Genomic DNA, 72,089 nt, shown 5'->3' with positions numbered 1-72,089 from the left:
TAAGCTTTCAGGGGCTGGTATCCTCCAGGGCTCCATATACGGTAACTTCCCAGTACAGGTATAATTCCCAAAGTACATAGATAGAATTGCTTTCTACCACTACCACCATTTTTCATTTTGTATAATTAAACAAAATTGTGCTAAATTAGATAAAAAACAAATCTATATGTTATCAAAATTGCTATTTTTTGTTTAGTGAGCACTTTGACTGAAGCCTAATATGAAACTGTATTGCCATTTCTAACAAACACTATTAATGACCTGTCCGTAAGTGTCACTGAATTTAAAAAATAGTTTCCAGGCTATTTCAAAAGCTAGACAATCACAAAGTAAAATTATCTATAAGGCAGACTAGATGATACATTTTATGTACAAAATGAAAAGCATTGCTTTGGGAATTCACATACATTTATATCTAGCCAGTATGTGGTACACACTATGGGCATTCAATCTACTGCTACGGGTGCACAACCTTCAGTGTCAGACAGATCTTTTCAGCAAATTTCAATTGAAAATATACAAAAGTATTATCTCTTGTGACAGGTTTCAGAGTAGCAGCTGTGTTAGTCTGTATCCACAAAAAGAACAGGAATACTTGTGGTACCTTAGAGACTAACAAATTTATTTGAGCATAAGCTTTTGTGGGCTACAGCCCACTTCATCAGATGCATAGAATGGAACATATAGTAAGAAGACATACAGAGAGCATGAAAATGTGGAGTAAGAGGCTAATTAATTAAGATGAACTATTATCAGCAGGAGGAAAAAAAAACCCAAACTTTTGTAGTCATAATCAAGATGGCCCATTTAGACAGTTGACAAGAAGGTATGACAATACTTAACATGGGGAAATAGATTGAATCTATAATAGTTCATCTTAATTAATTAGCTTCTTACTCCACCTTTTCATGTTTTCTGTATATATATATATATATATATCTTCTTACTATATGTTCCATTCTATGTATCCGATGAAGTGGTCCGTAGCTCACAAGAGCTTATGCGCAAATAAAATTGTTAGTCTCTAAGGTGCCACTCCTTATCTCTTGTGAGACACTTTTGACAATTAAGTAGCTGTGATGTGAAAACATTTCATGGTAGTATATTTCAAAATGTTGATATTCCATTTTTGCCACAGTTAAACCGTTTAATCAATTCTGAACAAAAATACTTACTCAGGAAAAAAAGAATAAAAAGCTTTTGACACGTTGTCATTCGGTAGCTTTGGCCAATAAATACCACATTAAACTGTTGACATTAACTTAAAACAGTAAAAACTGCAATTCATGATGCCATGTTCCTGGAACTGTGCAAAAAATGACACTTTCTCATTTTGGATACCATTGTTTCATCTCGCTTACAGGCTTCTGGAACCACTTGACAGCTCCACATCATTTCTTCCCTATATGTACACAAAACAAAATTTCAAATGATTTATGATGTCCAGAGAATTGCTACAGGCTTATACAGTCTCAGTCAAGAAATAAATCTGTGTATTGTAAAGTAAACATTCAAAAGCCCACATAGTTCTGATGAAGTATCACAAGTGCATGAATATAGCTACAATTCTGAATTACTATCATATTTAGTAAGCTCTAAACCAGGGGTCAGCAACCTTTAGCCTGCGTCCTGCCAAGGTAAGCCCCCTGGCGGCCAGCACATCCCTCGGTCTGTGCCACTTCCCGCAGCTCCCATTGGCCTGGAGTGACAAACCATGGCCAGTGGGAGCTGCAATCGGCTGAACCTGCAGATGCGGCAGGTAAACAAACTGGCCCAGTCTGCCAGGGGCCTTACCCTGGCGGGCCACGGGCCAAAGGTTGCTGATCCCTGCTCTAAACAGTTCTACCATTCCCTTAGAAACGTTGGTAGCTTTGATGCTATCATGGTGAGTACAAGCAGATGATCTTATTGTAACTACAGTCCATATGCTTTTGGTGTTCACTAAGTGCCAATTCTTCCCTCCCCCCTAGTTCCCACTTTGAGTAGCTCTGCCGGATCATAGAATCATAGAAGATTAGGGTTGGAAGAGACCTCAGGAGGTCATCTAGTCCAAATCCCTGCTCAAATTAGGACCAAGATCAATTAAATCTTCCCAGCCAGGGCTTTGCCAAGCCGGGCCTTAAAAACCTCTAAGGATGGAGATTCTATCTAGATAACCCATTCCAGTGCTTCACCACCCTCCTTGTAAAATAGTGTTTCCTAATATCCAATCTAGACCTCCCCCACTGCAACTTGAGACCATTGCTTCTTGTTCTGTCATCTGCCACCACTGAGAACAGCCAAGCTCCATCCTCTTTGGAACCTCCCTTCAGGTTCTTGAAGGCTGCTATCAAATCCCCCCTCACTCTTCTCTTCTGCAGACTAAACAAGCCTAGTTCCCTCAGCCTCTCCTCATAAGTAATGTGCCCCAGCCCCCTGATCATTTCCGTTGCCCTCCATTCGACTCTTTCCAATTTGTTCACATCCTTTCTGCAGTGTGGCCCCCAAAACTGGACGCAATACTCCAGATGAATACAGCAGAACTGCTGCTTAGCCAGCAGCCCCCAGTCCTGTAGTGGTGCTAGGGACTCCAGCCTCTAGGATGAAATAATAGCTGAAGTCCATAGTCCCTAGGCTGGGAAGAAGGAAGCTATCCCTCCCTGTCTCTGCATTCCAAGCATCCATACTGGGAGGGTAGGGATAGGGTCCAGAGTGACTTAGGCAAATTGGAGGATTGGGCCAAAAGAAATCTAATGAGGTTCAACAAGGACAAGTGCAGAGTCCTGCATTTAGGACGGAAGAATCCCATGCACTGCTACAGGACTGGGGGCTGGCTAAGCAGAAGTTCTGCAGAAAAGGACCTGGGGATTACCGTGGATGAGAAGCTGGATATGAGTCAGCAGTGTGCCCTTGTTGCCAAGAAGGCTAATGGCATATTGGTTTGCATTAGCAGGAGCACTGCCAGCAGATCGAGGGACATGATTATTCCCCTCTATTCGGCACTGGTGAGGCCACATCTGGAGTATTGTGTCCAGTTTTGGGCCCCACACGACAGGAAGGATGTGGACAAATTACTTCATCCTAGAGGCTCCGGTTGCCTCCACATGCTATGAACAGTGAATAATGGATTTGCTCAGAGTTGTTCTACCAGTCTCTCAGACACTGTCTTCCCAGCCCTGTCCTCTTTCTTTCTAACTCCTGACCTCTGCACAAAGCACATGTATTGCTCCTGCAAAACAGAGCTCCAAGTCACTCTCTTCAGTGCCTCCCTATACCCTGCCCCCAACCCTCACACTTGTGCAATATTCATGACAACTTATACCAGGATCTGCCCCAAGGATTTTAACTGTCTGACTGTATGTTGATATCTGATTTTTACATAAAATATGTGATAGAAATGTTGAAAAGAGAACTCTTCATGGTTTAATAGGTGATGGATACCCAAAGCAGCAGAGGACCAATAGTCTGTTGAATATTGAATTCCACTTCCACTTTGAACAACAAAATATAATAGATACTCTACTCTTTTATCTCATTTTCTGGCAGTGTCATTGTCACTGTGTTGAATTTTTCCCTTTCAGAAATGCATTGATTTTTGTTACGTGACATTGCAGGCTAACTGGAACTCCTCAGTGTGACTTAGAATGGGAAAAAGAGATGAATCTCTTCCTGTGGTATTGCAGAGCCTACTTTCATACATACTGAACGACTTTGATTAAACAGCTGCTTGTCTTGTAAAATGAAAGGAAAGCACTATTTGTTATCTATTAAGTGCCATGTTAAATTCTCAGAGCAAATCAATTCACAAGCCAAACAATGCATTTTTTTATGACAAGTCATTTCTGAATTAGCTGCCAGTAGACTTAATAGTACTCCTCAAAGTTAAAAAATTCCAAAGGCTACCGCCATCACATTATAGCTGGAAAACAGTTTGACTTTACCAAGTCTTACAGGACAATTGCTACAACAAAATGTTCACTAAAGAGAGAATAAATATCATTTTGCAAAAGCACTGAGCTAATTAGATAATTTAAAATTGTTGAGGTTAGTTTCAACATTTGGGCCTTCACTTTATCTGAATAAATCCTATAACTAATGGTTTAGCATCAAAAAGTATTGTGCTGGAAACAGCAAGAGGCCATCAAATCCATCCCCATGCATTGTGATAGGACCAAGTAAACCTAGACAATCTCTGAGAGGACTTTCTCCAACCTGTTCTTAAAAACCTCCAATGACAGGGATTTCTCAACTTCTCGTGGTAACTCTTTCCAACATTTAACTTGGCCTGATCTTTAGAAATTATGTACATAACTATCTTTAGAAATTATAAAAAATATCAGTAAACAGACTTCACTAAATAAAATTGTACCCTAGCTAACAATAAGCATTTCTCTAAAAGAGAGCTGAATATAATTTCAGTTAAACAGAACCTGTAATACAATCTGCCTTAACACTATCTGTTACTCTTAATTTCACCCCTCACTTATAGGGGAAAATAAGAAATCCATTTTATTGTTAATATTGAGCTGAAATTTGCTCAGAACATTTCTTACTTCAGAACATTACTATCTAGCTTCAAGTGTTAACAGGTTTATTTTTCAGGTGGTTTTATGATACAATGAGAGTAGGTAGCACTAACCATATTTTTTTTTTGTTTTCTCTGTGGATTTTGGCAGCAAAACCTATAGGACCAGATTTTCAGAGGAACTCAGGATGCAACACTTCCAGCTATTTTCAGTGGGACCTGCTGAGCGCTTTTGTAAATCTAGCCATTCCATTTAACAGCTTATGTAAAAGCTGAGTTTCTTTGAAAATCTAACCACTTGTGTTAAAAGCAGAGATGGGCATCTAACTTACCTTTTTTTTGGTTCACTCCCCTTCCCTTTTGCCCTACAGACCAGTGGTTAGAACACTCACCTGGGTTACAGGAGACGTAGGTTTGAATCCCTGTTTTGGAGCAAGGATGAACTCAGGTTTCCCACCTCTCAGGTGAGTGCCCTCTGTAGCCGATAGGGCTAGCTTGCCTTTATTGTATTCACTGCCTTGCCTTTATTATTCTGCCTTTATAATATTCAGCACTAATGGAAGGAACGTACAGGCTTGTATCCTGTAAAACATTGACTTCAGCAGTTAGCATGAGGCTTGATGCCTATGAACTTTGACATAAATAAATGGCCCAATAGTAATCCCTACATTTTGGGGAATGGGAAATAGAGTGTAAGGGGGAATTTTGTCCATAATGACATCAGCCAACCACGGAAACCTGAGCTAACACCAGCTTTTGGAAAGTTTTGGAAAGAACATCCAACCTCAAGAATGCCTTCAACAAATTGACATACATGATAATAAGATGAGATCATTAACATACTAACTTATATGTTAGTATGGAGGTCAACATTGATAAAGGGAGAAAATACAAATAAGGAAGAGGGGGAAATCCTCTACTGAATGTGTATTAGCCATGGTAGCATTTGTGTAACATATTATAAAAGTAGCATCCCAGCCTGTGGGAAGCAGGGGAGAGAGAGATGTAGCCCTTGGGAGGTGCCAGGATGATGAACACTGGTGAAGATGAGGAAGGTGATGGTAATGAGGAAGATAATAGCTAACATTTCATGTTGTTCTTCAAGGAATGATGTGAGTATGGATGTTCAGGTGTACTTTCTGTATTATTTCTGTTTGCCTTACTGAGTTAGAGTGTTTGTGACTTTGCTAAATATATTAATAAATTATTTGTAAATATAGAAGAGTTCCTATACTGTGCATGTTGCAACTGTGCACATTGGGGTTCCCAACTTAGTCTGGAGAAGAGAAGACTGAGGTGTGACATGAAAACAGTTTTCAGATACATAAAAGGTTGTTACAAGGAGACGGGAGAAAAATTGTTCTTCTTAACCTCTGAGGATAGGACAAGAGGCAATGGGCTTAAATTGCAGCAAGGGTGGTTTAGTTTGGACATTAGGAAAAACTTCCTAACTGTCAGAGTGGTTAAGCTCTGTAATAAATTGCCTAGGAGGTAAGGGAATCTCCATCATTGTTTTTTTTAAAAAACAGGTTGGACAAACACCTGTCAGGGATGGTCTAGATCAGGAGTTCCCGAACTTGGTTCACGATTTGTTCAGGGTAAGCCCCTGTGGGCCACAAGACTCTTTGTTTACCTGAGAGTCCGCAGGTACAGCCACTTGTAGCTCCCAGTTGCCATGGTTCGCTGTTCCTGGCCAATGGGAGCTGCAAGAAGTGGTGCGGGCCAGGCCACTGCTTCCCATAGCTCCCATTGGCCAGGAACGGCGAATTGCGGCCACTTGGAGCTGTGAGTGGCCGTACATGAAGATGCTCAGGTAAACAAAGTGTCTCGTGGACCGCAAGGGACTTACCCTAAATAAACTACAAACCAAGTTTGGGAACCACTGGTCTAGATAATACTTAGTCCTGCCTTGAGTGCAGGGGACTGGACTTGATGACCTCTCAAGGTCCCTTCCAGTTCTATGATTCTATAATAACTTGAATAATACTGGGCCTGATCCTGGGACAAGAACCTGCCAACCCTCAAAGGGATAACTGGGAATTCTTAAGTAATCAATATAATCAATGTATAATCTGTAGATCAGGCTACACCTACCTACCAGGCTGTTCTAAGCTGGGTTTCTCTGAATCTCTTCCGTTGAAGCTGTTCCACTTTGTATAAAATATTTGAATAGCCATTATGCCAGGAGGACCACTTGAGAATGACTCTATGGCCTGGTGGTTAGGGCACGTACCTGGAGGGGGGACACCAATATTCAAGTCCCTGTTGCAGAGTGGGGATTTGTATCTGTCTCTCCAAGATGGGTACTGACTATAGACGCTCTCTGGGTTACCCAAGGCCCGACTTATGCAAATCTGCACTTATGAGAAAAGTTCCATAAGCTAGAAATAGGAGGTTGTTTTTTTTTTTTTGTTGTTGTTGGTTTTTTTTTTGCGTAATGGTCGGGTATACGTTTCTGACTTACAAAAAAATCAAGTTATGCAAGGCGTTCCGGAATGGAGCGACTCCATAAGTCGGGGAGCATCTGTGTTGAGTAAAAGCAGGGCGGCGGCAGTGCCTCCTCCTTCAGTTTTGTGAACGATGCCTAAGTTCCCTTGTGAATCTAACCACCTGTTGTAGTAGCCAGGGAAGGTACTAACAAACTTCAACAGGACTTTATCTTTTAAAGTGGAAACCTCTTTCCAAGCTGCTGCTGCACCCTCAGTAGCTCTCCCTCAGCCTCTTCAACTCCTCCCCCCTCCTTCCTGTTTCCTGTCCTTTCAGACTCTCAACAGCCAGTGCTCCCAATTCTAATAATTACAAGCAACATCTAAACACCACATTCCCTCCTCTCTTAAGAAACTCTCCCAATTACAATAAACATTGTTGTTCTAACCACAGGAACAAATAGGAGACAAGGCACTATACTGTAGACAGAATTATTACACTAAAAACAATATAGATACTACATCACACAGTCTCTAGTCCAGACAGGTGGTCGTCTGGGTCTGACAGGCCATCTCTCAAGCCCTGGTTCCAGTGCAATGTCTTGTTATGTTGATACTATGGTGAAGTCATCCAATGCACACTGGGTTTTGGCATAATCTCCTCTTGGTGCACAGGCAAGTGCAAGATAAGAAGCATTCCATACCTGCCCATCAGAGGGTCTATAGGTGTAAGGTCCCTTCTTCTCTATGATTTTAAGAGGAGCTGTGAATTTATGGTCCCCTTTGCATAAAATTCCAGGTTTTCATATTCTAATGAAGGAACCATACTCAAACTTTGTTCCTTAGCACCCCACCACTTATCTGTGAAATCTTTATATTTTGCTTTGTTCTGTTCAACTGTTTTTCTCACATCATCCTCGGTTGGGGCCTCAGGTTATGCCTTTAACAATCCAGCAATGTTCAGTTTAGTATTCATCTGTTTCCCATGCAGTAACTCTGCGGGTGATCTTTGTGTTGTGGCATGTCATGTAGCCCGCTATGCTTGCAAAGAAATCAGTAGTGAAGGTTATCCACAGTCACCCTTCCAGTTTAACCATTTGCTAAATGCTTTCAATGCTTTCAAACTTCTGTTAAACCGTTTGATTTCTCCATTGGCTTGAGGGTAGTATAGGGATGACTTTCTATGTAAAATGTTCCTCTCTGCTAGAAACATTTCAAACTCCAGAGAAGTAAATTGACTACCATTATCTGAAACCAGTTCTTTGGGGCTGCCTTCCCTGCTAAAAACTGAAGAGAGGAACTTAATTACTGCAGCAGAAGAGATTTGCGATGTAAACGCTACCTCAGGCCATTTACTGAAATAGTCTATTAAGGTGATGGCATAACGACAGTCAATAGGAGCAGTATCAAAGGGTCCTACAATGTCAATCACCACTTTTTCCCATCCAGATTCAGGAACAGGAACAGGCTGTAATGGAGGAGTTCATGTCACTGCTGTCTTAACATGCATTTGGCAAGTGACACAGGATTTTATGAGTGCTTCAGTTTGAGAGTCCATCCCTGGCCACCAATACAGATCCTGTAGTCGTTGTTTGGTTCTGACAATTCCTTGATGAGTATTGTGTGCCAGGTGTATGAGTTTTGACTGTAATTCTTCTGGCACAAGTAGCCAGTGTGTACCTCGTAGCACACAGCCATTGAGCAAAGAAAGTTCATCCCAATCTCTAAAATAAGGCAGCAAAACTGTGTCAAGGTTTTTAGGGTGACTGGGCCATCTCTTTGTCAGAAATTCCCATAGTTTTTGTTGAATTGGACACACTGAACAAGCAGCTTCAAATTGTTCTCTTGTAACTGCAGTAAGAGTACTTGTAATAAGCACAACAACTACATCCTCATCCTCTGGTGGACCATCTGATGAAGAAAAAGGCAGACGAGAAAGGCAATCAGCTACCACATTTTGGTTTCCAGGCTTATATTCCAGTTCATATTTGAAAGAGAGTAGTCTTGCAGATCATTGAGCAATATGAGATCCTGCTCTTCCCAGTCCTTTCATGGTGAGCAGTGTCGTCAAAGGGCTGTGGTCTGTGCGCAACTTGAATGTGCGGCCCCACAGGTAAGTTCTCCAGTTTTCAGTAGCCCAGACACAAGCACGTGCTTCTTTTTTGACTGTAGAATATTTCCTCTCAGCAATAATGTCCTCTTGAACAAGTTTTCTAAGTTCCTCTGAAACAACCTGCCTGACTAAAAATGGTAAGCACTGTAATTTCTGTTGTACAGGCATCACATTATCCTGCATATTAACTTTATGCTGAAACCCCTAAGCACAGCTGAGTTTCTCCTTAACCTGGTGTTGGGTCCCAGCTGACACTGGTGTGTGTACCGCAAGAGTGCTTTGCTGAGGAAGATCAATTCGTCCATTAACTACCCTGAGATTTAAAGCAGCCAATAAATCTCTGCCAAGGATAGAAGTGCCTTTGTGGACAATGTAGAACTCTGCAGTTACACAGCAATCACCAAAAGTAACTATTGCTGGCAGGCAGCCATGTACTGGAATATGGTTTTTCAAATAGCACAGCAAGTGAAGTTTGGGTTCAGTAAGAGGCACATCTTTAAAGTAATGCAAATAGATGGAATCAGGTAGTATAGATACTGCTGAGCCAGCATCCAACATTAGCTGAATAGAGTGTGATTTGCCTGATGGTATGGAGGAAACGTTTACAGTGCACTTTATTTGTTCTGGAATATGTGCAGTAGTGATTTTGTCCACGCTCAGCACCGTAACATTTGGTATTGTAACTGCATGCACCTGTTGATTGAACTGGCTGCTGCAACATACTTTAGCAAAATGCCCAATCTTTTTGCAATGATTGCACTGAGCTACTTTTGCCGGACATTCTGTGTAGCTTGCAAGGTGTTGTGGGGATCCACAGTGAAAGCATGCTTGTACTGTATTTTGAATTTGCTGATTTGGTGGTTTTTCATTAGTTTTCCTCTTGTAATTGTTTGTCTGCAGCGATAGTGAACTTTTCTGCAAAGGAGTCACAGCCTGGACTGTGCCTCCTGTATCCATGCTCATTATTTTGGCTTCAGCTGTAGCTTATTCAATCTGGGTAGCAATGGTTATTGCTTTTTCTAGTGTAAGTTGTGGTTCTAGAAGTAAATGTTCTCTTACATGAAGCATGTGTTTTTTTTTCAATGAGCTGGCCTCTAATCATCTCATCTGCCATATTCCCAAAGTCACAAGTTACAATAAAACTCCTCAGGGAAGCAATATTCTGCAGTATAGTCTCCCCTGGTTTCTGCTCATGCTGGTGAAATCTGTAGTGATTAGCTACTACATTCACTTTTGGTTCAAAAAGGTTATTTAATGCAGTGAGTGCAGTCTCATATTTATTGTCTGCAAGGGAAAAGTGTAAAATATATGCTGCCCTTCTACTCCAAGGCAGTGGATTAGCAGAGCACACTTTCTTACTTCAGACATTTCTGTAGTACTGATTGTAGGCAGATAGGTCTCAAACATAGGGATCCAGACAGTAAAAGCAATTGGAGGATCACCTGGGCTTTGTAGAAAGGGTGCAGGTGGGTTCAGAGGCAGAAGATCCATCCTCTTCACCAAAATGTTGTAGTAGCAAGGCAAGGTACTAACAAACTTCAACAGGACTTTTTTTTAAAGTGGAAACCTCTTTTCCAAGCTGCTGCTGCACCCTCAGTAGCTCTCCTTCAGCCTCTTCAACTCCTCCCCCCTCCTTCCTGTTTCCTGTCCTTTCAGACTCCCAACAGCCAGTGCTCCCAATTTTAATAATTACAAGCAACATCTAAACACCCCCCTCAAAAAAACTCAATTTGCGCTGAAACTATTCTGAAACTTCATGTCAAATTCATGTTGTAAAATGCACCTGTAAACTAAACTGTCTTGTGACTGGGAAATAAATCAGTTTGAGCTGTAATCAGAACCAATGGGATTAAATTCATCTGAACAAATATTTCTCACTAATAATTCTTCCGTTTTTCTGTGTACTATATAAAATCTTGGTGTGTATAACTTGACTATAGCAATGCAAGGCTACCATCATCCACAAGGATTCCACATTTACACTCTGTTTCCTGTATTAGAGGTTAAATTTTAGTGTTCCTAGACAGGAACACTCCTTTTACCTTGATCTTTTCCCAGGACATTAGCTAAGCTTTACTGTTGACTTCTTATCTTTAACTGCTGATTTCTGTGGAAAGCAAAATTGTATGCAGATGCAAACTTAGTAGTATTTAAGCAAGTAATTCCTTGCCATTGGTTGGTATATTCAGCACTCCAGCATAGCAATGTATGGGTCACTTCTGCTCTGTTTGAGTAGGCTATTTGCAGTTTGTATTGGTGTTGGTGGAGGTTTTTCCCTTGAATTTCAGGCAGTTCATCAAATTTGTGATTTTCATTGCTATTTCAAACTTTAAGAATTCTTTTGAGTTATACTAGATATCAGTGTTTCTGCCCAACTCCATGACTATTCAATGGTAATTAAAGATAGTTTTATGCCTCCTCATTGCATTAATGATGGAAGTTTTGTAATTCTCAATCTCTCCAGCTAGAATATCTCTCTAATAGCCTATTGCCAGTATGTATTATACAGTAGAAAATGGTCTGATACCATTGTCTGTAATATTGTCCCTGCATCCCAAACATACATACTCCTGCATGTGAGTTTGAAAAGGTGCATCAGCATAGTCATGTAGCAACTGCCTCCATTCTGCTTCTAAATCCTCCCTTGATAATGATTCTCAGGATGATCCTGGGGAGCTATGCCCCACAGGATACAGTCAGTATGCTCTCCTTAACATTGTTTTTGAATCCTGTCTCCCGGTATAGTTAAACTACTCTTGTTGTTCCTTAACACCCTTCAGAGTTTTCAGACTCACAGAGCAGAGGGATGGGGCTGGATTTCTTTTTTAAGTACAAAACTCTGTTTATTAAAAGTAAGAATCTGCCCTACATAAAAGGGAAATGTTGTTTAAAGAGTGCCAAAGACTGACTTCAATTTGATTTGCAAATGCTTCACTTCTCTCAGGATTTGGGACCCATGGGCTCAATCTTGCACTGAAGTTGATGGGAATGTTGGGCTTACAACAAATGTGGGATGAAGCATAGTGTGCCTTGCTGGACTATTTTCCACATAAGTTATTTGTCACTAGCTAATCTTAATTATATTTTTATAGCGCAGCTTATATTGTATATTAGAGTAATGCTAACATAACTAACTTTCATATCCTGACTTCATGAAACTGTTTTATTAATGACATTTCAGGATGTACAATAGTTTTATGATCATTTACAAAAACTGTAATAAGATTTTCCCAAGGACTCATTCAGTTTTAAAGTTAGCAAGACATACCAGTGGAAAACATGAATTCATACTTTTGGCTGAGTGATGGTCTTTTACTATTAAATACTGCATGACTGAAAAAAGTGCACATTCTTTATGATTGGAGCAACACACATGAAATGGCAGTTATATGTTTTGATAAAACAGAAAACTTTTCAGTGTTTCCCTCCGTTTTCATGAAAAGGGCAAATAAACCTCTAAAATAAATTTAAATAATAAAATAGAGACTGCATTTTTATTAATGTAAATTACGATGGAAATGTTTACTAGGTGCTAGAGAGACACTTGAGGATTATGGGCACCAATTTGATTTTGTCTTACTTTATGTACACTACAGTTCAAGTGTCTTTCTATTCTTTAAGTGCTTTTTATTAAACTCTTTCTTGCTAACTTATTTTTTAATTAAAAGAACCCCAGTGGTTTGTAGCTGAGAATGATACAGTTGCAGTCATTCCTTCTTTTCTTCCACATGGCCCTCCTAGATATGGTACAACCTCTGTGAGGCATTATCCTTTCCATTTCTACCTCCTCTCCCCCTTAAATGCTAGTCTGCCTACAGTGAAAGATTTGTACAGAAAGTCACCTCTGTTGTTCTCTGTACCTGACTGTGTATCTGACCATGAGATCCTCTGGGGAGGCCGTCCCCTTTCTCGTACATCTTGAAAGCACTTATTACATGATGAGTGCTACTGCCTGCAAGTGATTAATAAAAATAGGATTCGATAAGGATATACATTTTAACATTTGCCCCTTGACTTCAGTTGGAGATGGATCAGGCCCAATAGAAACTCCCTATGAGGCAAATGAGGTCAATCTCTCTCCTTCTACCAATGTGAATGCACATACAATCCTTGGTGCTCGGCTAGCAAGCCAAAAACTGAGCACCGGATATATCAGTGTTTGAGTGTATGTGTGTATGTGATATTCTTAATCCATTTTGGTAAAATGCCAACAGTTTTACATAAATTGGGTTGGGTTGAGGAAGTCTTATGAAGAAAGAGAACTAGTTGCACCATAATTAGGTTCTATCCAATAGTTTGTGTCTTCTCCTTTATGCTACAACAGTGATACTAACCTTTTTGAAAACAGAAGAGAATTTAGAAGAAAACAATATTTTTTTTCTGGAACCACATACTCATATTGGAATAAAACTCAACCCTGTGCAAAAGGCTGACACTAGATCTATTCAGCACTTAAATCTCTCAAAATAAGGCTTAAGTGGGTTTTAAGTGGCACATAGGCCTTGCAGGTGCCTTTTCATGGAATTTTACCCATTGGTGAGTGGTACTACTAATGTGAGTAACTACCAACCAGTGTAAGTAATTTTAACTGTCCCATAAAATGTAATTATTGTTATTAAATTTCTCAGAATGGATATTATTCTCTCAGAAATTATTAATCTTTAAACTAATTTTTGTAGAACCCTTCTATTTTTTGACAACTATAGTAATTTAATCCTTATTAAATGCTATCATTAATAATAATATAATGATTTTTTCCCCTAGGAAAGTCCTTTTGAGAACTGGGATCTTATTTTTAGTGTCTAGAAGATGAGATGAAATGAGAAAGATGAGAAATGCTGGCAGAGCCACTAGTTGCTGCCAATCACTTTAATGATCTGTCATATGTACAACATTTGAATACCTAAGCACTGTAGCCTAAACTAAACCCACGCCATCAGCTACAATTACAAAGACTTTGTAATGTGGTTTGTTGAAGTTTGTAGAATTCTACAGACTCTCGCAGAATTTTTTTCTGGAATTTTTTAGACGTTGGTAGGAATTCACACTATCTGAAAGAGTTCCTCTTACTTTTCATCTGATAGTTCAAAAGGTATTATAGTATTATATAATAATCGTCTACTTCTATTATACTTTTTGCCTTATAAATTAAGAATCCAGATTACATCCTGCTAATACACACCTTACAGGAAAAAATTCCCACTGAAATCAATATATGAGACAGTACAGGTACATGCTCTTCCATGCCAGAAAAGTACTGGTTTTAAAATAACAATGCTTGAAGATACAGCATGAAGAGTGTGCTGTAGAAAAAATTATGTTATTTGAACACTGAATTGAAATATAATTGCTAACTAAATAATACTATCAATGATAGACAGTTGTTAGAAGAAAAGGCAAAATTTGTAAACTCCACAGAGTGAATATTACTAAAGAAAGTAGCTTACTATTATCCTGGGATATGTAACTGCTGGAATCAATGGCAATTTTGCCTGAATAGGGAATTTAAGATTGGGGCCAGCATTAATATGATAATTAATCAGAATTGGGGTTTTAAACTTAAGCTTTACCAAAGTTGTTGTAAGAGGAAATGCAATGCAATATACTACAATTTGGATACTGAATTTTTAAAGAAAATAATCTTCCAGAGTAGTGAAGTGACAGTTCTTGAATGAGACATCTTAATAATGACAATGAGAAATAGAGTTTAAGTTTCCCAAAGCCAATTGTATGTAGTGACTGGATATACTGTTATTCCTGTTTAGTAAGTTGGGGATGAAGAGAAGTTAGATCCAGTGAACTCCAAGGCCGAAATCTAGCTAATATTGCTTCACTTGCGAACTTCTTTCATGGCTGTTAATATGTAGCCACTAGAGGAGATAGCCAATTGTGGGGGGACACTGAAGAAGTCCTGTTGCCAGGAACAGAGGAGCACAGGAGAATAGTTATCCAGAGATACATGGTGTGATGTTGCACCACATAATGCTTTATAGAAATATGCTTATGAGTGTAAATATGACATAACTGAAATAAGTTTTATACTAGATATGCCATGTAACATATCTTTGCAAAGGTTATGATCTACTGAATATATTCATCCTATTTGTATGCATGTATCATTTTTATATCTGAAGTTATGAGCGTTGTCTCTATGCTTGTATTTAAAGTGTTTGCTGTAGGAAGCACATAAAACAAATTTGGTCAACATAGTGTGAAGGGATATTCAAGTAATTGTGAGTACTTAACTAACAATGGACTTTGGGAGACACCAATCCACATCTGAGCTTTCCTGGGAACATTCAAACTAACATGTAAATAGGAGAACAAAGGGGTTTCCACCCACGAGAGACAGAATATAAAAGACCCTGGGAACCCCTCCATTTTGTCTTCAGCTGGCTCAAAAGATAGCCTCTCCACCCCAAAGAGATGCCCGAAAGAAACTGGATAAAAGGACATTAACTTTGGGGGTGTGTGTGGTTGCTGGACCCAGACTAGGAAGGAGTCTGTGAAAGAAGCTTATTGGAACATCTCTGAGGGTGAGATTTACCTGCATTTAGTTTCCTGCTGTATTAGGCTTAGACTTGGGTGATTATGTTTTATTTTGCTAGGAAATTCACTTTGTTCTGTCTGTTATTACTTGGAACCACTTAAATCTTATTTTTATATTGAATAAAATCACTTTTTGCTCATTAATTAACCCAGAGCAAGTATTAATACCTGGGGGAGCAAACAGCTGTATATATCTCTCTATCAGTATTATAGAGGGCAAACAATTTATGACTTTACACAGTATAAGCTTTATACAGAGTAACATGGATTTATCTGGGGTTTGGACCACATTGGGAACTGGGTATCTGGTTGCTGGATCCAGGAGCACTTCTTAAGCTGTTTTCAGTGAAGCCTGCAGCTTTGGGGGGATGTGATTCAGACCTGGGTCTGTGTTTCTAGCAGGCTAGCGTGTCTGGCTCAACAAGACAGGGTATTGAAGTCCCAAGGTGCCAGGGAAAACAGGCTCAGAGGTAGTCTCAGCACATCAGGTGGCAGTCGCAAGGGGGTCTCTGTGACCCAACCTGTCACACATGGATCTTGACAAACTCACTAAATCTTGTGGATCTCGGGAGAATCACTGATTAGGGAATTAAATCCTTTACCTGTTCCAGGAAGCTCAGTTCTGACAGAACAATGAGGAGGAAATGACAAGAGCAAAAACCCAGCCCCAGTAGGGAAGAAAATGACTTTCAGACAGTTGCAGAAAGGTAGCAATTATATGTCAAATCCTAGTATTTCAGCACACATAAGCATTTCCATAATGGCTCATTTGCTAGAGCTTTTTATAATCACTGTTCTGAATCTTCAGGTGCCATAAACCACATGTGAACCAAATTCTTTGCTGGTATAAATTTGTGCTGTTCCACTGAAATCAATGGAGCTGCATCAGTTTACACCAAAAAGGAATTTTGCTCTATGTTTCTCACAAAGCCAGAAATTAAAATCTATAATTTCATTTAAATAGTTATTCTAAGGATTACATACTATTAACTGAATAATTATAAGAAGTATAAACATAGTTTATTCCAAAAACGGGTGTATTTACCAGCATCCTTCTTATTCCGTAGAATTAAAGAAAATATCTGAATTATAATCTTTATCCACAGTATAATGGTATTTTCAAACTAAATGTTCTATTTTCCTGTTGATCTGAGAGAGGGAGAGGTCTGATCCAAGGTCTATTAAAATTAGTGCAAATGCTCCTAATGAATCTCAAAGTTTTTGTAAGTGCATACCAAACACAAAGGGGGGTGGAAAACATGTTTTCATTTCACAGGACATGTAGTATGAATATCAGATATAGTATTTACAATATTCAGACCACTGAGAACATGCAGGATTTTATGTACTGCAAGTACACTTTACAAGTCAATGCACTTGCACAGTACTGTGTTTAATGGGAATTTGATGTCATTTTAAAGTGAATCATTGAAGAAAGACACACTTATTACAGATATGATATCTGTTATTCAAGCTTAAGTGAAGCGCAAAGACCAAAGTACTGTAGAATGACTCTTCTAACTAATTGATACCATAGTTCATCACCTGCTCAAATAATTTTTGGGTAGCTGGACACATATATAATTTTTTACAGCTCCATTTGTATATTGTATTATCATCATATAGCCTGTCTATTCACCATGTTTTTTTAAAGATGAGCACTTAAAGAACTTTGTCTAATTACATCTGAGTTGATTGATTCCTTCTTTCAATACATCTGGCTTAATCCACCTTTTCCAACATCCAACTTTGTGAGTTATTTATGACATTTACTAAGAGACACAGTATAGTATTTCTATCTAATGGGGAATGTATCCAGCATGCTCATATCTGAGCTCCACATTTCACACTTTACCACTACCAGTATCAACAAACAAAGCAATATCAATGGGAAGGTTGAAATGGGCTTGATTACCATCTGTCTGGACTGAGAACAGATGGAAACCTTTGCATGTAATGAGCTATAATTAGACTGCATTATCCACAGAGTGCGCTGCAATAATGGTAACAGAATCTGTTATAAAATATTTCATTAATTTCGTGATTGCGGTAGAGAGATGTCTTACCAGGTAATGCCAAAAGGACATGGGTATATAAAGAAATATATACAATTTAGTGTTAATGGTTTAGAGTTATGAGCCTAGCAGCCAAGTTTTATTTCACTATGTCCTAAAATATAATGGATTACACGAGAGAGAGAGAGGGAGGGAGAGAGAGACAGACAGAGACAGAAGAACCCATAAAATAAGATTGATCTGTAGGATTCTAATGTCCTAGATATTTACTGACCTGTTTCCATAATCTGCTGTGTGTGTGGTATTTGCCATTAATCAGATATGCAGGGCAAAATTTACCCCTTTCCAGAGCAGCACAATGCCTATACATAATTTAAAAGTTTAAGAGGGAATTAAAGATGATAGGCCACAAGTTGGACTTCTGCACATTCCATCCAAACTAAGGGGCAGATCTGGAAGTCCTTTGTTATGCAAAACCTCTATGTATTTCAGTAGGAGCTTTGATTCTGAGTGGAGTTTTAGGATTTGGTCATGATTCTGTAAAACAAATCTGCATCAATCTATCTTTCTATGGTATATTCTTGATATATTTTTTCTACTTGTTCATGTTTTAATATTTTTTATACTCTTTCAAGCATGGGGAGAGAAATATTTTTTTCTTCGCTTTCTTTTGTTTCTTTTTTAGCACTGCAGGGCTACTAATTTATTTTATAAAAAGATGACACAAAAGAGTTTAGTTGATTTAGTTGGTGTTGGTCCTGCTTTGACCAGAGGATTGGACTAGATGACCTCCTGAGGTCTCTTCCAACCCTAATATTCAATGATTCTATGAAAGATAGAAACTCTTTCCTATAAGGTTAGATTTCCAGAACATTGCTGCCAAAGTCATCTTCCTTTCTCTCTTTTCTCTTACCCCTCCTTTATCTATTGTCTCTCCACTTTAAGGTACAAAAAGAAAAAGGGCTTTAAACTTCCTGTTCTTACTTCCAAGGATCTACAGCACAGAGCCCTCAGCTACACCTCTTCCTACCTCTCCTTCTACATCTGACTTCTCCTCTTTGTCAATCATGATGAGCTTGCTGGTTTGTAAAAGTTCTTAGAGAACCAGTTCCATAGTCCAATAGTCAGTCTATGTGTAGAGTTTGTTCAAATTCTTCCATGAAAATTTGCAGGGATAATCCAGGATATACCTGGAGACCTCAGTCTTGTGACTTGAACTTCCCCAGACAAAGTTTAAGCAGATCTGAGATAGTAAGGTTAAGGCCCGACCCCTTATTTATAGCTGAAGCTCAACAGATAAGCCACTTGGCAGCACATGATCACAGCAAGGGCCTTCCCAGATGAAGAATAGGTAGTGTGTATTGTTGCTTTGAAGCTAACCTTCTATTTCCTATGTATACACAGATAAAATAGTTGCACTGATTAGCATAAGATGATTACCCATTCAAACAGTTCATAGGTAGTTTACTACAAACTTCAAGGAGAAATGAAGACAATATTATTATAAAACAGGTTTCATCTAAATGTTAATATTCCCTTTTGATCTCTGAATCTATAGAATATAGTAATGAAACATTACAGACAGGAACCAAAGTTTAGCATTTTCAAGTTAATTTGGTTATATTATTAATCTTTTAACATCATATAGGTAAACAGACAAATGCAATTAGTATCAATTTCAAATTCTTTATACAGGCTTATATTTCAAGAATACTAGTCCTTTAACATGACTTTGCTAACTATCTACAAGGAATGGTCCTGTTTACCGTTTCAATACTCTTCTAATGTGTCTTTAAAGGTTGGTTTTGGGTTACTTAGCTGCTGGCTGGCTCAGTGTCACAGCTCTAAACTGTGGTTTTTGCTTGCTCACCAAGATCAGACCTGGGTTTTCATTTTTGTATCCCATAAAAGTTCAGAGTGTTTAGACATAGGGGATTTAGGCTTTTGTTGTTTGATTTAAAAAACAAAATATGAGCTGTCTTTGTAATGCTTGACACAATAACAAAGACATGGAAACTGTAGCATATGCAATCTGACGTATCTGTTATTCTGACACATCTTATTTTCTGCATAAATTGCTGTATGCGACTCATTATAGCAAACTAGTTTATATCTGGGCCATCTATCTTCAACAATTGATGAGATAATCAGGGAAAGGACTTCATCTACACGAACAGCCCTGGAAGAGCCCAAGGGCAAACCCTGCAGTCCTCACATAGACAACGCTCCCATGGAATTCAATGGGAATTTTGTCTAAGGAAGGACTGCAGGATTTGGTCCACTATGCATACTCACCACTGCAACACACCACTTAAGCCTCATGTCTTTAGAGAAGTTTTAAAAAGCTGGGGAGTAATCCTGTTTTCTATATAAGAGATTTTTATAGATCTAACATTAGCCAAGAGAAATTCTACAGTCGAAAAGCATAGCTAGAAAATACGTGTTGTATATAAATAGATTCTGTGAAAGAGATTCCAGTCTCATTTATACCATTGTCAAGCCAAAATAATTCCAGTGAAACAAGTGGTGTTTCTTTTGATTTACACTGATGTAACTGAGATCAGACTCTATCTGAAATACATTTGTGATGAGCTGAGGTGACATCAGAGCTGTTATTTTCTCTTGAAATTACAGGGTTACATCAAAGCACTGTGCTGCTTGTTTAGAGAAGGTGTAATTAGAGGGAAGGAGGATACACAAATAACAGCATTTCCTATAAGAATTCACTTGCAGAATGAATATAGTATGCAATAATGTGGGATAAGCATCTGAGCTATGTGAATGAGGCACAATCAGTCCTGTCTCCATTGTATGTCTCACCAAATTAAGAGACAGTGTTTAAATTCAGTTTAAATAAATTTGCAGCTAAATTTCTTTGCAATGGAGTACGGCTAACCCCTGGGCTTTGGTTGGAAGTGGTAGACAGAAGAAAGGAAGAAGGGGGGATTTCATAATTTCTACATGGAGTGAACTTTGATGCGGTCCAGGATGGCCTGGTTCACTGTCTCTTGAAGGGTAACCTGCAGGGCCTAGTTAGTAGCAGTGATACTTGAAACTCTGGGGATGATGGAGGTTCAGTGTTCACAAAAAATCCATGTGTGGCTACTTATTGAATTATCTAAATTCTGGATTCCTTCACCAATATTTCTGCTATCACCTGCACAGGTCCCCCACTAGCCATCTTTCACTCTCACAACAGGCCCAAGATCCCAATATCACTTTATTCTGTCTTTGTAAAGAAGAGGTCCAGAATCCTGCTATCCTTCTCCAGGCTGTATGGAAGTAGATTAAATTTTAGGTGTCTGACTGGTATGCCTTCTCTCCCCAAAGTCTGAAACAAGCCTGGCTGGAGGGTAGCTATATAGTGGAGTGGATGGCAAGAGTAAGATATTAGGTTACCTAGAGAAAGCTCCAATCGGTTATTTTGGAAACAATTAGAACAACTGAGTGAAAAAAAAAGTGTTTAACTCATTCAACCATTGATAAATTACTGCAACCAAATTCCCACAATTTCCAAGGTACAATTAATTACAATTAAGTTGATGATTGTTTTCTGAAATATTTCAGTCATCAGTCTCTGTTTTGAACTAATATAGGGTGCCTGCTTCTGGGGCCATTTACACTTCTGTGCTAGTTTTCTGCTAGTTTTCTGCTGGTTTTTCTGCTAGTTTTCCGGGGTAACTCCATTTAAATGGGCATAAGATTAGGTTAATACAGAGGTGAATCAGGTCTCAGATGACTAATGGTTTCTCGAGCACTGTAGTGGTAAAATTAATATTGTTTCTTATGCAGCATGGAAAATAAATAGACTAATTGGTTTCATATATGTTTATAGCATGGCAGGTGATGCAAGAAAGTTGTGCTCCAGACCAATTGGCTATACAACTAGCATGTTAGTAGAGTAGTATGTGAGAGGTTTTTTTTATTATGAAGATTCATTGCTATAAAATATTAATAGCACAGGAAAGAAATTATTGAAGTTTCCCTGTATAGAAATATGTAAAGCTGAACCCCCATATGAATTGTCAGTATATATCAGGGTAAAATGAAGTCAGTGAGCCAGATTGTCTTCTGAATTAGGGTAGTTCTGCATCCCTTTGCTAGTACAAAGCTGGATTGGCTAACTGTGATAAGGTCACTCGAATGTAGAGGAATTCTTTGTTGACATAGAGATGCCATAGTGGTTTCTATACCATACTACCTAGCCTGCAGCCAGTTAGGAGATTATGGACAGGAGAGAGGAGACATCGCTGAGGAAATCCAGGCTGCCCTCAGGCTGCTGTTACTCTCTGGATGACTGGCCTGGTATAGAGAAGCCCCAGGACTGGGGACTATAAAGGTAGTTTAAAACTACCTTTGCACTTCCCGCTTTCACTGAGTTGCTCTGAGCACTCCATGGTCAGAGTCATGGATTCAGGCCAGTAGGTGTACCACTCAGCTCAAGCCTTAAATCTGCATCCATTTGAGTAACAAAAGAAAAAAAGATAATTTGTTTGTATGAATTTATGAAATATTAGATCAAGTATCTCTCAACCAATTTTTAAAGGGGAAGAAATAAGGTAAAAATGAAATCTATATGGCAAGCAATGAAAATTGTGGGGCAGATCCACAGCAGGTGTATATCACTATCAGTCTTTTTAAGTCATGGGTTTATACTATCCGAGTATAACCCAACACTAGGGGTGGGTCTTGAGGAGTGGAGACTGAACTTGGTATCCAAAAGTATGATCTCTTAACTGAACTAAAGGATCAAGTGCTGATAGGTAAGAGCAAGGGGCAGATATGTAAAACTATATAGGTCTAACTACTTGAGGGGGACAAAGAGTAACACTGTTTATTTGTGGGTCATATATGGATCTGGCCCAATGTTTAAAAGTCCAAAACAAAGTAGTAATTATTTTTTCTTGTCCATCCACAGCCATTGGAGATAGAGAGGGCCAACTTTTCTCACTATTTTGACAGGAACTTCTCATGTGACAATGTCTAATCAGGTCATGTGTCTGAAAAAAGAGCTACATGAAGAGGTTAGAATCTGACTCATAGGTTTGTATTTATCCAAATATGTATTGGCGGTTCAATAATGCTGAAAAAATGGAAAAGGCCATTCTTCTGCGAGGAGTTATTACAGCATAAAATCTAACCCAGATAATCATTCTATTTGATGTAATGATCAAATTATGTGTATTAAAAAGTCAAAAGAAGGTCTGTCCCATAACTAAGATTTTAAAATGTCAAATGAAAGATTATATCAATATTTGACATTTTACTAAAGAAAGAAAAATACTGTTCAACTTTGCAGTTCATATAATCCCATACAGCAATGCCGTATGTTTGAAATTTTAAAGATTTTTTTTATTTGTTTATGTCAGAAGAGGTAAATATCTGTAGCAAGGTGGCCTCCCAATTTAAGGGCCAACAGGCCTGGGGTTGGGCACCCCTGTTCTATTATCAGATGCAGGTGGAAAGGGGTCAGGTATTTTTCTTAAAGAACTCAAAAGAGATCATTTGGAAAGGAGATTAGCTCCTAAAATATGTCCTGAAGAGGGGGAGTGAGGGAGATTGAAGGGAAGGGTATGTCCTCTTTTCATTACTGAGAGTAAAAGGGAAAAGTCTCTGAGAGATGTAGCCTAGGGTGAAGAAAGAAGCTTCTTTTTTTTTTTCTTTTCTTTTTTTTTTTAATGTTTTACCTAAGTTTCATGTTTTGAAGAATAAAACTCTGCATGGAAAGGGACTTGGATGTAGCACTGAGTCCTTCCTGGTAAGGAAGCTCTTCAATCAGAGTGAGGGAAACGGACGCAGTGACTAGTTTGAAGCTATATCAGGTAGGTAGTGCTGTGGCAATGTCCTTTTGGGATTACCCATGAATTCCTTGAGTCTCCTAAGATTCCACTTGAGTCAATGAGATCTTGGGGAGTACAAGGCAAAGCTGAGCCACTTTAAAAGGTAAATATTTATATTGTGCTAAGATCACTTTCTATAACTTTTGGTTTCTTTAAAAAAAGAAAACAACTCACTGTGAAAAAATGTATAAAAAGTTAATTGCTTTATTATTTTTTTTATTTCTGTTTAAAGGAACCACACACCAAAGGGCATGCAGCAAAGCATCTTTGACATTTAAAACAACATAAATCATAGGATATTGCAAAACAAAATGAAGTGGTTGTTCTGTGAATATTATTTTACCCTAGGTCACTAAACAAAGAAAGCCCAAATAGCAAAAACTTAAAGATACAGTTCAACTACACAAATAACACCACAAGTTCTATATGAATCTTCAATGTTTCAAAGATTTACATACATACTTTCCTCTAAGCATCGGTAGTCTACTAAAGTTGCTTGAGGCTGTTCACCTATGTAGTCTTTGCAGGATCAGGACCTAAGGCCTGGTCTACACTTTGGGGTTAGGTCGAATTTAGCCATGTTAGGTCGATTTTAAAATGAATGCGTCCACACAACCAACCCATTCTCTCGACTTAAAAGGCTCTTACAATCGACTTCTGTACACCTCTCTGGCCAGGGGAGTAGTGCTAAAATTGACCTTCCTGGGTCGAATTTGGGGTAGTGCAGACGCAAATTGATGGTATTGGCTTCTGGGAGCTATCCCAGAGTGCTCCATTGTGAGTGCTGTGGACAGCACTTTGAACTCTGATGCGCTAGCCAGGTACACAGGAAAAGCCCCAGGCACTTTTGAATTTCATTTTCTGTTTGGTCAGCGTGGCGAACTCAGCAGCACAGGTGACCATGCAGGCCCCCCAGAATCACAAACGAGCTCCAGCATGGACAGAAAAGGAGACACTGGATCTGATTGCTGTATGGGGAGAAACATCTGTGCAGGCAGAACTCCGATCAACAAGAAGAAATGCAAATATATTTGGCAAAATCTCACAGTGAATGTTGGAGAGAGGCTACACCAGGGACACACAACAGTGCCGTGTAAAAGTTAAGGAGCTGAGGCAAGCCTACCAGAAGACAAAGGAGGCAAACGGTTGCTCTGGGTCAGAGCCCCAAACATGCCGCTTCTATGATCAGCTGCATGGCATTCTAGGAGGGGACCCTACCACTACCCCACCAGTGTCTGTGGACACCTGCAAGGAGGGGAGTCTCACGCAACAGGGAGGAGGATTTTGTGGATGATGAGGAGGAGGAGTATGCACAGCAGGCAAGCAGTGAATCCATTCTCCCTGGCAGCCAGGACCTTTTCATCACCCTGGAGCCAATACACTCCGAAGGCGGGATCCCCAACCCTGAAGCTGGAGAAGGCACTTCTGGTGAGTGCACATTTGTAACTACAGTACAGGGTTTAAAAGCAACAGTGTTTAATGTTTGATTTGCCCTGAAGACTTGGGATGCATTCGCGGCCAGTACAGCTACTGGAAAAGTCGGTTCACATGTCTGGGGATGGAGCTGGAATCCTCCAGGGACATCTCCATGAAGCTCTCCTGGAGGTACTCTGAAAGTATTCTGGAATCATTGCAGCACAAAGCATGGCAGCAAATCATCCTGGGTTTTGGTCGCATTCAAGCAACATTTGGTCTATGTCTTTCTGTGTTAGCCTCAGGAGAGTGATATCATTCATGGTCACCTGGTTGAAATAGGGGAATTTTTGTAAGGGAACAGTAAAAGGATCCCCTTCATGCTGGGCTGTTTGCACTTTGCTAAAAGGGATCATCCCAGAGAATAGCCACATGGTGGGGTGAGGGGAGGTGTGTGCTTCACATCCACCCGAAAACCGCAGCCCCTCCTTTTCAGTGTGAAACCCAACCCATTGCTTGCTATAGGAAAGTACGGCGCTGCGGTTTGAAACCATTCCCAAATGTTATGCATAAGAAGCCAACCCTGCGTACTCTTTGCCTCACTATGGCTGCATGGAAACCGGATTCTGTTGCCCAGCCTTGTGTGATGTGTCACCATACCAACAGGCACTCAGTATAAAAGGCAAAATGCAACCTTGTACCTAAAGCACATGTGCTGTCTGCTGTGAATTGCTTAATTCACTGTGAAAGACTCTCCCTTTTGTTCTCAGAAATGTATCATCTTAAATTTTACTCTCCCTTTTTATCTCCCCCAAGGTGCAAATGTTTCTATGCTCCCCCTATTATCTCCGTCCCTGAGGTTATCACAGATTAGAAGATGAAAAAAATGCACTCGCGATGACATGTTTTCCAAGCTCATGCAGTCCTCCCGCACTGATAGGGCACAGCTGAATCCATGGAGGCATTCAGTGTAAGAGGCTAGGAAAGTATTAAATGATCATGAAGAACAGAGGCAGGAGCGTGAAGAGCAGAGGCAGGAGTGCAAAGAGAGGAGGCAGGAGGTAGGAGGCAATGCTAAGGCTAATGGGGGAGCAAATGGACATGATGAAGCATCTGGTGCAGCTGTAGGAAAGCCAACAAGAGCACAGACCCCTCTGCATCCATTGTACAACCACCTGACCTCCTCCCCAAGTTCCATATCCTCCTCACCCAGACGCCCAAGAATGTGTGTGTGTGTGTGGGGGGGGAGAGGCTACGTGCACCCAGCCACTCCACTCCAGAGGATGGCCCAAGCAACAGAAGGCTGTCATTCAAACAGTTTGATTTGTAGTATGGCTACAATAAGCAACGTGGCCTTGTCCTTCCCTCCTCCACAACCCCACCCCACCCGGGCTACCTTGCCGGTTATCTCCCTTTTAAAAAATTAATAAAGAAAGAATGCATGGTTTCAAAACAATAGTTACTTTATTTCGAAGCAGGGAGGGTGGTTGTCTTACACGGAATTAAAATCAACAAAGGGCGCGGGTTTGCAACAAGGAGAAATACATACAACTGTCACACTGAAGCCTGGCTAGTCATGAAACTGGTTTTCAAAGCCTCTTTGATGCACAGCACACCTATCTGTGCTCTTTTAATTGCCCTGATGTCTGGCTGCTCAAAATTGGATGCCAGGCGATTTGCCTCAACCTCTCACTGTGCCATAAACATCTCCCCCTTACTCCCACAGATAATATGGAGCACACAGCAAGCAGCAATAACAATGGGAATGTTGGTTGCGCTGAGATCTGGACTAGTCAGCAAACAGCAAATGTCCAAAGGCACATTCTACTACCATTCTGCACTTGTTCAGCCTATAGTTGAACTGCTCCTTACTACTGTCCAGGCTGCCTGTGTACGGCTTCATGAGCCATGGGAGCAATGGGTAGGCTGGGTCCCCAAGGATAACTATAGGCATTTCAACATCCCCAAAGGTAATTTTCTGGTCTGGGAAGTAAGTCCCTTCTTGCAGCTGCTCGAACAGCCTGGAGTTCCTAAAGATGCGAGTGTCATGCACCTTTCCCAGCCATCCCACGCTGATGTCAGAAAACATCCCTTGTGATCCACCAGTGCTTGCAGCACCATTGAGAAGTACCCTTTGCGGTTTATGTACTGGTTGGCAAGGTGGTCTGGTGCCAAGATAGGGATCTGCTTTCCGTCTATTGCCCCACAGTTAGGGAAACCCATTGCAGCAAAGCCATCCACTATGACATGCACATTTCCCAGAGTCACTACCCTTGATGACAGAATGGCAATGATCATGCTGGCTACTTGGATCATAGCAGTCCCCACAGTAGATTTGCCCATTCCAAATTGATTCCCTACTGACCGGTAGTAGTCAGGCGTAGTAAGCTTTCACAGAGCTATCACCACTCGCTTTTCAACTGTCAGGGCAGCTCTCATCTTGGTATTCCTGCACTTCAGGGTGGGGCAAAAGCAACTCACAGAGTTCCAGGAAAGTGGCCTTATGCATGTGAAAGTTTTGCAGCCACTGGGCAGTATCCCATACCTGCAACACTATGTGGTCCCACCAGTCTGTGCTTGTTTGCCAGGCCCAGAATCAGCGTTCCACTGTATCAACCAACCCCACTGCCACCATGATGTCCCAATTGCCACAGCCCATGCTTTCAGGAACATCTGTGTCCATGTCCTCATCAAAATCATCCTCATGCTGGTGTATCTTAGACCAGTTCTGTATATACTCCAGGATAATGCGCGAGGTGTTTACAATGCTCACAACAGCAGCGGTGAGCTGAGCGGGCTCCATGCTTGCCATGGTATGACGTCTGCAGGAGAGCAGAGTTTCAGTAGAAGTGGTGGATGATGACAAGTGCCATGAGAATAGATACTTATACAGAATGACGAGAGGACCTGCAAGGTGGATTCATGGCACCAGGAGAGCAGAGTTGAAACAGAAGCAGAAGTGGTGGATGATGACAGTTAGCAGTCAGACTGCACCATCTGCTGACAGCAGCACCCAGAACACAACGGCAGTGGTGACTGTGAGCTGAGCTGATTGGGCTCCATGCATGCCCTGGTATGGCGTCTGCATGGAAAAAAGGAGCAAAATGATTGTCCGCCGTTGCTTCCACAGAGGGAAGGGCAACTGATGACATGTACCCAAAACCACCCATGACAATGTTTCTGCCCTATCAGGCATTGGGAGCTTAACCCAGAATTCCAATGGGTGGCAGAGACTGCGGGAACTGTGGGATAGCTACCGACAGTGCACCGCTCCGTAAGTTGATGCTAGCCACGGTAGTGAGGACACAGTCATAGAATCATAGAATCATAGAATATCAGGGTTGGAAGGGACCCCAGAAGGTCATCTAGTCCAACCCCCTGCTCGAAGCAGGACCAATTCCCAGTTAAATCATCCCAGCCAGGGCTTTGTCAAGCCTGACCTTAAAAACCTCTAAGGAAGGAGATTCTACCACCTCCCTAGGTAACGCATTCCAGTGTTTCACCACCCTCTTAGTGAAAAAGTTTTTCCTAATATCCAATCTAAACCTCCCCCACTGCAACTTGAGACCATTACTCCTCGTTCTGTCATCTGCTACCATTGAGAAGAGTCTAGGGCCATCCTCTTTGGAACCCCCTTTCAGGTAGTTGAAAGCAGCTATCAAATCTCCCCTCATTCTTCATTAATGCGTATGTCCGCATTAAGTCCACTGACTTAATGCGGACATACGCAATTGACTGTATAAAATCAATTTCTAAAAATCTTCTTCCATAAAATCTACGTAATTTTATAGTGTAGACATACCCTAAGTGTCTGCTTCTTACCTTTTCGAAAAATGGCTACACACACACAAAAAAAAACATGCTTCATGGGATAAATTGGATCTGGGTACAAACTCAAAAGTGACTCTGGACAATAGATTCAGGTATATATTCTTAAGAGACCGACAGAAACTTTGAACTTCTTTTTCTCTGGACAAGAGAGGTTTATGGGGGCAATAGTTAAGGTACAGAGAAACACAAGACCGCTACAAATTTCTGCGTTGAGGGGGGAATTATATATTCAGATTCAATGTGCTAGAGTGACTGGGAAGTTTCCAGTGCCCCTTTTATCTGAGAGAGATTAGCTGGTTTGTATCATTATAATACCTATGTATATAACTGGATTGAGTTGGCTGTGTCCAATAAAGTGCCAGATCCTGGAAATGGCTGTTAGATAATAAACTGAGAAAAATGTGATTGGCCTGCAGAAGTGATTGCAGTCAGCGTTCTATGGCCTGTCCTTGTATACCAATGTCATTATTATCCCAGTGTATGTTCAGTTTAGTTAGTGGTGTACACTGATGCATGCCAACTGCTGTGTATGCAAATATTAAGTTGAGGAGGATTTATTTCTTATGGATGCAATTCAGAGAGCCTCTGCACTAATGTGCTGTGGCTTATCTGACATGGATCATGGTTTTTCAGGGGTTTATCCAAAACCACTATATATCTCTATTTATTGCTGCTTAATACAGTCTCTAAAAGCAGAAAGTGCATGTGTCCTGGTTCCCATATTACAAAAACGTACCACATGCTCTCAACCACTAAGACCCGCGGTGGGAACACCTAATCGGTCAGCATTGCTATGGTTGGTAGTTTAGTGCAGCTGCATGCTTGTGCAGCACCACCAGTATTTTAAAGGATTGCATTTTTTGAGTGACATAAAAACCTAAAATTGACCTTTCATTTTATTTCAGTTAGGTTTGAGCTACACAATGAAATAGCACATAACAAGAAAGCTACAGAACATAGTGCAGGTTTGGCAGGAAAATGAACAATTCAGAAGGGTGTTTGCTTGACTGAGTTTCTGATGTGTTCATTTTCACTGATTCTGTGAATTGTTTGCCTTGCTGATCACTGGCAGAGCTCTATTGAGATAATACATGCAGACAGGAAGGGGAGAAAAATAACTAAATACTGTATTAAATAATGAAAATAATTTTAAAACTATGTTTTAGTGGGTATACAGACAACACAATTATTCAACCCCTAACAAGAAAGTAGTAGAAAATAATAATTCCATAATTCCATTATGATGTCTTTGTAAAGCTAACATTAGCATTTAAATAAATTACAAATAAAAATGGCTTGGGTGGAATTCATTATTTAAATTTAATAGCACAGCGATACTCTATGCTTGTATCCCTAAAACACACGAGCGGCCTCCACACTGTTAGTAAGATCCAAGTGCTCCTCATATCATAAAGGTAAATTTTGAATCAGATAAAATATATTAACCTATGTTCATAACACTTGGAACTAAGGATGACTGGAATTGAACTAATGAACAACTGGGGGAGGGACAAATTTAATGAATAATTTTGCAGAAATATTTTCCTGACAATCCATTTGGCACTGGCAAAAATGGACATATCCTGCCATCAGTCAATGAACAGAAGTCCAAATCATGTAAACAATCAGCACAATTTTCATTAGGATGCATATAATATGAATAAATACTCATCAAGTTCCATGGGAAAGTGTGTAGTGGTCACCCTGGCTTTAATCTCTAAAAGAGCATACATAATGCTGTTTTCAAGCATTGTGTTAAGGCCTCCTCTGCATTACACTATGTCCATCTATGTCGATGTCAGTTTCAAAGGAAGAGAGAAAACATCATGGGGAGGAGAGTAGCCAAGGAATATCATATTATGACATCCATGGTCGACATCCATGGTCACTGGCATTGGATAAACAGATGGTATATTTCCATTTCCCAAAGAGAAACAAGACAGCATAATGTAAGATGATTAACTACACATGGGACAGGATGATGGCATGCAGGCTGTGGGAGTCATGGTAACTGGAGGCAGGTGGCATGTATCACGATATGTCATAGGCCATCATAGCCATTTCTTTATCTTTTCAACAGCATCTGGGCACTCCATACAGTGACATGTTATATAATGTCTCAGCAGTCACATTGTCCAATCTATAGCACATGCATTCTCCCTAGCCTTCTCCCTGTCCTCCTTTTTTCCTTTCTGTATCTTCCTGCCATTTGACTTTCTTACTGAGTGCAAGTCTCTCACTTATATCACCAATTGCTGCTCACTACCTGTTGCTGTATTTCTAGCAACCATTCCCAATGCTCTGTTTGCTTTTTTGACTGTCGCTGCACATTGTGGGGATGTTTTCAGAGAACTATCCACGATGACTCCAAGATCTCTTTCTTGAGTGGTAACAGCTAATTTAGACCCGGTCATTTTCTATGTATAGTTGGGATTATGTTTTCCAATGTGCATTACTTTGCATTTATCAACACTGAATTTCATCTCACCCAGTTTTGTGAGATCCTTTTGTAGCTCTTTGCAGTCTGCTTGGGACTTAAGAGCCTAGTGCCTAATAACCCTAATCATAGACCAGGACCCGTTGTGCTTGGCACTGCACAAACACAGATAAAAAAGACAGTTCCTTTCCCAAGGACCTTACAATCTAAGTATAAGATAAGATACAACAGATGGACAGAGATGGGAGTTGTAGTTGTGTGGATGGACAAGAAAGGCTGTATGTTGTATCTTAGAAATGTTATGCAGAAAGAATGAGCAAGATTTGACATAGTCTGGATGTGAGGACCTAGAGAGGGCTCTGAGACAAAGATGATGCCCAGGAAATCATTAAGAAAGGGAGAGATAATAAGACAGAAAATATCATATTGCCTCTATATAAATCCATGGTATACCCACATCTGGAATACTGCATGCAGATGTGGTCACCCCATCTCAAAAGATATATTGGAATTGGAAAAGGTTCAGAAAAGAGCAACAAAAATTATTAGGAGTATAGAACAGCTTCCATATGAGGACAGATTAATAAGATTGGGACTTTTCAGCTTTGAAAAGGGATGACTAAGGGGGGATATGATTGAGATCTATAAAATGATATCTGGTGTGGAGAAAGTAAATAAGGAATTGTTATTTACAACATCTCATAACACATGAACTATGGGTCACCAAATGAAATTAATAATCAGCAGGTTTAAAACAAATAGCAGCAAGTATTTCTTCACACAATGCACAGTCAACCAGTGGAACTCTTTGCCAGAGGATGTTGTGAAGGCCAAGACTATAACAGGGTTTAAAAAAGAACTAGACAAATTCATTAAGGATAGGCCCATCAATGGCTATTAGCCAGGATAAGCAGGGATGGTGTCCCTAGCCTCTGTTTGCCAGAAGTTGGGAATGAGCAACAGGGGAGGATCACTTGATGATTACCTGTTCTATTCATTCCCTCTGGGGCACCTGGCATTGGCCACTGTTGGAAGACAGGATACTGGGCTAGATGGACCTTTGGTCTGACACTGTATGTTCTTATGTTCTTATGTTATGGACCTGTGTGATAGGTGTTGTCCACAGTGATTGGGAAAGCACATAGGTCTGGTCTACACTACGGGGTGGGGATCGAACTAAGATATGCAACTTCAGCTACGAGAATAGTGTAGCTGAAGTCGACATATCTTAGATGGACTTAGAATCACTTACTTCGCGTCCTCGCGGTGGGGATTGACGGCCGCTGCTCCCCCACTGATTCCGCTTCCACGTCTCGCCATGGTGGAGTTCCAGAGTCAACGGCAGAGCGATTGGGAATTGATTTATCGCATCTACACTAGACATGATAAATTGATCCCCAATAGATTGATCACTACCAGCCAATCCGGCAGGTAGTGTAGACATGGCCATAGTGGGGAGTATTTGAAGGGAAATATTAAGAGCTCCATTTTAGCCATATTGAGCTTGCGTTCATGATTGGACATCACCAAGGAGATGTCAGACAGATAGAGGCTGCCTTTTCCAGGGTTGTCAATCTGGCACTGACATAAAACACTTTTTAATTACTGACTCATCCGAAGTGAACACAATTGTAGCTCTTGTAGATGATATCTGTATTCTGATTTAATTTACAAAGGTCTGGGCATGTACAATTTTCTTGTTATTGGTCCAAATTCTGTTCTCATTAACACTGGGTGTTTGCTGAAGAAATTTCATTCTACTATAACAGAGAAGAAGTGGGTCTACAGTCTATTAAGATTACTTATTTAAATAAAGTTATCACCAGTTAACTTCTGGAAGAAAAGTTATTTAAATTTTGTTTTATCTTTAACTAAAAACTCTGATAACCACAGACTAAATAAGATAATGTCCCATAAAGCTGATGAGATATTAATACAATAAATTAAAGGGAATAAATAAAAGTATGACCACTCAGAACATATTAATTATGTCTCACAGGCAATCAGATATTAAGTCTTGATAATAAATTAACTACTATAACAGAAATACTATTTTTAACAAAAACAATAATGAGTACTATTTAAATAATACTATTTTGTAATTTAAAACTCACCTATACCAACAATAACTTGTTGAATGTTAAATGTTACTGCACTATGGGTCAGATTTCCTGCTTCTTGTACATATTGATAAACTGTGGATGACTGCATGGAGACTGCAGAAAGTTTAAATGACCAGTATGTCCTTTGTGATGATTTATTGAGAAGAAGAAAAAACCTGTAAAAACCTTTGGGTCATTGCCCTTTAAAGATCTTTTCAAATAAACAGATTATAACTCCATATATCAACCAGGAATCAGCTCAGCTCTGTTGTTGGTTATCTGGTTTGGAACATATCCCTGAACACCTCTTTAACCACTGTGGCCCTGATTTACCCATGCATCATGCTAGTCTTACATCAATGTAACTCTCACTGAAATCTAAGCAAAATAAAATTGGAATAGCGTGGTGAATCAGCCCCCAAATGTTCAAATAATTCAGTAAAGTAATTACTAAATGGCATTTAATATGTAGAAAAAGCTACAGAATTCCAGCACTATACATGTTATGCTACCTTTTCATGGTTATTCCTAAGGGCTGAGTTAACAATTGGTAATGAATAATTGATTCAATTAATTTTGTCATTCTGTTCAATGAATGTCTGCCAAGAAATTGAGATTCTCAAATGTAAATATTTGAAATTATTCAGCAAAATTGTTGATTTTTTAAAAACTTGATGGTTCACTATTCCAGATTTGAGCTACTGGTATGTTGCTTAATTGTGATTGGTCATAAGACACATGTTGGATAACAGGAACATTTGGAAGGTTGCTGTTATCTGACAAAATTCTTTCATTCCAAAGAGAAATGAATGCTTCCGCTGTCTCCAAAGGTTATGGCATTTTTAAAAAAGTACTAATTTACAATTAAAATTAACCAAAAATTTGGATATTTTCCATGAACCCCATATGTAACTGTAATCCAAATACTTTGTGATTCACACCCATATGATGATAAATGGTTATCTGTCACATTAGATGTTAATCAGATAGCTAGACATCCAAGCTAAACAGTTTCCTGTGGAGTTCCACCTGTCCCTGTTCAAGTCAGATCTTTTCCATTTACCTCCACCCTTCCCTATCCCCACCCTCAAAGCACTATCTCATGAGCACTCCATTTCAAGAAGGTGCCAGGAGACGGTGGAACTCAAAAAGGATATGAAAGCTGGCAATTAACTGGATAGATTAGTCACTGTTCAGCAATATGGTATCCCCTTTCTTTCCTTCAAGATGCAGAGCACACTTAGCCATAGCCCTTATTACTAGAGCTGAGTGCATCACTCATTTTTCAGTTAGGTGGCAGTTCAAGAAACAAAAACAAAAAATCAGTATGGGTCAAACTGAATCTGAAACTTTTCAGTGACTTGAAAGGTCTATTTTTGGTCTGCTTCAGAATGGAGATTTGAACCTGGGAGTCCCACGCCCCAGGTGACTGCCCTAACCACTGAGCTAAATGTGATAAGAGGCACTGATAGCACCACCCACTCTTTCTCTTCTGACAATTTTCTGTGTTGCCAAAAACTATTCATATAAAATTTGTGACTAGCTTCAGATCAATCAAACCTGCCTTGTTCATTAAGTAAACCATTTGTCTGTAAAACTGCACCCAGCTCTACTTGTTACCATTGTGAAATTCTAGGGCACAGCATTCTGATCTCCACCCCCACCCCTCGAATCTTCCTCAAATGAGCAAAAACACAGATTTAATATAAAAAGGCATAGACTGGAGACCAGGGCCAGTAATACAAAGCGGGCTCTGTTTGGCATCCTTTAATCTGGCAAAACTCCCTTTGAGTTCAAAGGAGTTTGGCCTGAATAAGGAGTATTGCAAACAGTCTGAATAGAGACACAACAGAAAGCAAGCTTTTAGGAAATGCAGATTATTCAAATTGTGTAACCTAAAATTAACCAGATCTACGTATTTACGCCTATTTTACTTCCAGCTTTTGATAGTTTCCAATTAAGTGACTGAAGATTCTTTACCATATTAGCATATCAATAGGAAGTTAATTACATGTTCATTTTTTATGGAAACTTGAGTTTGTTACATGGCAACCAGATTTCTTCTTCACTTTTTTAGTCTTTTTTCTTTAAGTCTCAGCAGTTGTTTTAAGGTGGTATTTTTGAACAGATGTGTATACATTATTGCTGGACTGTTCATTAGTTAATGAAAAACAGATCCCATTCAACAGTATTTCCTTATCCATGCTCAGGCTTAAGTAATTTCTTATCATCATTGCATGTGGGCACCTTCCAGTAGAGTACTCTCTATACAGCTTGTCTCTGTCACATTTGGTTCATTCTTTCTTCCTTTTCCTCCCGAGGTGAAAGCTACATGTGGCATTTTCTGTTTGTCTGCTGTGCTATGTGTGAGAAAAGGCTTGAGAAAGATGTGATTGTGATAAGATTTGGGGTTGGTTCTTGAATCCAGTGGGATTTCATTTCTCAGTGTTGGACCAGCCCTGGAGAAGGTACTTGTCACCTGCACAAACTAACTTTATCTTTTTGGTAGACAATTCCATTCTGCCAGAGGAGTAGAGTGGAATTCCACATCTGAGCAGTCAGTGTACACAACTGTGTTCTGAGGAAATGAGGCTTGGGCTCTGAAGCCTAGGGAGGAGCGTGGGCTTCAGAGCCCCAGCTTCAACATCTATGCTACTATTTTTAGCATGGTAGCCTGAGCCCCACAGGCCTGAATCTGTTCACCTAGGCTCTGAGACTTGCTGCTGCAGGCTGCATAGATGTACCCTCAAAGTTCGACATTTCATAAGGGCTTGTTCCTGCACAGCACGGATGCAAAATGTGTTTAATTAACCAGGAGGGAAAATATGAACTGCATGGGAATCTGATCTCATATTTATGATGTGATCTGATATAACATTAATAATGATGTGTGCAGTTACCAAGTCAGACTTTATCCCTGATGATGATCAGTATTGTCTGGTTGTCAGAAATGCTGAGGCTTGCAGTTAATCATACCCATCCTCAGACATAACAGTAAGCAATGAAGAACATAAGAATGTCCATACTAGGTCAGACCAATGGTCCAGTTAGCCCAGTATCCTGTCTTCTGACAGTGGCCAATACCAGGTGCTTCAGAGGGAATTAATAGAACAGGCAATCATCAAATAATCCATCCCCTGTTGTCCACTCCCAATTTCTGGCGGTCAGAGACTAAGGACACACAGCACATGGAGACGCATCCCTGACCATCTTGGCTAATAGCCATTGATGGACCTATTCTTTGTGAACTTATCTAACTCTTTTTTGAACCCCAAAACATTTGCACAACAGTCACCAGAACCACATCAACAGGGAAGGAATTTAAATAACTACCAATAGTCAAAATCTTCTGTAAAAAGAAAAGGAGTACTTGTGGCACCTTAGAGACTAACCAATTTATTTGAGCATAAGCTTTCGTGATGCATCCGATGAAGTGAGCTGTAGCTCATGAAAGCTTATGCTCAAATAAATTGGTTAGTCTCTAAGGTGCCACAAGTACTCCTTTTCTTTTTGCAAATACAGACTAACACGGCTGTTACTCTGCAAATCTTCTGTGAGACCCTTTATGGGCAATTTCCAGTATCAGTAAATTTGGCAAATGGGACTTGTGGGTTCCCACTTCAAATTCAATCAGGGAATAGGCACACAAGCTCCTTGAAATTTACTTCTGCTTAGTGTTGAGCGCTACATGTATCACTGAACCTTACTAGAACATACCCACATTGTGAATAGCACTGTCCCACTATCTTTTCTGTCAGTTCATTTAGCAGCTATCTATTTAGAAACCTTTGGACACATCCTGGGACATAAAGCACCAATAGGGCACATGAAAATTCAAGTGTCAGCCCAATTAAAGCTTTTTAACTCCAAGAAATAGCAATTTAATATGAATGTGGTATTTAATTGGCAGCCAGGAGGATGGAACAGTGCAATGATATACTGTAGTATGATATTATTGAGAGAGAGAGAGAGAGAGAGAGAGAGAGAGAGAGAGAGAGAGAGAGAGAGAGAGAGAGCCAGATGTAGTCCCATTCATTAAAGAGTTGTGGAAAATTATCAAAAACAAGGATAGTTTTGATCAGATCAGGAAGAGAGAAAGTTTTTCTTAAAACCTGAGCACAAGAAGCAACAAGATGAAATAACCTGCCTAGGACAAAGCCATTATGGGGACAGTATGTATATAAGGTTAAAAAAAGAGTAGTTGGAGTCAAAAATAGCCCCAGGAATTGTAACAGTCAGCTTAGATATCAAATCCTATCTAGGTCAAGGCAAACAGACTAGCATTTAAGATCTAACTTAATAACATCTGTATCACAAAATACAGAAAGTAGTAATATATATATTACTATATAAATATAAATATAAATATAAATATATATATATATATATATATATATATATATATATATATATATATATATATATATATATATATATATATATATTCTGCATTCAGTTCCACACAGTCTTAGGCTTCATTTCACTGGAACTTAAGGTGAATAGAAAGCTGGCTAGATCGTTGGGCTCAATGGGTAGAAATCAATGCCCCAGTGTCTAGTTGGCAGCTGGTATCAAGTGGAGTGCCCCAGGGGTCGGTCCTGGGGCTGGTTTTGTTCAACATCTTCATTAATGATCTAGATTATGGGATGGATTGCACCCTCAGCAATTTCGCGGATGACACTAAGCTGGGGGGAGAGGTAGATATGCTGGAGGATAGGGAGAAGGTCCAGAGTGACCTAGACAAATTAGAGGATTGGGCCAAAAGAAATCTGATGAGGTTCAACAAGGACAAGTGCAAAGTCCTGCACTTAGGATGGAAGAATCCCATGCACTGCTAGAGGCTGGGGAGCAACTGGCTAAGTGGCAGTTCTGCAGAAAATGACCTGGGAATTACAGTGGATGAGAAGCTGGATATGAGTCAACAGTATGCCTTTGTTGCCAAGCAGGCTAATGGCATATTGTGCTGAATTAGTAGGAGCATTGCCAGCACATCGAGGGAAGTGATTATTTCCCTTTATTTGGCACTGGCGAGGCCACATCTGGAATATTGTGTCCAATTTTGGGGCCCCCAGTACAGAAAGGAAGGAAACTACAGACTAGGGAGGAGTATAAAGATATTGCTAGAGTATGCAGGGGTGTAATCAGAAAGGCCAAGGCATGACTGAAATTGCAGCTAGCAAGGGATGTGAAGGGTAACAAGAAGGGTTTCTACTGGTATGTTAGCAACAAGAAGAAGATCAGGGAAAGTGTGGGACCCTTTCTGAATGTGGGAGGCAAATAGTGACAGATGATGTGGAAAAAGCAGAAGTACTCAAGGCTCTTTTTGCCTTGGTCTTCACAGTCAAGGTCAGCTCCCAAACTGCTGCACTGGGCAACACAGTATGGGGTGGAGATGAGCAGCCTTCAGTGGTGAAAGGACAGGTTGAGGACTATTTAGAAAAGCTGGACATGCACAAGTCCATGGGTCCAGATCTAATGCATCGGAGAGTTCTGAGGGAGTTAGCTGATGTGAATGCGGAGCCATTGGCCATTATCTTTGAAAATTCATGGTGATCGGGGGAAGTCCCAGACAATTGGAAAAGTGCAAATATAGTCACCATCCTTAAAAAAGGGAAGAAAGAGAACCTGGGGAACTACAGACCGGTCAGCCTCACATCAATCCCCAGCAAAATCATGGAGCAGGTCCTCAAGAAATCCATTCTGAAGCACTTGGAGGAGAGGAAGGTGATCAGGAACAGTCAACATGGATTCACCAAGGGCAAGTCATGCCTGACCAACTTGATTACTTTCTATGATGAGCTAACTGGCTCTGTGGATATGGGGAAAGTAGTGTATGTGATATATCTTGACTTTAGCAAAGCTTTTGATATGGTGTCCCACAGTATTCTTGCCAGCAAGTTAAAGAAATATGTATTGGATGAATGAACTGTAAGGTGGATAGAAAGATGGCTAGATTGTCAGGCTTAATGGGTAATGATCAAGGGCTCAATGTCTAGTTGGCAGCTGGTATCAAGCAGAGTGCCCCAAGGGTCGTTCCTGGGGCTGGTTTTCTTCAACATCTTTATAAATGACCTAGATGATGGGATAGATTGCACCCTCAGCAAGTTTGCAGATGACACTAAGATAGGGGAGAGGTAGATATGCTGAAGGGTAGGGATAGGGTACAGAGTGACCTAGAAAATTGGACGATTGGGCCAAAAGAAATCTGAAGCCACACCTGGAGTATTGTGTCCAGTTGTGGTCCCCCCCACTACAGAAGGGATGTGAACAAAATGGAGAGAGTCCAGTGGAGGGCAATGAAAATTATTAGGGTTCTGGGGCACATGACTTACGAGGAGAGGCTGAGGGAACTAGAAAAGGAGTACTTGTGGCACCTTAGAGACTAACCAATTTATTTGAGCATAAGCTTTTGTGAGCTACAGCTCACTTCATCAGATGCATCAGTAGAAAATACAGTGGGGAGATTTATATACATAGAGAACATGAAACAATGGGTGTTACCATACACACTGTAACGAGAGTGATCACTTAAGGTGAGCTATTACCAGCAGGAGAGTGGGGGGAGGGGGGTAAACCTTTTGTCGTGATAATCAAGGTGGGCCATTTCCTGCAGTTGACAAGAACATCTGAGGAACAGTGGGGGGAATAAACATGGGGAAATAGTTTTACTTTGTGTATTAACCCATCCACTCCCAGGCTTTATTCAAGCCTAAGTTAATTGTATCCAGTTTGCAAATTAATTCCAATTCAGCAGTCTCTCGTTGGAGTCTGTTTTTGAAGTTTTTTTGTTGAAGAATTGCAACTTTTTGGTCTGCAATCGAGTGACCAAAGAGATTGAAGTGTTCTCCAACTGGTTTTTGAATGTTACAATTCTTGATGTTTGATTTGTGTCCATTTATTCTTTTACGTAGAGACTGTCCAGTTTGACCAATGTACATGGCAGAGGGGCATTGCTGGCACATGATGGCATATATCACATTGGTAGATGTGCAGGTGAACGAGCCTCTGATAGTGTGGCTGATGTGATTAGGCCCTGTGATGGTGTCCCCTGAATAGATATGTGGACACAGCTGGCAGTGGGCTTTGTTGTAAGGATAGGTTCCTGGGTTAGTGGTTCTGTTGTGTGGTGTGTGGTTGCCGGTGAGTATTTGCTTCAGGTTGGGGGGCTGTCTGTAAACAAGGACTGGCCATCTCCCAATCTGTGAGAGTGATGGGTGGTCCTTCAGGATAGGTTGTAGATCCTGGATGATTCATTGGAGGGGTTTTAGTTGGGGGCTGAATGGGATGGCTAGTGGCATTCTGTTATTTTCTTTGTTGAGCTTGTCCTGTAGTAGGTGACTTCTGGGTACTCTTCTGGCTCTGTCAATCTGTTTCTTCACTTCAGCAGGTGGGTACTGTAGTTCTAAGAATGCTTGAGGGAACTAGGTTATTTAGTCTGCCGAAGAGAAGAGTGAGGGGGTATTTAATAGCAGCCTTCAACTACCTGAAGTGGGGTTCCAAAGAGGATGGAGCTAGGCTGTTCTCAGGGTGGCAGATGACAGAACAAGGAGCAATGGTCTCAATTTGCAGTGGGGGAGGTCTAGGTTAGATATTAGGAAAAACTATTTCACCAGGAGGGTGCTGAAGCACTGGAATGGGTTACCTAGGGAGGTGGTGGAATCTCCATCCTCAGAGGTTTTTATGTCCAGCTTGACAAAGCTCTGACTGAGATGATTTAATTGGAGTCGGTCCAGCTTTGCGCAGCGGGTTGGACATAATGAAGATCAAAATTGATTTTAAATCTGTCAAACCTTTTCCATTACAATATGCAGAGGACTTTTTAGTGACTCTAAAGTGCGTGTCTGAATTCCACTTACATTAAGGGGCAGTGTAAAGAGGGCCTTAAAATGGGTTTAAATTATATTTTTACACGGGCTGTGAGAGTAGTGTAAAGTGGCCTTAGTGTAAATGAGAATCAGACCCCATATCAGCTGTTTAAATCTTGCCATATAACAGTAGTGGTCAGAGCTCAGAGGGAAGTTACTCAGCCATAAGTAATTTCTCCTTGTTAGAATCTTCAGTTCCACATGATCCTTTTCCAGACACTAGGATTTAAGTTAGATTTATATGTGACGTTGACTTACCCTTTACTTCAAATATATGTAATATTAAATAGCAATTATTCAAATAGCCACAACACCCAAAGCTGATGAATATTGTTGCTAACAATAAACTAAATATGTTGGATCTCATGAAGCAACAGTATCCATATTACTGAAGTGAGCTGTAGCTCACAAAAGCTTATGTTCAAATAAATTGGTTAGTCTCTAAGGTGCCACAAGTACTCCTTTTCTTTTTGCGAATACAGACTAACATGGCTGTTACTCTGAATTCTGACGCAGGCGTTAATTAGTTTAGCTACACCACTTTCATAAAGGATTTTTTTTTTTTTATTGAGGAACAATGACATTTTGAGCCAGATTCCAATTTATAGTAAGGCTTTCTTTTTCCCTGCCTTACCTCCACCAGCTGTGGATTTTTCCCTCATCTAACACCATAGAAAGTCTGCAAGTTCCCTAATATCTCTCAGCCCCACCTTTCAGATGCATTCTATGTTACAAATATATCCAGAGGACATCTTGAAAAGATTTTTCTTTTTTTCCATTTGTATATTGAAAATTACGTATTGTACAACCAGATGAACTGTGTGTATTCTTCAACAACTTTGGGACCCTCTAGCCTTAGTCCTTTTAGTGAGAGGTGTATGGGAAACAAAAATCTGTGTTACATATGTTTTTAGAAAAAAAAGTTGTATTTTTAAATAGTACACATTTTTAAAATGTCTTACTATAATTCCCAGACTCCTACTTTTTTGTTTACAGTATTCACTGCCCAATTATCCATATTGGAAAACACTTTGTTTACTTGAAATTTGGATTCTTATAGCTTTTTTATTCCAAACTTCAGAGACTGTAGCTTTTCTCATGAATATTAGCTGCAACTATCACTGTGAGACTAATTGATTTTTTTATTCACAGGATGAACTGAAAAAAATTGAAAAGAAAGTCCATTTCAGGATGGGTTGTTTAACCCAAAATGAAATGTTTCATTTTTTGTTTTGTTTTTAAATTAAATTAAATTAAATGTTTTAAAAATGAAATATTTCATTTTTAAAAATATCAAAATGAAATGTTTTGATTTAAAATTGGCCAAAACTATTTGCAAAATTTGACATGAATTCATGCAGTTTTGGTCAACCCAAATCCTACATTTTTTGGCAAATAAAACACTAATCCAAAAAGTTTTGCCTTGTTCTAATTGTGACTCTATTTCAGTGAACAATACTATTTATGGATTAGGGTTTCTGAGTTGGTAACAATAGTACCAAACACAATTGCTGTTGGCATAGGCTGGGACTGACTTTCATTTTATGATGATAGTCGGGGCAGGATATGACAAGAATCTGGGATAGGATGGTAGGAGGAGAAGATGGAAGAGGAAGCAGCCTCTAGAAGGGACAAAGATAGGACCAAAATTTGTATAAGGTATGTTGAGGACAGGAGCCAAGAGGTAGATTGGATGGGGGTAGTGAAAGAGATTAAGGATTATGTATTTGGATTAGGTAGCATGGGTGTGCTTATGGTACAATGTCACTGGAAGGAATGTGATTTATCTTTAATCAGTGTAGCATTCCACGATTTATTCATCATTCTTGATAAAATGGTGCTGTTATCAGAGAACTGGATTTGACATAATTGTAGCCATTTTGTGTACTCAGCCACCATTATCTGGAAGTGAGAACACCACATAGTAAAGAATAATTTGGCATTTGCTTAAGCAGACAATCTTTACAGCTACAGTGTTGCTAAGAAAGATAGATAAAATGACAGACTCATGAAAATGGAAGGGAGTGTGGATAGCTGACTTTGGACCTGGGTATCTGTGACCATGAGTTTCTTGCTGGGAGTTGTTTTACTGATAAGTGAAATTATGAGGGTTTTTTTGCTATTGCTAGGGAAATTAGCCCAGTAGGGGGTTACTATGAGTTATTTCTTTGTTTTGACCAATTTATAAAAGATTAGTTTGAGTGTGCAATTTGGAGAGGATTTTGATGAGCTAGGAGACTGACATCTAACTCCCGAATAGCTAAGGGGAAGTCTGGCCACTGGAGCCCTGCTGCTGACCACTCACACCATCTCAGACTTTCGGTATCTATATCTGGGGTGCTCTAAACTATTATTATTTTAGATGTGTTCTTTAGGCTCAGTAAAAACAAGGATTTTTGTGTGAAAGCACTCTTGTGTGTTCCAATCATTTATCAGACAGAGGAGCTGTGTCCCCATTGATTTATGTCCTGAAGCCTCCTGGAAAATAAAAACTAATTACCATAGTTTCAGGTTCAGAAAACCCTGCAAGGCAGTGCTAAGGTCTCCTTAACAGTCAGTTCCAAATTTTGCAGCTTGTCAAAGATCTTCCTTTAATTAGTCCTCTCATCTCACCATCAGCCACAAATAGCACTACATGTAAACCATCTTTTTCAAGCTGTTACAGCAACATCCACACAGCCAAGCAATTGCAAAACCTTGTTCCAGCCAAAATCAGACATGTTCTATCCAGCAATAACAGAACAGTGATCAAAACTCTAAAAATGAATGATAATGGTAAATTTTACAACAGAACTCACAACAGCCACAGTTGACAGTTTCTTCACTCTCATGTAAAGATTCAAAAAACATCTTTATTGTAGCCACAGGCTAACATCTGGTAGAGAATATAACAGGTTCTAAATATACTCATTTTTCAGGCAGTGAAATTCATTCAGCACACAATCAAGAACAGGCAGTAGATGATAGGTAGCAGGTGCCTGACAAATCCACTCAGTCAAGTACAGGGGAGCCCTTAGAAAGCAGTAAGGTCTGGATGATGGGAACTAGTGGAAAATAAGCAACAGTCAGAATAAAATTTGATCAGTGCCAATAGGGGCTGTAGCTGTGAGATTTCACTGTGTTCCCATCCAATATGAGCCAGTGAACAGTTGTGCAATGTCTTGTGGGTTTGTGGAAATCAGAATCTAATATTTCCCTTGAAAATAGAAGTGGGCTGAAGGCTTAATTCTTTTGTTATCTGAAGAACATATTCACAGAATTTAGTGACACTGGCAAACCTACCAGCTGTCACTGCTGTTTGTGTCACAGCACTACATAAACAGAATTTTCAGGGTTTCAGCAGCAGTGAAGAAATTACAGGCCAAAAGATTCAAAAGTCCTACTGTGAAAACCATCATGTGAGAATGTTTGACAAATAAAAATAGAAATAAATGAGAAAAAAGTCTTCACAATAAATATATTCCCTTCAAAGACACAGAGGGCCCAAATCTGCTCTCGTTTAGATTGATGTAAATCTAGTACCACTCTGATGCTGGAATAACAGAGCGAAGTGTCACTATGCATCAGTGCATAGAATGTAAAAGAATTTAAAGGTAACGCATGGTCTATTTTACTCAACTTTTATTAACTCTCCTTTTTATTGTTTATTTCTTTTGATTTCCAGACTGTCTTCATATTGTTGTCTTTTTCAAGGCTCATTTGTACCTTAAAGAATTTGAGGAACACTATTTCAGGGACACCACCCTAAAGTGTTCTGCTTTAGAGTAGAATGCCTCTGAAAGATCTCAGGCATGCAGAATCATGCCCCCTTTGTAAGGCTCAGATTACTCCCATCAATCACCTCCCCATATGGTTAATCATCTCTGCTGGCTTGTGTGTGTGAGAGGCAGAGCCATAGCCATAATCCCTTCTCTTCCCCACTTTTTTTGAGGAGTTATATGTGTCCAGGAGAAAAAGGAGGGAGCAATTCCTGAAGTCCCCTTAGCACAGGAGCTGCAGTTGTGGCTGGCCTTTTATCCAGATAACCCAAGGTATCTGGGGAAAATATAGTGAGGGATGGGGCAGAGGAACCTTGCATTCTCCTCCAAATTAAACCTGCAAGAGGGCCAGCTGCAATGTGAGCCTTAAATAATGGTATATTTTATGCACGCACCACACACATTAAAATAATATGATTAAGGTTTCAAAATCCGGCGCTCAAAAGTTAGGAAATACTAGAATTAAGGTTGCCTGAACAATATTTTATGGTACACATTTAATCACTGAGGGCATATATATAGGGGAACCAGTGTGACTTCACTGAGAAGTTGGGGGAGAGGGGCTGGATTAGATGAGGTGGAGGTTGTGTTATGCACAGCCCAGCTTCATGTGAGTTTCCTATGAAGTAGCAAACAGGGACTGCTTGCGTGGGAGTGGGGACAGAGGATATTTTAAAAATAGAATTTATAATTCAAAAGGTATTTCTGTTGTCTATGTAATTCATTGTAATCTATCAATAAAAATCAGCAATTATCTGTTGATCTTAAAGTGTTAACAGAAAATACATTTGGAAAAAAAAATAAAAAACAGTGCATTACCTTTTATTTTAAATTGCAAATTTCTCACCCATCTCTGACCTTTATGTAGCCATACAACTGGGGGTACATGGGCATTTATGGCAGGGTCAAAGACAAGATAAGAGGGAAAATAGAAGGGAAATCTAATGAACATCTTAGATGACTGTATACTAATGGAAGAAGTATGGAGAATAAATGGGAAGAACTAGGGATTCTACTGAATAATCACAATTATGACACAGAATCTTAGAATCATAGAAGATTAGGGATGGAAGAGACTTTAGGAGATCATCTAGTCTAACGCTGTGATCAAAGCAGGACCAGCACCAACTAAACCATCCCAGCCAGGGCTTTGTCAAGCTGGGCCTTAAAAACCTCCAAGGATGGAGATTCCACCACCTCCCTAGGTAACCCATTCCAGTGCTTCAGCACCCTCCTAGTGAAATAGTTTTTCTTAATATCTAACCTAGATCTTCCCCACTGCAACTTGAGACCATTGCTCCTTGTTCTGTCATCTGCCACCCTGAGAACAGCCTAGCTCCATCCTCTTTAGAACTCACTTCAGGTAGTTGAAGGCTGCTATCAAATCCCCCTCACTCTTCTCTTCTGCAGATTAAACAAGCCTAGTTCCCTCAACCTCTCCACGTAAGTCATGTGCCCTAGCCCCCTAATCATTTTTGTTGCCCTCTGCTGTACTCTCTGCAGTTTGTCCACGTCTTTTCTGTAGTGGGGGTCCCAACCTGGATGCAATACTCCAGATGTGGACTCACCAGAGCCGAATAGATGGGAATAATCACTTCCCTCGATATGCTGGCAATGCTCCTACTAATGCAGCCCAATATGCCGTTAGCCTACTTGGCAACAAGGGCACACTGCTGACTCATTTCCAGCTTCTCATCCACTGTAAGCCCAGGGTCCTTTTCTGCAGAACTGCTGCTTAGCCAGTTGGTCCACATCCTGTAGTGGTACATGGGATTCTTCCATCCTAAGTGCAGGACTCTGTACCTGTCCTTTTTGAACATCATCAAATTTATTTTGGCCCAATCCACCAGTTTGTCTAGGTCACTCTGGATCCTATCCCTACCTCCAGCATATCATAACTGACATCAAAGATGACTTGGTGGGATAATGCATATAATTCACAAGAGAAGGTATAGAAGGGTACAGGTTGTTCAGGAAGAACAGGTAGGGAGAAAACGGAGGAGGTGTTGCCTTGTATATCAAAGATGCATATACTTGCACTGCTGCTGAGATAGAAGTGGGATAAGGATAAAATGGATAAAAAAGGGTGATGTCATGCTAGGTGTAGACACTAACCAGGAAGATAAGGCTTTTATTTTAAACAACTAAAAGAATCATGCAAAACACAGGATTTGGTGGTGATAGCGGACTTCATCTTCTCAGACATCTGTTGGGGAAATAATACAAAAGGACACAGATTATCCAACAAGTTATTGGAATGCAGTGGAGACAGGTTTTTTTTTATTATAGAAAATGGGGAAAGTGACTTGAAGAGAGGCTGTTCTAGATTTGATTCTGACAGCTAGGGAGGAACTGACTGAAAATTTAAAGGTGGAAGGCAGTTTGGGTGAAAGTGATTATAAAGTGATGAAGTTCATGTTCCTAAGAAATGGTAGGAGGGAAAAGAGTAGAATAAAAACGTGGTCTTCAAGAAGGCAGATTTCAGCAAGCTCAGAGAATTGGTAGGTAAGTTCCTATCGGAAACAAGTTTAAAAGGGAAAAAGAATTTAGAGAGTGGGCTTTTTTTAAAGAAACATTATTAAAAGTGTGATGTTGGATTGAATATGTGAGAAACATTATGAGATTAACAATACCAATATTATAAAATTGCAACAAATCTTACCAGATATGCCGTGTAAGGTATCAGAGGTGTTATGACTTGCCAAGTATGATAATCTTGTTTAGATGTTTATATCATCTTTGTATCATGAATTATAATTATGTGTGATATATCTGTATTTCAAACTTGTGCTGTATTTCTAGGTGAGACCCCCAGATAGACTGGCATCAACACTAAGCTTGCTTGATGGCTCATCAAGAACAATCAGCTATACCAGGGATTGGCAACCTTTGGCCCGTGGCCCGCCAGGATAAGTCCCCTGGCGGGCCGGGCCAATTTGTTTACCTGCCACGTCCGTGGGTTCGGCCGATCGCAACTCCCACTGGCTGCGGTTCAGCGTTCCAGGCCAATGGGGACTACAGGACGTGGCGGCCAGCACATCCCTTGGCCTGTGCTGCTTCCCACAGCCCCCATTGGCCTGGAGCGGCAAACCACGGCCAGTGAGAGCTGAAATCGGCCAAACCTGTGGATGTGGCAGGTAAACAAACCAGTCCAGCCCACCAGGGAGTTTATCCTGGTGGGCCACGGGCCAAAGGTTGATGATCCCTGAGCTATACAATGAACCCATTGAGAAAAAGCGGTGTTTAAACCTATGAGACAGTAGGACAGGGGTCGGCAACCTTCAACATGCAGCCCATCAGGGTAATCTGCTGGTGGGCCATGAGACATTTTGTTTACATTGACCGTCTCCTGGCACGGCCCCCTGCTGCTTCCAGTGGCCGCGGTTCACCATTCCTGGCCAATGGGAGTTTCAGGAAGCGGCGGGCCGCAGGGGTGTGCTGGCTGCCGCTTCCCACAGCTCCCATTGGCTAGGAACAGTGAACTGGTGCCACTGGGAGTGGCAAGGGGCCGTGCCCGCAGATGCTCAATGTGATCAAAATGTCTCAAAGCCTGCCAGCGGATTACCCTGATGGGCCGCGTGCCGAAGGTTGCCGACCTCTGCTGTAGAACATGTAGGGACATGTCTAATGCTTTTCCATACCATTTGTTGCAAGTCTGTGTTTGAGACAAAGGAAGTATAAGTCATATGACAAAGGATATAAAAAGGCAGCTGTATCTTCTCCACCTTGTATTCAATCCTGTTTTTTATCTCTGGAGTAGCTTCTCTACAAACTGAAGCACTGAACATAGGACTGAATGACCCATCCAAGTTTTGGATATATTCCAGAGGGACATGCAAGCCAGCAAACTCACCAATACTGCTAGGAAAGTGATATATGGACTCTGATGTCTTATGTATGTATCTGTGTGCTTTTACCACTTAACAACTCTCTTCTTGTTCTTTCTTTCTTTTATAATAAACCTTTCATTTTAGATACAAAAGGATTGGCTGGCAGCATGGTATTTTGGGTAAGATCCAAACCAATATTGACCTGGTAATGTGGTTGGCACTTTGGGTACCAGAAGAACATTTTGTACAGTGAGTACAGTTTTTAAATAACTTCTCACTTTACTGGACCTATATGCTGACTGAGAACCAGAGAACTGGAATGCAGTAAAGTGGACTGTGTGGTTTCTTTTTTCAGCTTCTTGATTACCAGTGCAAGGGGTCAGGAGGACATTTTGTGACTGGTTAGTGAAACTAACTTCACTTTTAATCTCCTGTTTTAGGAGAATCTGGTCTCCTTTTTGCAGCCTGCCCTGACCTTGGCATTTTCAGTGAGGGCTACCCTAGGCACCATGTGTCAAAAAGGGCACAAAAGCAAGCTTTCACAGTACATAGGAAAGATAGGAAGTATGATAAAAGACCACCCTGGCTTAACCAGATCTTCAATGTTCTTAAACAAACAAAAAATATCATACAAAAAGTGGAACCTAGGTCAAATGATGAAGAATGAATATACAAAAACAACCTAAGCAGGTCGGGAAAAAAAATAGAATGGCCAAGATAAAGCTAGTTAGGGACATAAAGGGTAATAAGAAAACATTTTACTTATACATTAGATGCAAGAGGAAGACCATAAATAGAGTAGACCCATGAATCAATGAGGAGGGAAAGACAATAACAGAAAACAGAGCAATGGTCAAAATGTTAAATGTCTTTTTTGTTCCATTTTTCATCAAAAAAGGTTAGCAGTCTAACATAATGAACATCACTGTAAATAGGGAATGATCTTTGACTAAAACAAGGAGAGAGCTAATTATATATTGCTTGGACAAGTTAGATGTCTTCAGATCACCATAAGTACCTGAAAGAGGAATTTGTTTCTCTCATCAGGAAAATATCGAAGGCAACAGTGTTTATAAAAAGTCTTATTTTCATACACCTTGTTTTTATCTTTGTTTAAGTATGCACTACACAAGTAAAGCCTAATATTTCTTACAGGTATTTCATTTATCTTTATGAATGAATTTGACAAATTCTAGTATAAGAACAGCAATTTAGAAAATATTCACTGATTCCCTCTTGGTGTCATTTATAAAGAATTTATAGCACTTTTTGATTGACTGATATTGTCTTTGTTCTCATCTGCAGTGGCACAGACATATTAACCTGAGAATATAATAGAGATAGTTGCTTTAAATAACAAACTCAAAGTTTGTTACATTCAAATATTTAGTATTACTGTGGAATTATATGCAGTTCCACACTGCTATGTCTCAGTTATGTTAAAGCATCATAGCTTGAGATGCTATATGTGCACAGGAGTCAGGACATTTTCTTATGACTCCCACAGCAACTATAATTCAGTAACATTCCAGATAGGTAATAATTTGCATGTCTACATTTGTTGTTAACTTTAGTGCTTTACCTTATAAATGCAATGGGGTAGATTTTACTCTTGGTCACACTAGTGTTTAATGTTTGTGGGCCAGAATACAGACTTTTCACTGTGGGCAGCTGAATAGTTAAGAAGGGAAAAGTGGCTTGAAGCCACTTTTCTGCTCCTCTGATCCTGGACCATCTGCGGCAAAACTACCCGAACAAATAAAATTCCAAATTGACTTCAATGGCAGTTGAGTTAGGCTGAGAATCTTTGAAAATGTTACCTATATCTTTCAGCACAAAATGTAAGGTGAAAGCATACCACACTGGCTGGATCCCCTTAGAAGATTTCTTAAGGTCAGGAGATGCAGAGATGGATTATCAAAGTGTAAGAAGCAAGCAGGTAGCCAAAGCTTGTCTGTGCTTTATTGAGGTATGTAGTTGCCTCAAAAATATATTTGACCCAGTGTGACTTGTTAATAGGTAAAGTGTTTTTTAATAACTATTATTCAAAGGTTTCATCAATGGGCATGGTCTTTGCTTATAACTGGCATGTAACAGGATGCATTTAGTTATGCAGGAGAACTAGATGGGAAATTGAAAATGAGAACAAGTATTGTTGTGTGAAGTTTCAATTGTCTTAACTAAAATTTGCTAAAGAAAAGACTTTTGGTTTGAATGGGAAAGTTGTGGTCATATAAATTCACAAAATCTGATGTTAGATGACAGAGAAGACAAGAGAAAAACTGCAGCACCTTTGTGATGTTGACAATAGAGCTTTTCCAAAAAAAAAGCTAATCTTCCAGTGATGTTAAACAAGCAGTAATTATATTTCTTACCACCTATGTATTCCAGAAATATAAACAATGTGGTCAACTTCTGCTCTTAGTTACACCCATTCAACTCCATTAATTTGAAAAAGATTGTACAAGAGTACCTGAGGGCAGGTTATGGTTGTATATCTTGTTTGTTTTTTTAAGCATTTCTCAAGCTATGAGTGTTCCAATGGCCTCTCTATTTCCCAGGCTTAATAGCAAACAAATTAATCCGTTGGAGTTCAATGTAATGGAAATTTCTCTTCTGACCGCTGAATGACACAATTATTAAAACCAACTGTTCATATTAACCAATATCAGAAGGGTCCCCTGGAATCAATTTTGTCAAACTAATGCATATCTCTTCACATTTCATTACAACATGAACTTTCATTCCATAATTAATTACCTGAGCTGCATGAGTAGGCACTGGATAGTAAAAGATAAGGATCTGGTTTTCAGGCACAGAGGTACGTGTCTGACTGTAGAAAGCCAAAGCAATAGTTTGGATCCAAATCCAGAAATAATTTTTGGTATTTAGACCTGAAATGTTGATTCAGGTTTTGAGTGTCAGTTTAAAAATGTCAATTTAAAAATCTATCTATTTTAGACAAAAATGGGATTCTATTCAAGGTTGTGCTAAAGTTCTGTTCTATTCTATATGGATTCTTATATAGTCCTCATCATCATAATATCTGTACAGTATCTTTACCAGAGATGTTATGAGGCTTTTTAAATTAACATTTTTAAAGTGGTTTGAGATCCTTAGATTAAAGGTGTTATATAATTGCAAAGAATTTCCAAAGCTAAACGGTACAGGCAATGTAACATTTGCCTTCCGATAAAGTGAATAGCACATCAATTTTTATGGCTGTCAGCAGAGATCTCAATATGTTGCTATGCTACAGTGTTTTATCATTTTATGCTATGGGATATGAGGGAAGGTCCTCTCATGGATCAGGAACTGGTTAAAAGAGAAGAAACAAAAGATAGGAATAAATGGTCAGTTTTCAAAATGGAGAAAAGTAAAAAGGGGTTCCCCCAAGGATCTGTACTTGGACCTGTGCTGTTCAACATATTCATAAATGACCTGGGAAAGGAGGTGAACAGTAAGGTGGCAAAATTTGCATACAATTCAAAATTACTCAAGATAGTTAGGTCGAAAGCTGACTGAAAAGAGTTATAAAAGAATCTTACTAACCTGGGTGAGTGGACAACAAAATGGCAGATGAGATTCATTGTTGATAAGTGCCAAGCAATACACATGAAGAAACATAATCTCTACTGTACAAACAGAATGATGGGGTCTAAATTAACTGTTACTACTAAAGAAAGAGAACTTAGAGTCACTGTGGATAGTTCTCTGAAAACATCTGCTCAATGTGCAGCAGCAGGCAAAAAAGCTAACAAAATGTTGGAACCATTAGCAAAGGGATAGATAATGAGTAATAAGTGGCATCTCATATAGCCACTATATAGATCCATGGTATGCCCACACCTTGAAAATTGTGTACAGTTCTGGTTGTTTCATCTCAAAAAAAGATACATTAGAATTAGAAAAAGTACAGAGAAAGGAAAGAAAAGTTATTAGGCTTATGGAAAAGCTTCCATATGAGGAGAGAGAAAAAAGATGGGGACTTAGAAAACAAATAACTATGGGGGGATATGATAACGGTCTATAAAATCATGAGTGGTATACAGAAAGTTAATAGGGAAGCATTATTTACCCCTTCACATAACACACAAACAAGATGTCACCCAATGAAATTAATTGGCAGCATGTTTAAAACAAATCAAAGGAAATACTTTGTCATACAATGCACAGTCAGCCTGTGGAACTCATTGCCATGGGATGTTGAGAAGGCCAAAAGTATAACAGCTAAAAAGATAATTAGATAAGTTCATGAAGAATAGATTCATCATAGCCAACCTCGTCAGAAATGCACTCCCAAGTTCCAGGTATCCCTAAATCTCCAATTGCCAGAAGCTGGGACTGGATGACAGTGGATGGATCCTTCAAAATTGCCATGTTTCGTTCATTCTTTCTGAATCATCAACCACTGTCCACTGTTAGAAGACAGGATACTGAGCTAGATAGTCCATTGGTCTGACTCAGTATGTCCATTCTTATGTTCTTACGATAGGATGCAGCAAGAGAAGAGAATCGGGAGAAAAGAGGAAGTAGATCCATACCATGACTGTACCCTGATAAACAAAAGTAGGTGTGTGTGCAGTCTGTGTGTGTTGAGGGGAATTGTGTGTGGCATAACCCTGATTCTCCTTTCCAGGACTATTTCTATAAATTTTATCACTTACCTTTGACTAGGATGGAGAATATGGATTGATGTGAAAACAGATAAAAGCATGATGTTTCTTTCTCAGAAAATGTTAAAATACCAGATGTAATTTCCTGTATTTTGGGAGATAAATTTCATATAAAAGCCACATATTCTTTATCTGTCCCCCATTCCCCCACACAACAGGCAAGAGGGAGCTGTTAGTGGTGGGGTAGAAAATGTGTCTCCTTCTCTATCCCTCACCATTTGAGTCCCCCTCCCCCATCAACAGTATGATCCCCTGCAGCACACTAGTAGCTCTTTTGCTTATAACTGATTTCATAGAAATATAGATGTGTGTGACCTCTGAGAAATAAATACACATTTCCTACATGGGTGTTTTGTTTTGTTTTCATTTTTTTCTTTAATGGGTTAAAGTATAGTTAACTTCTGAATTAAAATGAAACATATATCTGTAACTATGCTATTTTATGGGAGTATGTTGAAGTTAAAAATGTCTTTGTAAATGTGATCTATGTCTTTGGTGTCAGGTTGTGCTACTGCAGTTTGCAATACCTGGGGTTTAGCAAAAAGCCCACAACCAATAATAAAAATATTTGGGTGATATAGCACTTTTTATCTGTAGATCTCAAAGTACTTTAAAAATGAAGTAAAAACACATTATTCCTATTTTACTGGTGGGAAATATGTGTCATAGAGAGGTGAAGTGACTTGCCCAGCTTCACACAGCTGGTTGGAGATGGAATAATGATAATAGCCTGCTCTTACATAGCATTTTTCATCAGAGATCACAAAGTGCTTCACAATCTTCAGTGTATTTATCCAATGTATTTGGCAGGATGTGGGAGCATTCTTCCTGGGTGTGAGGCTGGTGAGAACATGTAATAGACTCTTAGAAATGTAATGCAAGAATTCCAGTCCCCCATTCTGAGGAAAGACCAAGTAAACCTAGATCATCCCTGACAGAAATATACCTAACCTTCTCCTTAAAATCCTCCAGTGAGAGGGATTCCATAACTTCTCTAGATAATGTGATCCAGTACTTAGCTATCCTTACAGTTAGAAAGATTTTCCTAATATCTAACCCTAAATATCCCTTGCTGAAAACTAACCCAATACTTTTTGTCATGGAGAACAATTGATCACTGTCCTATTTATGACAACCTTTAGCATATTGAAAACTGTTATGTGCCCCCTACTTCTCAACCTTTTCTTTGCTAGAGTAAATGTGCCACATTCTTTTAAACTTTCTTTATAAGTTATGTTTTCTAAACATGCTATCAGTTTTTGTTGCTCTCCTCTGGACTCTCCTCTATTTGATCATATCTTTCTTAAAGTGTGGTGCCCCAAACTGGACACAATTCACCACCTGAGACCTCACCAGTGCTCAGTAACAGAACCTCATGCACTCCATTCATTTCTGGGTCCAGTTCAAGGTCCTGGTGTTCGGCAGACAGTCTTGGAAACTGTCTCCACATCTTTGTCCCACTGACAGAGTTATGACAAGGGCACTCTTTGCTTCAAAGCAATGTTCCATTCTTTGTAATACTATTTTTTAAATGAGGCAAACACTATAACTCTTATTTTTGTATGCATGTCCTGGGGTACATTGTGGCACATTGTCAACCGATACAGGCAAAATCGTGCCCATTAGCGGCTGACTACCCAGAGTAGGTGGCAGTATAAAGGTGCACCACCCCAGTGCCTCCCGACACAGAATGCCTTCTCCCAATCTCTCTTGTATTAAGTATTGTGCACCTGTATGAGCTCTCTGGCTTGGTATTGTACATATTAATAGGGTGCAGGCAGTTCCTGCCTCCTGTCCCCATGCACCAGTCCTACTTGGGCCTGGTCATGGCCACATCTCCTGTTCATCCTGTCAGACATCATGGTATAGGAGGAGAGCATTGGACTGCTGTTCTAACTATATGTTCATTGTGAACATAAAAAAGTAATTTCCTTCCAACAACTCTTTCTTTTGCAGGTACTTTTCCACGTGTTCTGTGCAATAATAAAAATTTAGTGAAAATATATTTATGAAGAGTTGTTAATTAATTACTAACATGAACACAATCTACAAATTAAACAGTCTGAAGATTTATATAATGTGGCTATTTGTTCTGATAAGTACCAGCTGAAAATATTCTCTGACTAGTTTAAGGTGTAAGGTGTCAGGTGTGTAATTTGTCCTTAAACTATGCTTATAGCTTGATTACAGATAAACCCCCTTTGCCTTTTTTTCTGGTAAATGAAATGCTATTATTAAAAATGTATATTGTAGTATATTATATTGTGATGCGTATAACATACAGGAATTTCTTTCACTCATTCCCCAAATTGATCACATTGCAGCAGTTACATTGTTGCTATCTGTCACAAGACCTCATACTGTCCAATAGAATAGCACAGTCGTGGGCAACCTGCAGCCCGCAGGCTGCACACAGCCCATCAGAGTAATCTGTTTTCAGGCTGCCAGAGAGTTTATTTACATTTGCACAGCCGCCCGCAGCTCCTCGTGGCTGCGGTTCACTGTTCCAGGCCAATGGGAGTTGTGGGAAGTGGCGCGGGCCACAGGGCCATGCTGGACGCCAGTTCCCGCAACTCCCATTGGCTGGGAACAGTGAACCACGACCACTGGGAGCTGCAGGTGGCCATGCAAATGTAAACAAACTGTTGTGCGGCCTGCCAGTGGATTACCCTCACAGATCGCAGGTTGCCTACCACTGGTATAGCTGTATTACATAAAGTGCAGAAGTAAACATTGGCCAGATACTGTGAATTGCTGAGTTCCTTCCTGAGCAAGGTGGGCAAAAAATACCACAGGCATCTGAGGTTCCCTGGTGGTTGTCCCTTGGGACTATTGGTCCAAGACCAGGGTCTGGAGTTAATCATCCTCATGGACTGTGTTTTGATCCCAGGAGGTTTAAATATCATGCTCGGGATATAATCTGATCACCATAGAGGTCAGGATTTATTTTATGTACAGAATAAACACAACCTGCAGAATGCATTGCAGATTTTTGGCCTTTCTCTGATGCCTCATTTATTGGTCACTACCACAAGTCCCAGATTTGATGGATAAGTCATCTACGCTTATGCCTGGGAGGAAAAAATATGAAAAAGAAAAGATTTTTGCCCAACTGCCTACATTTCTGTCCACGTCCCTATAACTTACACCTTTGATTTCAATATGTTGCATCTGACACTTAGCGTGATTGCCAGCCCAGATCCACTGTCTTTACTCTCACATACTAGATTTAAATGCCATAGAGCAGTGGTTCTCAAACTAGGGCTGCCGCTTGTTCAGAGAAAGGCCCTGGAGGGCTGGGCTTGACCCACGCCGCTTCCCGCAGCCCCCCATTGGCCTGGAGCGGCAAACCGCGGCGAGTGGGAGCCGCGATCGGCCGAACCTGCAGACACAGCAGGTAAACAAACTGGCCCAGCCTGCCAGGGGCGTTCCATGAACAAGCGTCTGCCCTAGTTTGAGAACCACTGCCATAGAGAAGTGTGCATAGTCTGTTTTCTCTGATGTTGCTTTTTTATATATGCCTGGGAGTGTACATACATAATAGACTTTAGTGCTTTAGGCCATGGCCAGATCCTAACTCCTTTACCTTGAGAGGTAGGGGCCAGAGCATTGGGATACAAAGTTGTTTCCCCACCTATCTTCCTGTTGAATTTAAGATCTCACAAAATAATCTCATTCTATATCTGAATTTTTCTTAAGTTTCTTCTGGCATGGCTTCAAATTCCTTGGAGCCATAATTATTCTCAGTTTGTTTGCTCAAGTGAAGATAGATCAATGTCCATAACTTTCAAAGGGTTTTTCTTTATTTTTTATTCAGAATACTGTTTGTTTCACTTTTTTTCGCCCTTTTCACCATGAAATACCTGTGGCTTTCCCTATATAATAAATTGCAGGGACAAAATAATAGCCCAGCACATGACAAAAATCTAATATGATTGGTCAATAGGATTAGTACAATATTATAACACATTCTGTGTTTGATGTAGCTCTATTCTAAACTGTTTAGAAATAGAGTGTAATAGTATTTCTGACATAGAATTTTTCAAAGGGTGGAGGCTACAGGCTAAAATAAGAGATTGTTTTTAAAAGTTTCAAATGCCTTGTGTACATAGTAGACATATCCATAAATTGGAATATTGACCATTTCAGTGTTCCACAACCTGTTGGGCAATGTTGGGCAACCTGAGTAGCGTGAATCGCAGTACCGGTGCTGACCCATGTACATCACATTAAATTAATAAGGTTCAAAAATGGCTCTCTGATGCATCTCAGAACATAGGCTGCTGTTGAGCAAAGCAGCAAAGAGTTTATAGCTGTTGAAGGTTTGGCAGCCCTGGAAAAAACAACTGAGGAGTTTTGTTTGGAAGACGGCTCTACCAGAGTGGTATTCAGCAATTAATACTTCCACAGCTCCCAAAGCTACTTCCAAGAAGAATCTTCCCATGTGGTTGAATCTGTATAGATGGGCAGATCCTCAGCTGATGTAAAATGTCATATCTCCATTGACATCAATAGAGAGATGACAATTTTTACAACTTGAGGATTTTATCCGGTTGTATAGAGGAACAGGGTCATATTCCTTTAAATAATTTGCATGCCCTCTCGTGGCACTCACTGTGTTCTATGTTTAAAAGGTTCCAGTAACCAGAGAGAACATAAGTAATCATATAGCTACAACTGGCATATTGGTGTACATTCAATAAATATGGTTATTTTCAACCCAGCATGGATTCCTTATGATGATGTGTAAAGAGTAAAAGACACAACAGGCCCTGAGGATCGTTCAACTAGAAATGAGCCTGAACTAAAGTGTGTAAACTTTTCAAGGCATGTAAGCATTGGATCTTTGTTCCTTGAGTCCATCTTTAAATTTTATGTGGCTACCCAATGTTGCACTTTCCTTGAGATGAAGTCAGTGATACTGCCCTCCCAGAGTATATGCCAGTTTGGACATAAGTAATATCACTAAAGGCCACAGAGTTCATGGTTCAGGTGGCAGAATGGGTTAGGATTTACTATCTGCCAGGAGTAGCAGAGTGAATGGAAGAAGAGGTCATTTACAGAACTCTTTCCTCCTGAAAATCTGTGTACCTCAGACCATGGTTTTTGTGGTGTTCCTTCCCATACATCCAGCAGTCTGACCAGCCTAAATGCTCCATGCACATGCAAAGGGTTCTTTTATGAGGGTTTAGCAGCTCTCCCATTTCCAGACTCTACTTGGGTATGATCACAGACTTCCCCTGTGCAGATTGTTCAGTATAGAATTCCTGCTCAGACTTTCAATTCACTACTGAAATGAGCATGGAACCAGTAAAGTTCATAAAGCACCAATGTCATATGTTTTTGTGTTATGTTTCATAGAATTGTAGAATCATAGAATTGTAGAATCACAGAATCATAGAACTGGAAGGGACCTTGAGAGGTCATCTAGTCCAGTGACAGTCCCCTGCACTCATGGTAGGACTAAGTATTATCTAGACCATTCCTGACAGGTGTTTGTTTAATCTGCCCTTAAAAACCTCCACTGATGGAGATTTCACAACCTCCCTAGGAATTTATTCAAGTGCTTAATCACCCTGACAGTTAGGTTTTTCCTAATGTCCAACTTAAACCTCTATTGCTTCTTGTTCTATCCTCAGAGGTTAAGGAAAACAACTTTTCTCCCTCCTCCTAGTAACAACCTTTTATGTACTTGAAAATGTAATCATGCCCCCTCTCTGTCTTCTCATTTCCAGACTAAACAAACCCAATTTTTTCAATTTTCCCTCATAGGTCATATTTTCTATACCTTTAATCATTTTTGTTGCTTTTCGCTGGATTCTCTCTAATTTGTCCACATCTTTCCTAAAATATGGCACCCAGAACTGGACACAATGCTCCAGTTGAGGCCTAATCAGTGCGGAGTAGAGCAGAAGTATTACTTCTCGTGTCTTGCTTACCACTCTCCTGCTAATACATCCCAGAATGATGTTTGCTTTTTTTTCAACAGCATTACACTGTTGATTCATAATTAGTTTTTGGTCCACTATGACCCCCAGATCTCTTTCCATACTACTCCTTCCTAGGCAGTCATCTCCCAATTTGTTTGTGTGCAATTGATTGTTCCTTCCTAAATGGAGTACTTTGCATTTGTCCTGATTGAATTTCATCCTATTTGCTTCAGACCATTTCTCCAGTTTGTCCAGATAATTGTAATCCTATCCTCCAGAGCACTTGCAACCCTCCCAGATTGGTATAATCTGCAAACTTTGTAAGTGTACGCTCTATGCCATTATCTAAATCATTGATGAAGACATTGAACAGAACCAGACCCAGAACTGATCCTGGCAGAACCTCACTCGTTATGTCCTTCCAGCATGACTGTGAACCACTAACTTCTCTCTGGGAATGGTTTTCCACCCACATTATAGTAGCTCCATCTAGGTTGCATTTCCCAAGTTTGTTTATGAGAAGGTCATGCGAGACAGTATCAAAAGCTTTACTAAAGTCAAGATATACCTCATCTACCATTTCCCCCCTATTGTTACCCCGTCAAAGATGGCTATCAGGTAGGTCTGACATGATTGGTTCTTGAAAAATCCATGCTGACTGTTACTTATCACCTTATTATCTTCTAGATGTTTGCAAATTGATTAATTATTTGCTCCATTATCTTTCTGGGTACAGAAGTTAAACTGACTAGTCTATAATTCCCTAGGTTTACCTTATTTCTGTTTTTATAGATTAGCACTATATTTGCCCTTTTCCAGTCATCTGGAATCTCTCCCGTCTTCCATGACTTTTCAAAAATAATTCCTAATGGCTCAGATATCCCTTCAGTCAGCTCCTTGAATATTCTAGGATGCAGTTCATCAGGCCCTGGTGACTTGAAGACATCTAATTTGTCTAAATAATTTTTAACTTGTTCTTTACCTATTTTAGCCTCTTCTGATCCTACCTCATTTTCACTGGCATCCGCTATGTTAGACGTCCAATCACCGTCAACCTTCTTGGTGAAAACTGAAACAATTAAGTCATTAAGAAACAATGAAGTCACTCTGCCATTTCCACATTTTCTATCATTGTTTTTCCTCCTTTATTGAGTAATGGTCCTACCCTGACCTTGGTCTTCCTCTTGCTTCTAATGTATTTGTAGAATGTTTTCTTGTTACCCTTTATGTCTCTAGCTAGTTTGATCTTGTTTTGTGCCTTGGCCTTTCTAATTTTATTCCTATATACTTGTGTTATTTATTTATAGTCATCCTTTGTAATTTAACCTAATTTCCACTTTTTGTAGGACTCTTTTTTGATTTTTAGATCATAGAAGATCTCCTGGTTAAGCCAGGGTGTCTTGCCATACTTCTATCTTTTCTACACAATGGGATAGTTTGCTCTTGTGCCCTTAATAATGTCCCTTTGAAAACTGCCAACTGTCTTCAATTGATTTGTGCCATTAGACTTGTTCCCCATGCGATCTTACCTAACAACTCCCTGAGTTTGTTAAAGTCTATCTTCTTGAAATCTATTGCCTTTATTTTGCTGTTCTCCCTCCTACCAGTCCTTAGAATCATGAACTCCACCATTTCATGATTACTGTCACCCACGCTGCCTTTCACTTTCAAGTTCTCAACCAGTTCTTCCCTATTTGTCAAAATCAACTCTAGAACAGCCTCTCCCCTAGTAGCTTTCTCCACCTTCTGAAATAAAAAATGTCTCCAATACATTCCAAGAACTCGCTGGATAATCTGTGCCCTGCTGTTTTGTTTTCCCAACAGATGTCTGAGTAGTTGAAGTCCCCCATCACCACCCAGTCCTGTGCTTTGGATGATTTTATTAGTTGTTTAAAAAAAGCCTCATCTACCTCTTCTTCCTGGTTAGGTGGTCTGTAGTAGACCCCTACCATGACATCACCCTTTTTTTTTACCCCTTTTGTCCTTACCCAGAGACTTTCAACCAGTCTGTCTCCTATTTCCATCTCAACCTCAGTCCAAGTATATACATTTTAATATATAAGGCAATACTTCCTCCCTTTTTTCCACCTGCCTGTCCTTCCTGAGCAAGCTGTACCCTTTTGTACCAATATTCCAGGTCTCTCTGATGCCAACTGTGTCATTTATTTACTTGTATTTCGAGTTCTTCCTGCTTATTCCCCATATTTCTCGCATTAGTGTACAGACATCTAAGATACTGGTTTGATTTCCCTCCCTGCAGTTCTGACTTGTTTCTCCTTTATCCCTTCTATAACAGCCCATGCTCTCCTCAAATTTCAAACCTTCTTGCAGGTCTCCATGTTCTTTATTTACCTGTGGACTTTGGTCACCTGCCCCCTTCAAACCTAGTTTAAAGCCCTTCTCACCAGGTTAGCCAGTTTGTATTCAAATATGCTCTTCCCCTTCCTCAATAGGTGAACCCCATCTCTGCTTAGCACTCCTTCTTCCTGGAACAGCATCCTGTGGTCAAGGAAGCTGAAGCCCTCCTACTGACACCATCTTTGCAGCCAGGCATTCACTTCCAGGATCTGTCTGTCTCTGCCTGGGCCCATACCCTTGAGCAGAAGGATTGAAGAGAACACCACCTGAACTCCCAACTCCTTCACCCTTACTCCCAGAGCCCTTTAGTCACTTCTGATCTGCTGAGGGTCATACCTCGCAGTATCATTAGTGCCCACATGGATGAGTAGCATGGGGTAGTAATCAGAGGGCTGGATGATCCTTGACAATCCCTCTGCAATGTCTTGGATATGGGCCCCTGGCAGGCAACATACCTCCCAGGATGCCATGTCAGGGTGACAGATGGGTGCCTCCATCCCCCTCACAAGAGAATCACCAACCACCACTAACCCACATTTCCTCCTGGGAGTGGTGGATGCGATCTTCCCAGCCTTGGTGGCACATGGCTTCTCCTCATCCACCTTTGGGGGTGATTCCTCATTTGTCTTTGCCAGGGAGCATATCAGTTTTCCATCACCACGGTGGGTGGGTTGGGAGTAGATGTGGAGCACTGCCTGCTGCAAGAAATAACCAGCTGCCAGTATCCTCCCTGTGACAGAGCCATATCCTCCTCCCCCGGTGGTGTGACAGCAATCCTCTGTAGCTGGATAGCTTCCTCAGCCTTTGATGTCTCCATATGAATACTCTCGAGGAATTCCTCATGGGCACAGATGCTGCTCAGCCTAGCCACCTCCTCCTGTATCTCTCCCACCTGCTTCCTGAGAGATTCCACGATAATAACATATGGATTATCATACTAGATCAAACCTGTGATCTGTCAAGTCCACTATCTTTGTTCAGAAATAGAACAAAATGCAAAATTAAATTTAAATTTTTCTGTAAAATGAGAATTCCAAATTTTGTTTGGAAAAAGTTGAAATGACACTTCATTTTGAAGTGTCAAATATTCCAAGGTGCTTTCCAAGTGCCCACTAGGTGGAAAGGCAGACAGTTCAGGGGAACTTTTCATCTTTTAATTTAATTGAATGTTCTCTTATTGTATTATGAGCCAGAGACAAAAGAAGCTGCTGGTCTACCTTTGTTACTTATAAGGTACTTATCTTAGTGCAGTATCTGTTGTAGTGTTTATGTGGCATTTACCTTGAAACCCAGGTGGAGAGAGATGCACTAGTCTTACCTGGAGTTGATGAAAGAATGGACCCCAATCACTAGGTCTTCATCTAACAGTATCAGACACAATTTTATAGCTTCCTGAAGATGCAAGAAAGCAATAACTATACTCAAGAAGATGATCTCTTCAGAATTATTTACTTTAATAGTACTTAAAAGTGTGCAAGGTGATGCTTTAATTACCCTTCTGATGTGTGGTATATTGCCCTTTATCAAAGTTAAGTTTGCATAATTAAATGAAACCTTTTTTGATCAGCATCACTTTTTTTTTCTGGGATGAAGAGCAGTTGGCTCAAATAACCCTTTTGCACATCTCTTCTAGGCATTAGGAAATCTTTATGAAGGCATAGTCTGCCTGATGAGAAGTTGAGCATTCGCTGTATGTTGATGATAATGGAGGTGTGGCATCTCATGATTTCCTCAAGCAGACTTAGTTAGATGTTAAAAAGGAGAAAAGAGAGAATTATATTTTGTAGGACCCACATGGTAAATGACTAGGTTCTTTTAGTCACAATGAGTGAAGCAGAAAGCAGGTTAAGTTGAACAGATGGAACTTTATTAAACCCTGGGCACTGCTATGTCCCTGTGACTGAGTTGCTTCCAGCCTAACTAATAATATTCCCTGTTCCACTTGTGTCCTGTCAATAACAGCCCACACCTCCCTGCCTGGGAACATTGACCCTCAGACTCCAGTTCCATTGATCATAGGATTAATCTATTCTCTCTCTCTCTCTCTCTCTCTCTCTCTCTCTGGGGAGTCTCCTCCCTCCCTGTGGGACTGGTCTCTAGAAAGGTTCTCTGTCTTTTTGGTCTGTCTGGGTGTTGTGTCTCCTGTTCCTTTGGATCACTTTTCCCTTTTGTGTGGTCACCTCATATGACTTGGGGGCCATTTCATCCCTCATAACTCCTTTAGTCCACTTCTTCTGATGTCTGTCCAATGGCTGGATCCTCAGAGAAATCCCTGTCTCCAGAGCCAGTAGGTCCTTGTCTAATTGATTGTATTCCAGTGCCTGAATTCTCTGATTGCTGGCCATCTGCTCTTGGTAGTATCTCCATCTTTCTCGTCACAATAGGTCTCCCATAACAGGGTTATGCCCTTCATCCCATCAGGTCCTGTCCTGGACAGTTTTGGTGTCCACATGACTCTCTCTAGATATTTGCGGTGTGATTGGACTATTACTGGGTGGGCCATAGGTGTCCTGATGGAATCGTTCCACTCTGAATAACAAAGCCACAAGCCCCTTTTCTGTTTAGGCATACCCCTCTTCAGTCTCGGACAGGGATCTGCTGGCACAAGTGACCAGCTGTTCCTGCAAAAGAGCTACACCCAATCCTTTCTCTAATGAGAACTACTTCAAGACATGGGAATCCATTATCATTTGTTTCAGCCTGACGAATTCTTACTGTTGAGGACTTGCCCAGGCCCACTCTACATCCTGCCTTGTGAGCTGACATGGGTCCTGTACTGCACCCCTGTGTGGACAGAATTTGGACAGAAAATTTATCATTCCTATGAAGCACTTTTTCATCCACTGGAGCTAGCATGCCTCTGGTAGCCTTGGTCTTATTAGAATACTTTCAGTCCTGCTCTGCTGTGAGCATACATCTAATGTATGTACCTAATGCTGTTTGAGTCAAATTTTTCAGGGTTCAGTATTATGTTCTTGCCCCTGCAACACTGTAGAAAAGCTTGTAGTTTTGTGTCAGGGTGTCATTCAGCTTCTGTATCTTTACTCCCTTTACCTACAACATCTGCAATTATTTTCTCCCCAGGCAGTCCTCCCAGCATTGTGTGAGTCTTCTCTGGAAAATTTCTGGTGTTGAGCTTATGCCCATCAGCACACAAAGTCATCTGTAGTGACCAAAGTTTGTCAGTGTTCTGGATTCCTTATCCAGGCTTATGTGTCAAAGTCCATTCTTCACATTACAGACGGTAAACGTTCTGTCTTTGGAAAGTTTTGGCAAGGTGTCAATAATTGTGAGCAGTTGATAGTGGTATATTTTGAACGCCCAGTTTAGTAGCTTTGAGTCTACACAAATGCATAATTTGCCTAATGGTTTCTTGCTACCACCAGGCTGCTTACCCAGGCCGTACTGACCTCTACAGGCTTTCAAGAGCTTTGTGTACTGGATTACATATAGTCACTGGAATTTTCCTTCATAATAATTGCCACCCTGTACTTAAGCAGGGAGGAGTTTGGCTGGCTGGCCAGGAGAAGAGGGCAATGCTTTCTGGCTTGCAGGAGGAGGGAAGATATAAAGCTGCTGGAAAGAGCAGTCAGCATGCTGGATGACTCACCACCTAGGAATGAAGGTGTCAAGGTTCCTCCCCCACTCTGAACTCTAGGGTACAGATGTGGGGACCTGCATGAAAAACCTCCTAAGCTTATCTTTACCAGCTTAGGTCAAAACTTCCCCAAGGTACAAAATATTACCCCCGTTATCCTTGGACTGGCCGCTACCACCACCAAACTAATACTGGTTACTGGGGAAGAGCTGTTTGGACACGTCCTTCCCCCCAAAATACTTCCCAAAACCTTGCACCCCACTTCCTGGACAAGGTTTGGTAAAAAGCCTCACCAATTTGCCCAGGTGACTACAGACCCAGACCCTTGGATCTTAAGAACAATGAACAATCCTCCCAACACTTGCACCCCCCCTTTCCTGGGAAATGTTGGATAAAAAGCCTCCCCAATTTGCATAGGTGACCACAGACCCAAACCCTTGGATCTGAGAACAATGAAAAAGCATTCAGTGTTTTACAAGAAGACTTTTAATAAAAAATAGAAGTAAATAGAAATAAAGGAATCCCCCCTGTAAAATCAGGATGGTAGATATCTTACAGGGTAATTAGATTCAAAAACATAGAGAACCCCTCTAGGCAAAACCTTAAGTTACAAAAAAGATACACAGACAGAAATAGTTATTCTATTCAGCACAATTCTTTTCTCAGCCATTTAAAGAAATCATAATCTAACACATACCTAGCTAGATTACTTACTAAAAGTTCTAAGACTCCATTCCTGTTCTGTCCCTGGCCAAGACGACTACAGACAGACCAGACCCTTTGTTTCTCTCCCTCCTCCCAGCTTTTGAAAGTACCTTGTCTCCTCATTGGTCATTTTGGTCAGGTGCCAGCGAGGTTACCTTTAGCTTCTTAACCCTTTACAGGTGAGAGGAGCTTTCCCCTGGCCAGGAGGGATTTCAAAGGGGTTTACCCTTCCCTTTATATTTATGACACGCCCCCCAAATCTCAGCTAGGGTGAAACACTGGCTGGGATTTCTTCCTGGAGCTCTAGGAAAACAGAGTTAATAAGACACATGCATCTCTAAATATACTACCAAGTACATAAAGACTAACAATATTTTCCACATCTCAAGGACGATTTTAACCAGTTGATTCTGGGAAACTTTCAAGGGAGAGTGCATCAGCCACTTTGTTAGAAGCTCCTGAGATGTGTTGGATGTCGAAATCAAAATCTTGGAGAGCTAAACTCCACCGAAGAAGTTTTTTGTTAGTTTCTTTGACGGTGTGAAGCCACTTTAGTGCAGCATGGTCGGTTTGCAGGTGGAAACGCCGTCCCCAAACATATGGGCGTAGCTTTTCCAGAGCGTAGACAATGGCATAACATTCTTTTTCAGTGACTGACCAGTTGCTTTCCCTCTCAGACAGTTTTTTGCGGAGAAACACTACAGGGTGGAATTCTTGATCAGGTCCTTTCTGCATTAAAACTGCTCCCACACCACGCTCAGATGCATCTGTGGTTACTAGGAACGGTTTGTCAAAGTCTGGGGCCCTTAGTACAGGGTCAGACATGAGTGTCGCTTTAAGCTTGTTAAAGGCCTTCTGACACTTTCCGGTCCACTGAACAGCATTTGGCTGTTTCTTTTTGGTTAGGTCTGTCAGTGGGGCAGCGATTTGGCTGTAGTGCGGTACAAATCGTCTGTAATAACCAGCCAAGCCTAAGAAGGATTGAACCTGTTTCTTTGACTTTGGGACAGGCCACTTTTGGATAGCATCCACTTTGGCCTGTAGGGGGCTGATAGTTCCTTGACCCACCTGGTGTCCAAGGTAAGTCACTCTGTTTAGGCCTATTTGACACTTCTTAGCCTTAACAGTTAGTCCTGCCTCCCTTATGCGCTCAAGGACTTTTTGTAGATGTTCCAGGTGGTCTGCCCAGAAATCCGAAAATATGGCCACATCGTCAAGGTAGGCGACTGCATATTCTCCTAATCCCGCTAGGAGACCATCTACAAGTCTTTGGAAAGTGGCGGGTGCATTTCGCAGCCCGAAAGGGAGTACATTAAATTCATACAGCCCGAGATGGGTGATGAAGGCTGACCTTTCCTTGGCAGATTTACATCTAGCGGAACCTGCCAGTACACCTTGGTTAAGTCCAAGGTAGAGATGAACTGGGCCCGTCCCAGTTTCTCTAATAGTTCATCTGTGCGTGGCATTGGATAGTTGTCTGGGCGAGTTACAGCATTTAGCTTACGGTAGTCCACGCAAAAACGTATTTCCCCATCTGGTTTGGGAACTAGAACCACTGGAGATGCCCATGCACTTTCAGAGGGGCGGATTACACCCATCTGTAACATATCCTGGATCTCCCGTTCTATAGCAGTTTTAGCTTGAGGAGACACCCGGTAAGGTTGGACCCTAATTGGGTGAGCATTACCTGTGTCAATGGAGTGGTATGCCCGTTCAGTCAGTCCTGGGGTGGCTGAGAACGTTGGCGCGTAGCTAGTGCACAGCTCCTGGATCTGTTGTCGCTGCATACGCCCAAGGGTCATGGAGAGGTTCACCTCTTCCACACCACCAGCACATTTCCCTTCATAGTAAACACCTTCAGGCCACTCAGCGTCGTCTCCTCCCTGGGCTGTAAACTGACAAACCTTTAATTCTCTGGAATAAAAGGGCTTTAGAGAATTAATATGGTACACCTTAGGCTTTTGGTTGGAGGTGGGGAATGCTATGAGATAATTAACAGCTCCCAGGCGCTCCTGGACCATGAATGGCCCTTCCCACGATGCTTCCATTTTATGGGCCTGGAGCGCCTTTAAGACCATGACCTGGTCTCCTACTTTGAAGGAACGCTCTCTGGCATGTTTATCATACCAGGCTTTTTGCTCTTTTTGAGCATCCTGTAAGTTTTCTCTAGCAAGGGCTAAAGAGGTTCGGAGGGTGTTTTGTAGGTTGGTTACAAAGTCCAGAATGTTAGTTCCTGGAGAAGGTGTAAATCCCTCCCATTGCTGCTTCACCAACTGCAATGGCCCCTTAACCTCACGGCCATATACAAGTTCAAATGGGGAAAACCCTAAACTGGGATGTGGTACAGCTCTGTAGGCAAAGAGCAACTGCTGCAACACTAGGTCCCAATCATTGGAGTGCTCATTTACAAATTTACGTATCATGGCCCCCAGAGTTCCATTAAACTTCTCCACCATGCCATTTGTTTGATAGTGGTAAGGAGTGGCAACCAAGTGATTTACCCCATGAGCTTCCCAAAGGTTTTTCATAGTTCCTGCCAGGAAATTGGTCCCTGCATCTGTGAGGATGTCGGAGGGCCAACCTACCCTGGCAAAAATGTCTGCTAGTGCCTGGCACACACTTTTAGCCCTGGTGTTGCTTAGAGCTACTGCTTCTGGCCATCGGGTGGCAAAATCCATGAAAGTCAGTATGTACTGCTTTCCTCTGGGTGTCTTTTTTGGAAAAGGACCCAGAATATCCACAGCTACTCGCTGAAATGGAACTTCAATGATGGGGAGTGGCTGGAGAGGGGCTTTGACCTGGTCTTGGGGTTTTCCCACTCTTTGGCCCACCTCACAAGACTGGACATAGGTAGAAACATCCTTGCCCATTCCCTCCCAGTGGAATGATCCCCCCAAACGGTCTTTGGTCCTGTTCACCCCAGCATGGCCACTAGGGTGATCATGGGCTAAGCTCAAGAGCTTGGCCCGGTATTTAGTTGGAACTACCAACTGTCTCTGAGGATGCCAGTCTTCCTGGTGTCCACCAGAAAGAGTTTCCTTGTATAAAAGTCCTCTTTCTACAACAAACCTGGATCGATTAGAAGAGCTGAGAGGCGGTGGGTTGCTCCGTGCCGCCGTCCAAGCTCTCTGGAGGCTTTCATCTGCTTCCTGTTCGGTCTGGAACTGTTCCCTTGATGCTGGAGACATCAGTTCCTCATGGGATTGTGGACCTAGGCTTGGTCCCTCTGGAAGCGATATAGGGGATGGAGCTGTTTCTGTTGACTGTGAACCGATCTCCGCTGGTGCACTATGTTGGGATTCAGGCTCCGGCTGAGCCTCTTGTGTAGGGTTATCGGCTGCTGCCAGTTCAGGTTCGGTGGGGCCCTCTGATGTTGAGGTTGTAAGTACTGGATTCAGTGCTGACATGGGGTCTGGTGTTGGTTGTTCGGCTGGTTCCGGTTCTGGGACTGGTTCCGTCTGGGTCTCTGGGACTGGATCCACTACTGCTGTTGCAGACATTGGCCTGGGGTCCAGGTCCATCACCTCTGACTGGGTCCTGATAGAAGTTTCCGGAACAGAGCTAGGCCTCACGGCTTGTTTAGCCTGGCTGCGGGTGACCATTCCCACCCTCTTGGCTTGCTTCACATGATTGGCCAAGTCTTCCCCCAACAGCATGGGGATGGGATAATCATCATAGACTGCAAAAGTCCACATTCCTGACCAGCCCTTGTACTGGACAGGCAACTTGGCTGTAGGCAAATTGAAAGAGTTGGACTTGAAGGGTTGAATCGTCACTTGGATCTCTGGGTTGATTAAATTGGGGTCCACTAAGGAAGCATGGATAGCTGACACTTGTGCTCCGGTGTCCCTCCACGCGGTGACCTTCTTCCCGCCCACACTCACAGTTTCCCTCCGCTCCAAGGGTATCTGGGAGGTATCTGGGCCTGTGGACCTCTGGTGTGATTCCGGTGCAATGAACTGTAATCTGTTGGGGTTCTTGGGGCAGTTGGCCTTTACATGCCCCAGCTCGTTACACTTAAAACATCGTCCAGCTGACGGGTCACTGGGGCGAGGAGGGTTGCTGGAGAATGGGGTGGTGGGACGATAAGGGGTCTGGAGGGTTCTTTGGGAGGTAGGTGGGGCTTTGGGCAGCCCCCGGTAATAGGGTGTGGTCTGGGGTGGTCCCTTCTGGTCTCCGCTCCAACTGCGACCAGTTTTCTTCTTCTCTGCCACCTCCACCCATCTGGCTCCAATCTCTCCTGCCTCAATTACAGTTTTGGGTTTCCCATCTAGGATGTATCTTTCTATTTCCTCAGGAACACCCTCTAAGAATTGTTCCATTTGCATTAGGAAGGGCAAATTTACTGGAGATTCAACACTTGCTTCTGATATCCAGGCATCCCAATGTTTTACAATGTGGTAGGCATGTCGGGTAAATGACATGTCTGGTTTCCACCTTAGGGCTCTGAACCTCTGACGAGACTGCTCGGGTGTTATCCCCATTCTGACTCTCGCCTTGGATTTAAACAGTTCATACTTGTTCATGTGTTCTTTAGGCATTTCAGCTGCCACCTCAGCTAAGGGTCCACTGAGCTGCGGCCTCAGCTCTACCATGTATTGGTCAGTAGAGATGTTGTACCCAAGGCAGGCCCTTTCGAAGTTTTCTAAGAAGGCCTCAGTATCATCACCTGCCTTGTAGGTGGGGAACTTTCTGGGATGGGAAGTGGTACCTGGAGAAGGATTGCTAGGGTTTGTTGGTATATTCTGCTGGGCCTTTATCCTCTCCATCTCCTCCACATGCTTCCTCTCTTTTTCCTTCTCCTCCTCCACATGCTTCCTCTCTTTTTCCTTCTCCTCCTCCACATGCTTCCTCTCTTTTTCCCTCTCCTCCTCCACATGCTTCCTTGCCTCCATTTCCCTCTTGTGGGCAGCCTCTTGGTGTTGTTCTGCCTCCCTTGCTTGTTCCTTCTTCAGCTGCATGAGTTCTATCTGTCTTTCATGTTCCCTTTGTTTTTCCTCAGCCTGAAATTTGGCTAATTCCAGCTGTAGTCGAGCCGAGGATTTGGCCATTCTAACCTCTCTGTTTTTAACTAACTTTACACCCGAGGTTTAGAAATAAACAAACAAAACTTGGCTGTAAAATTGTGCTGTGCTGGAATAGAATACCTATTCTCTGATAGTGATTGTCAGCCTACAGAAAAAGACAATTCCCTTGTCTCTGCTCTGGGCCCAAATTAAAGCAAAAAACCTCCAACTACTTGGAAACCTGCTTACCCAGCCCAAAGAAAAAAAAAAATTCTTTTCAAACTTGTGCTCCTTGTAAAACAAACAAAAAAAAAATCAAAATCCTAAAAAAAAACCCCTGCCACTTTTGTCTCCAGGCAAATGGGTAGAGCACACCCCCCCTATTTACTTTTAGGAAGAAAAGAAAAAAAAAACTCTGGGTTGGAAGGCTGTGAATTTCCCTGCAGGAGTTAAGTACCCTGCCTCCAGGCAAAGAAAACCTGCAATTCACAAGATAATCCCCTTTTGTCTCTGCTTGGCCACAAAGCAGAGATAAACCAAGTTGCTTTCAGTTTCAAAGCTGCTTTCTGGACTTTCTTTCCAAAGAAAAAAAAATTTCCTTTTTAAAATCTGTATTTCTAGTTCAAAAAATCTCAACTGGATCTCAAATGATTTCAGGTTAATCCCACCACTGTGCCACCATGTCAAGGTTCCTCCCCCACTCTGAACTCTAGGGTACAGATGTGGGGACCTGCATGAAAAACCTCCTAAGCTTATCTTTACCAGCTTAGGTCAAAACTTCCCCAAGGTACAAAATATTACCCCCGTTATCCTTGGACTGGCCGCTACCACCACCAAACTAATACTGGTTACTGGGGAAGAGCTGTTTGGACACGTCCTTCCCCCCAAAATACTTCCCAAAACCTTGCACCCCACTTCCTGGACAAGGTTTGGTAAAAAGCCTCACCAATTTGCCTAGGTGACTACAGACCCAGACCCTTGGATCTTAAGAACAATGAACAATCCTCCCAACACTTGCACCCCCCCTTTCCTGGGAAATGTTGGATAAAAAGCCTCACCAATTTGCATAGGTGACCACAGACCCAAACCCTTGGATCTGAGAACAATGAAAAAGCATTCAGTGTTTTACAAGA

Source organism: Lepidochelys kempii, chromosome 1, assembly GCF_965140265.1.
Source record: "Lepidochelys kempii isolate rLepKem1 chromosome 1, rLepKem1.hap2, whole genome shotgun sequence".
NCBI classification, from domain to species: domain Eukaryota; kingdom Metazoa; phylum Chordata; order Testudines; family Cheloniidae; genus Lepidochelys; species Lepidochelys kempii.
The sequence above is the reverse complement of the archived record's forward strand: the minus strand, read 5'-3'. Positions refer to the sequence as shown.